General features: G+C 41.1%; 1 protein-coding gene across 1 annotated transcript; it reads right to left on the reverse strand.

Moving 5' to 3' along the window:
* Positions 1 to 4,372: 4,372 nt before the first annotated feature.
* trpm2 (transient receptor potential cation channel, subfamily M, member 2) lies at positions 4,373 to 60,308 on the reverse strand. Its single transcript, XM_061880108.1, has 32 exons — positions 60,064 to 60,308; positions 59,821 to 59,989; positions 57,839 to 58,019; positions 52,978 to 53,141; positions 51,810 to 51,984; positions 51,586 to 51,647; positions 50,008 to 50,208; positions 49,834 to 49,936; positions 46,921 to 47,042; positions 42,293 to 42,658; positions 39,813 to 39,950; positions 39,603 to 39,732; positions 38,144 to 38,289; positions 37,487 to 37,599; positions 34,470 to 34,568; positions 32,545 to 32,761; positions 30,403 to 30,521; positions 30,202 to 30,334; positions 27,324 to 27,495; positions 27,047 to 27,227; positions 25,535 to 25,716; positions 23,034 to 23,166; positions 18,736 to 18,823; positions 18,575 to 18,659; positions 18,352 to 18,491; positions 16,593 to 16,657; positions 13,836 to 13,862; positions 8,482 to 8,568; positions 8,323 to 8,401; positions 8,148 to 8,249; positions 4,734 to 4,847; positions 4,373 to 4,610 (listed from the first exon to the last, which is right to left on the reverse strand). Exons 1-32 carry the CDS (start codon positions 60,219 to 60,221, stop codon positions 4,494 to 4,496), a joined length of 4,368 nt encoding a protein of 1,455 aa, XP_061736092.1. The 5' UTR covers positions 60,222 to 60,308; the 3' UTR covers positions 4,373 to 4,493.
* Positions 60,309 to 61,407: the final 1,099 nt, after the last annotated feature.

Genomic DNA, 61,407 nt, shown 5'->3' on the forward strand with positions numbered 1-61,407 from the left:
TTGTTGGACATCCGCCTATGGATAACGGAGAGACGTATGTTAAGGAGTGACCTGGGAGCATGAAGCAGAAACATTCAAGTAAAGAACATACGCTATATTGCCAAAAGTACTTAACCACCTGCCTTGACTCACAAATGAACATGAAGTGCAATCCTATTCCTAACCCATAAGGTTCAATATGATGTTGGTCCACCTTTTGCAGCTATTACAGCTTCAACTCTTCTGGGAAGGCTGTCCACAAGGTTGCGGAGTGTGTTTATAGGAATGTTGAGGTCGAGAAAACCTGGCTCTCAGTCTCCCTTCGAATTCATCCCAAACTGTATTCTATTGGGGCAGGACTCTGTGCAGGCCAGTCAAGTTCATCCACACCAGACTGTAATCCATGTCTTTATGGACCTTGCTTTGTGCACTGGTGCACCAGTCATGTTGGAAGAGGAAGGCCCTCGCTAAAAACTGTTCCCACAAGGTTGGGCGCATGGAATTGTCCAAAATGTTTTGGCATTGTTAGAAAAATTATATGTAAATTATCAAAAAACTTTCCACTCTCTGAGTTTCCAGTGAACAGATGAGAGCTGTCTTTTGTTGCACCAAGCAAAGTCTAGGAAGATTCCGCTGTGTACGTTGGAATGCGACGGGAGGGGTTATCTATTGTCCTCAAACACTTGCCGAAGCTGAATCCAGGACGAGCCCAAGCCTGAGGCATCTTCTTCTTTTGTCTTCAATGTGACCGAAAACAATGACTGTTTACATACTCCACATTTCTGTTTTGACATGTGTCGTTGCGTAAATATTGAATATCTAAATAAAAGAGGAGATGTAAACCTTTTTCGTCAGAGCGTGGTGCAGGGCTGTAAAAAGTGTACAGTGGCCATGTCTCTTCTCAGATCTGAGTCCAAATTTAATTCTGTCTGTTTGATTCTTTGCCTTTTGTCGTATTTAATAGATGTCATCAGTGTTTGAACCTGACAGGCATCCTGGAGCATTCAAAGTTCCTTTCACTGGAATTAAGGGGCCAGGCCCAACTCCTGAAAAACAACCCCACACCATAATACCTCGCCCGTTCACATGCTGCAAGCATGCTGGAACGCTAACATCAACACTGATTTATGCTTTTTTTGTCTAATTCTGCAGCCATACACCTTACAGTCATAAACTTTGGTATTTGTAACATGCTAACTATATGCATGTTTACGTTAGCACGCTAAAATTAAAATGCTAGCTTTTTTGCGCTCATTATGCAACTGTTTAGTCATATAACTTCGTATGTAACCGCTAGCATACTAATATGAACATTCTACCTTTTGAACTAATTCTATGTTTTTTTTTCTCTAATTAGATCGCCATACACCTTACAGTCATATAACTTGATATGTGACACATGCTAACTGATAGCATGCTAACGTTAGCTTGCTAACATGCTAACTTTTTGCGCTAGTCATGTAACTTGATACGTGACACTTGTAAAATGTTAGCATGCAATCTTAAGCATGCTAACATTAAAGTGCTAACTTTCTTAGATAGATGAATAGTACTTTATTGATTCCTTCAGGAAAATTAAAAGATTAAAATGATTTGCTAAAGTTTCTAATTTTTCTCTAATTCCCCAGCCATACACCTTAGTGCAGGGGTCACCAACGCGGTGCCCGCGGGCACCAGGTCGCCCGGAAGGACCAGATGAGTAGCCCGCTGGCCTGTTCTAAAAATAGCTCAAATAGCAGCACTTACCAGTGAGCTGCTTCTATTTTTTAAATTTTATTTACTAGCAAGCTGGTCTCGCTTTGCTCAACATTTTTAATTCTAAGAGAGACAAAACTCAAGTAGAATTTGAAAATCCAAGAAAATATTTTAAAGAATTGGTCTTCACTTGTTTAAACAAATTCATTTATTTTTTTAATTTGCTTCTTATAACTTTCAGAAAGATAATTTTAAAGAAAAAATACAACCTTAAAAATTATTTTAGAATTTTTAAACACATATACCTTTTTACCTTTTAAATTCAAGTATTTTTTTTTTATTATTGTAAAGAATAATAAATACGTTTTAGTTTAATTCTTCATTTTAGCGTCTGTTTTTTCGACGAAGAATATTTGGGAAACATTTCTTCAAACTTATGATTAAATCTGTAGAATCAAATTTAAATCTTATTTCAAAGTCTTTTGAATTTCATTTAAAATTTTTGTTCTTGAAAATCTAGAAAAAATGATTTGTTTTTTGTTAGAAATATAGCTTGGTTCAATTTGTCATATATTCTAACAAAGTGCAGATTGGATTTTAACCTATTTAAAACATTTCATCAACATTCTAAAATTAATCTTAAGCAGGAAAAATTACTAATGATGTTCCATAAATTCTTTATTTTATTTTTTCAAAAAGATTCGAATTAGGTAGTTTTTCTCTTAATTTTTTCGGTTGAATTTTGAGTTTTAAAGAGTTGAAATTGAAGATAAACTATGTTTCAAAAATATAATTTTAATTTTTTTTGTGTTTTCTCCTCTTTTAAACCGTTCAATTAAGTGTTTTTTTCATCATTTGTTCTCTACAAAAAACCTTCCGTAAAAGGAAAAAAAATGTACGACGGAATGACAGACAGAAATACCCATTTTTTATATATATATTTATTTATTTATTAAAGGTAAATTGAGCAAACTGGCTATTTCTGGCAATTTATTTAAGTGTGTATCAAACTGGTAGCCCTTCGCATTAAACAGTATCCAAGAAGTAACTCTCGGTTTCAAAAAGGTTGGTGACCCCTGCCTTAGAGTCATATAACCTGGTATGTGACACAAGCTAACTATTATCACGCTCACGTTAGCTTGCTAGCATGCTAAAATTAGCATGCTAACTTAAAGATAGATAGATATTTGTATATATATATATATATATATATATATATATATATATATATATATATATATATATATATATATATATACATATAAAAAATAATATAATACAATAGAAAGTAATTTATTGATCCCTGGGGGAAATTTAGTAAATATCAGATGTATCAGATCGTAGGTGGGTTTATTTTGTACCCTTTGCGTTCATGTTTCACTGTTTGTTGCATTTTTGTTGCATTTCACTTCATTGTAAAATATGTCGATCGAAAGGGGGTGTGGGGTTCAAGTGTTGTCATTATTCGGTGTTTTATAATTCATAAAAAACATAAAAATTCTATTATGTCATGTCTGTTCATGTTTTTGTTTAGTTATGTTCTATTTTGCTTAAGACTCCATTGTTTCTAGTTTTTGCACTTCCTTGTTTGTCTTATTACCATGCCAACACATTAGTTTTCACCTAGTCCTCATGTCACATGCCTGTCCTCATGCCTCACACCTGTTTTCACTAATCACCACAGTATTATTTAAGCCTGTCTGTTTCTGTTGTTCGTCCGGGAAACATCACCTTCACACCCTCGATTACCTGCTATGCACCTTGTAATTCCATGTCAATGATCCCTGTCATGTTCCCGTTATGTTCCGAGTAAGTTTTTCTCATTATTCACACAGTGCAAGTGTTTTGTTTCGTGTTTATAGTTAATTGCCTTTGTGCTAGTCTTTTGTTTCTTAGCCCAGTTTTTGTACCGCCATTGTGCACGCCTTTTGTTTGCCTTTTTTTTGTTATTAAAAATAAATATGTACCTTCATTCACGCCTTGGTCGCGCCAACTTTCCTTTGCCTCGGAAAAAACAATCCTCGTCTAAGTCCAAGTCGTGACACATTATGTTTTTAAGGCGGTCTGTCATAACGTTTTTAGCATTCAATCAGACATTATTATGAGGTTTTGTATTAATGTTCCTAAAAACCAGATATACCGGCCCCCAGACACAATTTTTCGCTAAATTTGGCCCCATGAGTCAAAATATATGCCCAGGTCTGGCTTAGATGCAGCTGCTTGACCATTGAAACCCATTCCATGAAGCTCTCTGTGTACTGTACGTGGGCTAATTGGAAGGTCACATGACATTTGGAGCTCGGTAGCAACTGACTCTGCAGAAAGTCTTTGCACTATCCGCTGACCCCTCTCTGTCAGTTTACCACATGGTGGCTGAGTTGCTGTTGTTCCCAAACTCTTCCATCTTCTTATAAAAAAAGCCGACAGTCGACTTTGGAACATTTAGGAGCGAGGAAATTTGACTGGATTTGTTGCACAGGTGGCCTCCTATGACAGATCCACGCTGGAAATCACTGAAAGCGGCCCATTCTTTCACAAATGTTTGTAGAAACAGTCTCCATGCCTAAGTGTTTGATTTTATACACCGGGCCAGGTGATTAAAACACCTGATTCTGATCCTTTGGATGGGTGGCCAAATACTTTTGGCAATATAGTGTACCTGGATATTGTTCATGCTTTCAATAACTTGATAGTGAGCAGCAGTGGAATGTGATAATGTGACTTAGGTGCTTTCAGTACAACAGAATGTAACCTTTGAGGTAAACGGCATGCCCGAGGAAAGGTGATCCCAGAGCTGCAGCTCCACCACGAGGTCCAAATTAGGAGTTCATATGATGCCGCACGGCGACCCGCCTCAGCGAGTCACTGTGCTCGGAGCAAAGTCGGGTTTTGCTGCTGACCTCCAGCCACTGCAGGGAGCCATGGCTGCACGCCACCTGTGAGGGTCACCACAACATCCGTGTTACGGCTTGAAGCATCGCCGAGAGGACGGTCCGGCATGCGGATGAAGACCCGGCTACGTAAAAATGCGATCTTGTGGCAAACGGATGCAGTCTCACCGTGTTGGCGATATCCTCGGAATCATCGCTGGGGTGCAGGTGAAGGTCGAGGACTGTGGTTTCCACCCAGGCGTTATCTGTGTTCCTGATGTCATCCACGTAACCCTCAAACACCTGCAAAAATAAATGAGACTGAACACAAATCTACAAACCCTGTTTCCATATGAGTTGGGAAATTGTGTTAGATGTAAATATAAACGGAATACAATGATTTGCAAATCCTTTTCAACCCATATTCAGTTGAATATGCTACAAAGACAACATATGTCATGTTCAAACTCAACCTTTTTTTATTTTTTGCAAATAATAATTAACTTAGAATTTCATGGCTGCAACACGTGACAAAGTAGTTGGGAAAGGGCATGTTCACCACTGTGTTACATCACCTTTTCTTTTAACAACACTCAATAAACGTTTGGGAACTGAGGAAACTAATCGTTGAATCTTTGAAAGTGGAATTCTTTCCCATTCTTGTTTTATGTAGCGCTTCAGTCCTTCAACAGTCCGGGGTCTCCGCTGTCATATTTTACGCTTCATAATGCGCCACACATTTTCGATGGGAGACAGGTCTGGACTGCAGGCAGGCCAGAAAAGTACCCGCACTCTTTTTTAACGAAGCCACGCTGTTGTAACACGTGCTGAATGTGGCTTGGCATTGTCTTGCTGAAATAAGCAGGGGCATCCATGAAAAAGACGGCGCTTGGATGGCAGCATATGTTGTTCCAAAACCTGTATGTACCTTTCAGCATTAATGGTGCCTTCACAGATGTGTAAGTTACCCATGCCTTGGGCACTAATGCACCCCCATACCATCACAGATGCTGGCTTTTCAACTTTGCGTCGATAACAGTCTGGATGGTTCGCTTCCCCTTTGGTCCGGATGACACGATGTCGAATATTTCCAAAAACAATTTGAAATGTGGACTCGTCAGACCACAGAACACTTTTCCACTTTGCATCAGTCCATCTTAGATGATCTCGGGCCCAGAGAAGCCGGCGGCGTTTCTGGATGTTGTTGATAAATGGCTTTTGCTTTGTACAGTAGAGCTTTAACTTGCATTTACAGATGAAGCGACAAACTGTATTTAGTGACAGTGGTTTTCTGAAGTGTTCCTGAGCTCATGTGGTGATATCCTTTAGAGATTGATGTCTGTTTTTGATACAGTGCCGTCCGAGAGATCAAAGGTCACGGTCATTCAATGTTGGTTTCCGGCCATGCCGCTTACGTGGAGTGATTTCTCCAGATTCTCTGAACCTTTTGATGATATTATGGACCGTAGATGTTGAAATTCCTAAATTTCTTGCAATTGCACTTTGAGAAACGTTGTTCTTAAACTGTTTGACTATTTGCTCACGCAGTTGTGGACAAAGGGGTGTACCTCGCCCCATCCTTTCATTTTTTTGGGAAGCTGTTTTTATACCTAATCATGGCACCCACCTGTTCCGAATTAGCCTGCACACCTGTGGGATGTTCCAAATAAGTGTTTGATGAGCATTCCTCAACTTTATCAGTATTTATTGCCACCTTTCCCAACTTCTTTGTCACGTGTTGCTGGCATCAAATTCGCAGATTCATTCGTAAATGATTATTTGTAAAAAAAAAAGTTTATCAGTTTGAACATCAAATATGTTGTTTTTGTAGCATATTCAACTGAATATGGGTTGAAAAAGGTTTGCAAATCATTGTATTCCGTTTATATTTACGTCTAACACAATTTCCCAACTCATATGGAAACAAATTTTGTATTATAGGTCTGCTGCAATGCAAGCGCCCATTCATATGCTGCAAGCATGCGAAAACGCTAACATCAATCTGGGGATGTTTTTTTTGTGCTAATTTATGCTTTTTTTGGTCTAAATATGCAGCCATACACCTTACAGCCACAAAAATTGGTATTTGTAACATGTTTACTCTATGCATGTTTACATTAGCATACTAACATTAAAGTGCCAGCTTTCTGCGTTCATTTTATAACCGTTTAGTCATATAACTTCGTATGTAGTATGCTAATGTTAGCATGCTAGCACACTGATATGAACATGCTACCTTTTAAGCTAATTCTATGTTATTTTTCTCTAATTAGGCCACCATAAACCTGACAGTCATATAATTTGATATGTGACACATGCTAACTGATAGCATGCTAACTTTTTGCGCTAGTTTTGCAACCGTTTACACCGGAGTCATGTAACTTAGTACGTGACACTTGTAAACTGTTAGCATTCAAACCTAAGCATGCTAACATTAAAGTGCTAACTTACTTTGCTAAAGTTTCTAATTTTTCTCCAATTCCCCAGCCATACACCTTAGAGTCATATAACCTGGTATGTGACACAAGCTAACTATTATCACGCTCAAGGGAAAAGGAGTAGAAAAATGGATGGATGGATGGACGTTAGCTTGCTGGCATGCTAACATTAGCATGCTAACTTTTTTAGCTAGTTTTGCGACTGTTTCACCCAGAGTCATGTAACTTAATACGTGACACTTGTAAACGGTTAGCATGCAAACCTTTGCTAAATGTTCTAATTTTTTTCTAAATCCCCAGCCATAAACCTTTAGAGTCATATAACCTGGTATGTGGCACAAGCTAACTATTATCACGCTCACGTTAGCTTGCTAGCAAGCTAACATTTTGCCCTAGTTTTGCAACAGTTTACCCCAGAGTCATGTAACTTGGTACGTGACACTTGTGAACTGTTAGCATGCAAACCTAAGCATGCTAACATTAAAAAGCTAACTTTTTTTTGCTAAATTTTCTCATTTTTCTCTAATTTTCCAGACATACACCTTAGAGTCATATATACCTGGTATGTGACACAAGCTAACAATTATCAAGCTCACGTTAGCTTGCTAGCATGCTACGTTTTTTAGCTAGTTTTGCGACCGTTTCACCCAGTCATAAAACTTGGTATGTGACACTTGTTACCTGTTAGCAAGCAAACGATAGCATGCTGGCCAGCTAACTTAAGCATGCTAACTTTTTCTTCTAATTTTACTTTTATTTTTATTTCTGCAGCCATATACCTTTGAGTCGTATAACCTGGTATCTGAAACATGCTGACTGTTAGCATGCTATCGTTAACACACATGCCACGTGTTATAATTTTTGTGTAAACATGCTACGGTTTTACACTAGCTCTGTGGCTCTCTTATGTTACACGGATTCAGACACTCTGCACCATCTAATAAGTATGGCGGTACATCAAAATTTCCCCAGGAATTTTCTAGTTTTGCTTATTTTTCTATGAATTTAGGTGGGAAATTATGTGCTGATTGTCCAGGGTGTATACTGCCTTCCGCCAGAGTGCAGCTGGGATAGGCTCCAGCACATTCCCCGCGAATCGGAGAGGGTCAAGCGATAAAAAATGGATGTTATTTACTCTCGTTTACTAACCAAATTGTTGACCTACCGGTATTCCCTCAACATTTTTTTCAAGTAATTTTTCATACAGGTTCTTGCCCATGATTCTCATCAGAGCTGCCGGCAGCTGATCAACGGATTGGACCGGTCCCTGCAGAGGTTGAAATAGAGAGAGGTGTGAGCTAAATGGTTGGTAAAAGTCTGTGCTCGGTAGTGAGACTCACCCCAGGTAGAAACAGGGTCTGTTGCTGCTCATCTACAACAGCCAAAAACTCCAAAACAGACCGTCCACTGTCTCGCACACTAGGGAAAGAAACCTGTTAGACCAATACTAGATCCAGTAGGAGGACATTTCGCAGTCACTTGCTTGATTTTTAACCCACCGTGTAATCACAAGGTCGACATGCAGATTTGGACCCAAATTGTCGAGTGAACCTTGACCCCTGATGCCGGTCCTCCCTCCAGGGTTTCTAAATAGGAAATCGGATACTTCATGAGACTACATTGCAGACAATAAAATAGACCAGACCCGGGCAAATCAAGGACCGGGGGCCACATGCCCGTTAAGCTTTTGCCGATTGTATTGTACCGTATGTCACGGCAAGAAATCTGCGTTCAAAAGACTCCGGCTTATTAGTGATTCCTAGAGCTCAAAAAAAGTCTGCGGGCTATAGAGCGTTTTCCGTTCGGGCTCCAGTACTCTGGAATGCCCTCCCGGTAACAGTTCGAGATGCTACCTCAGTAGAAGAATTTAAGTCTCACCTTAAAACTCATTTGTATACTCTAGCCTTTAAATAGACCTCCTTTTTAGACCAGTTGATCTGCCGCTTCTTTTCTTTCTCCTATGTCCCCCCTCCCTTGTGGAGGGGGTCCGGTCCGATGACCATGGATGAAGTACTGGCTGTCCAGAGTCGAGACCCAGGATGGACCGCTCGTCGGGACCCAGGATGGACCGCTCGCCTGTATCGGTTGGGGACATCTCTACGCTGCTGATCCGCTTGAGATGGTTTCCTGTGGACGGGACTCTCGCTGCTGTCTTGGAGCCACTATGGATTGAACTTTCACAGTATCATGTTAGACCCGCTCGACATCCATTGCTTTCGGTCCCCTAGAGGGGGGGGGTTGCCCACATCTGAGGTCCTCTCCAAGATTTCTCATAGTCAGCATTGTCACTGGCGTCCCACTGGATGTGAATTCTCCCTGCCCACTGGGTGTGAGTTTTCCTTGCCCTTTTGTGGGTTCTTCCGAGGATGTCGTAGTCGTAATGGTTTGTGCAGTCCTTTGAGACATTTGTGATTTGGGGCTATATAAATAAACATTGATTGATTGATTGATTGAGATCTGGCCCGCCGGACATTCCCAAATATATTTTTTTTAGATGTTTAAGATGGAAAGTGTAGCTGCCATTATGATGTGCAGTCATGTTTTCTAATGACCGGAAGTCTTGTTTCGATCCGCTGCCCGGATCATATTGTGAGTTAGAATTTTGAGTCTGTTTGTGTTTTTCTGTTGGTTTTGACTCCTTCGGTTTCTGTGTGTGCACTTCTCAGTTTGGTATCCATGGTGTGACAGGTTTCCAGCCGTCATCATGTGGGTTGCAGTGCCGATCGATGCAAGACGCATTATAGCAGGTTTGACTTGGGTTTATCGTTTCAATAATCATGTCCTCTTGCCCGTTTGTCGCGCCAATTTCTAGCGCGGCGGCTCTTCCTGCTCGTTGCGGCGCGCCTTTCGGTGGACGGTAGCTGCGTCTTCCGCGGGGTTCACCTCGCTCTGGTCGTCTTCGTGATATTCGTTGCCTGTTGGTTCCTCTCCTACTTCTGCCGCGATTGTTCCTCCTTCTCCCCTTTTATACTGCAGCAGAAGATGCAGAGATTGAGAGCAGGTGTGTCGCTTACGCACCTGACTCGGCTTGCTGCAGCGTCGCTCCGAGCGCGCCCCGCCTCTCCTCTACGCCTCCTGGCCGCCATCTCAAGTAGGACCGCTGTCTGTCCTATCCCGCGATCGGCTAGTCGGCTCCGTCTCTCCACATATGGTTACTGATTATTTTCACCTGCCGCCTGTTCCGAACGTGCACCTGTGTTTTTTGATTACTGTCTTTATTTAAGCCTGCCTTTTTCGTTCTTCCACTCTTGCTTCCTAGTTTGTGTTCTCACAACAAGTGACGACGTTTGGTTCCCGGTTCTGTTTGTGCTCGTGTCCATGCTAAGCCCTAGTTGTTTTTCTAGCTCCCATGCTAGCGCTTTTGTTTTGCCTTTTGTGCCTTGTGCAAGTTTTTCTATTTCATAGTCTGATTTAATTTTAAATTAATCATCTGTTCTTACCTTCACGCTGTGTTTGAAGCCCGACTGCATTCCTGGGAGAACGAATCCGCATCACCATGTGCCCCAATCGCCACAAGTCTTCAACTATACAAAGTATTTCAATGGATGGAATCTGCGCTTATGGACGATTTACCAGTTACTATGGTAATCTAATTAGTTACTATGGTAATCTACGTCACAGCAGCTCAGACGAGCCGCCAAGCAGGATGGGTGGGAATCGTTTCCACAGACGCGGAAGGAGCTTTTCACAACAAAGTTCTAAAGCTTAGTGATGTATCAGATATATCAGATTGTAGGAGAGTTTATTTTTTACCCTTTGCGTCCATATTTCGCTTTGTTTGTTGCATTTCACTTGATTGTAAAATATGTCGATGGAAAGGGTTGCAACGTTCATATTTTGTCAATATTTTTTGTCAATATTTTGTCAATATTCAGTGTTTTATCCTTCATAGCCGGCAGTGAGAGGCGACGGGCTGGGGTGGCAATTCTGGTTGCCCCCCGGCTCAAAGCCTGTACGTTTGAGTTCAACCCAGTGGACGAGAGGGTAGCTTCCCTTCGCATTCGGGTGGGGGGACGGGTCCTGACTGTTGTTTGTGCTTACGCACCAAACAGCAGTTCAGAGTACCCACCCTTTTTGGGTACACTCGAGGGAGTACTGGAAAGTGCTCCTCCGGGTGATTCCCTTGTCCTACTGGGAGACTTCAACGCTCATGTTGGCAACGACAGTGAAACCTGGAGAGGCGTGATTGGGAAGAATGGTCGCCCGGATCTAAACCCGAGTGGTGTTTTGTTATTGGACTTTTGTGCTCGTCACAGTTTGTCGATAACAAACACCATGTTCAAACATAAGGGTGTCCATATGTGCACTTGGCACCAGGACACCCTAGGCCGCAGTTCCATGATCGACTTTGTAGTTGTGTCATCGGATTTGCGGCCTCATGTTTTGGACACTCGGGTGAAGAGAGGGGCGGAGCTTTCTACCGATCACCACCTGGTGGTGAGTTGGCTGCGATGGTGGGGGAGGATGCCGGACAGACCTGGCAGGCCCAAGCGCATTGTGAGGGTCTGCTGGGAACGTCTGGCAGAGTCTCCTGTCAGAGAGAGTTTCAATTCACACCTCCGGGAGAACTTTGAACATGTCACGAGGGAGGTGCGGGACATTGAGTCCGAGTGGACCATGTTCCGAACCTCTATTGTCGAGGCGGCTGATTGGAGCTGTGGCCGCAAGGTTGTTGGTGCCTGTCGTGGCGGTAATCCCAGAACCCGTTGGTGGACACCAACAGTGAGGGATGCCGTCAAGCTGAAGAAGGAGTCCTATCGGGTTCTTTTGGCTCATAGGACTCCGGAGGCAGTGGACGGGTACCGACGGGCCAAGCGGTTTGCAGCTTTAGCGGTCGCGGAGGCAAAAACTCGGACATGGGAAGAGTTCGGGGAAGCCATGGAAAACGACTTCCGGACGGCTTCGAAGCGATTCTGGACCACCATACGGCGCCTCAGGAAGGGGAAGCAGTGCACTATCAACACCGTGTATGGTGCGGATGGTGTTCTGCTGACTTCGACTGCGGATGTTGTGGATCGGTGGAGGGAATACTTCGAAGACCTCCTCAATCCCACCAACACGTCTTTCTTTGAGGAAGCGGTGCCTGGGGAATCTGTAGTGGACTCTCCTATTTCTGGGGCTGAGGTCGCTGAGGTAGTTAAAAAGCTCCTCGGCGGCAAGGCCCCGGGGGTGGATGAGATCCGCCCGGAGTTCCTTAAGGCTCTGGATGCTGTGGGGCTGTCTTGGTTGACAAGACTCTGCAGCATCGCGTGGACATCGGGGGCGGTACCTCTGGATTGGCAGACCGGGGTGGTGGTTCCTCTCTTTAAGAAGGGGGACCGGAGGGTGTGTTCCAACTATCGTGGGATCACACTCCTCAGCCTTCCCGGTAAGGTTTATTCAGGTGTACTGGAGAGGAGGCTTCGCCGGATAGTCGAACCTCGGATTCAGGAGGAACAGTGTGGTTTTCGTCCTGGTCGTGGAACTGTGGACCAGCTCTATACTCTCGGCAGGGTTCTTGAGGGTGCATGGGAGTTTGCCCAACCAGTCTACATGTGCTTTGTGGACTTGGAGAAGGCATTCGACCGTGTCCCTCGGGAAGTCCTGTGGGGAGTGCTCAGAGAGTATGGGGTATCGGAATGTCTTATTGTGGCAGTCCGCTCCCTGTATGATCAGTGTCAGAGCTTGGTCCGCATTGCTGGCAGTAAGTCGGACACGTTTCCAGTGAAGGTTGGACTCCGCCAAGGCTGTCCTTTGTCACCGATTCTGTTCATAACTTTTATGGACAGAATTTCTAGGCGCAGTCAAGGCGTTGAGGGGTTCCGGTTTGGTGGCCACGGGATTAGGTCTCTGCTTTTTGCAGATGATGTAGTCCTGATGGCTTCATCTGGCCGGGATCTTCAGCTCTCACTGGATCGGTTCGCAGCCGAGTGTGAAGCGACCGGAATGAGAATCAGCACCTCCAAGTCCGAGTCCATGGTTCTCGCCCGGAAAAGGGTGGAGTGCCATCTCCGGGTTGGGGAGGAGACCCTGCCCCAAGTGGAGGAGTTCAAGTACCTAGGAGTCTTGTTCACGAGTGGGGGAAGAGTGGATCGTGAGATCGACAGGCGGATCGGTGCGGCGTCTTCAGTAATGCGGACGTTGTATCGATCCGTTGTGGTGAAGAAGGAGCTGAGCCGGAAGGCAAAGCTCTCAATTTACCGGTCGATCTACGTTCCCATCCTCACCTATGGTCATGAGCTTTGGGTCATGACCGAAAGGATAAGATCACGGGTACAAGCGGCCGAAATGAGTTTCCTCCGCCGGGTGGCGGGGCTCTCCCTTAGAGATAGGGTGAGAAGCTCTGCCATCCGGGAGGAGCTCAACGTAAAGCCGCTGCTCCTCCACATCGAGAGGAGCCAGATGAGGTGGTTCGGGCATCTGGTCAGGATGCCACCCGAACGCCTCCCTAGGGATGTGTTTAGGGCACGTCCAGCTGGTAGGAGGCCACGGGGAAGACCCAGGACACGTTGGAAAGACTATGTCTCCCGGCTGGCCTGGGAACGCCTCGGGATCCCCCGGGAAGAGCTAGACGAAGTGGCTGGAGATAGGGAAGTCTGGGCTTCCCTGCTTAGGCTGCTGCCCCCGCGACCCGACCTCGGATAAGCGGAAGATGATGGATGGATGGATCCTTCATAGAAAAATGTAAAATTCCATTCCGTTTGTTAAGGCGGTCTGTCATGTTTTTAGCATTCAATCAGACATTATTGTGAAGTTTTGTATTAGTGTTCCTCAAAATACATATAACGGCCCCCAGACACATTTTTTTTCTCTAAATGTGGCCCTCGAGTCAAAATAATTGCCCAGGCCTGAAATAGACTATGAAGAACCATACCTGTAATTGCCCAAGATGGATTCGGATCTGTAAGGAAGACAACAGGAATATTTTAGGACAATTTTGCTGCACTGCAAAAACTGAAATCTAAGTAAGATTAAATATCTCAAATAAAGGTGATATTTGCTTATTTTCTGTCTGATAAGATGATTTTTCTCACTAAGCAGATTTTATGTTAGTGTTTTACTTGTTTTAAGGGTTTTGGTCCTAAATTATTGTTGCTGAGATTTTATGACCTATATTGAGTACCATGAATTGATTAACGTGGACCCCGACTTAAACGAGTAGAAAAACTTATTGGGGTGTTACCATTTAGTGGTCAATTGTACGGAATATGTACAATACTGTGCAATCTACTAGTAAAAGTCTCAATCAATCAAAAGTAAAACATGCTTGAAACTAGAATATCAAGTGTTGCAAAGCTGTGTCATCAACACTCACAAGTAGAAAACTGCTTTTTTAAAGTAATAATTTCTTATTTCAAGCATGAAATACAAAAATCATGACTTTGACACAATTATGTCTCATAATTAAAACACAGCAAAATGGACTTGCCTGTTTTATTTTCCTCCAAGTGGAGGAGTTCAAGTACCTAGGAGTCTTGTTCACGAGTGGGGGAAGAGTGGATCGTGAGATCGACAGGCGGATCGGTGCGGCGTATTCAGTAATGCGGACGTTGTATCGATCCGTTGTGGTGAAGAAGGAGCTGAGCCGGAAGGCAAAGCTCTCAATTTAACGGTCGATCTACGTTCCCATCCTCACCTATGGTCATGAGCTTTGGGTCATGACCGAAAGGATAAGATCACGGGTACAAGCGGCCCAAATGAGTTTCCAGGTCTCTCCCTTAGAGATAGGGTGAGAAGCTCTGCCATCCGGGAGGAACTCAAAGTAAAGCCGCTGCTCCTCCACATCGAGAGGAGCCAGATGAAGTGGTTCGGGCATCTGGTCAGGATGCCACCCGAACGCCTCCCTAGGGAGGTGTTTAGGGCACGTCCAACCGGTAGGAGGCCACGGGGAAGACCCAGGACACGTTGGGAAGACTATGTCTCCCGGCTGGCCTGGGAACGCCTCGGGATCCCCCGGGAAGAGCTAGACGAAGTGGCTGGGGAGAGGGAAGTCTGGGCTTCCCTGCTTAGGCTGCTGCCCCCGCGACCCGACCTCGGATAAGCGGAAGATGATGGATGGATGGATGGCAATAGAAAATATGTACTCTTATAGTAGTACAGTTGGCACAGTAAACGGACAGTTAATATTTAAACATTTAACACGTGACATTTCAAACCGTTTTGAACAGAAATAGTTCACGCATATTTTATATATACTGTGTGTATATATATATATATATATATGCATTTTAATTTTTTATTTTTGTATTAATGTTTTTAATGATATTATCAATGAGGGATTTTTAATCACTGCTATTTGGAAATTGTTAATAATATTAAAAATGTTCATTTTTGTTTCACTACTTTCGGATTGTACAGTGTCATGTTTGTGTGTCCTCAATTGCTCTGTTTATTGCTATTCTGAATGTTGCTGAGTCGGGTTTGGTTTTGGAATTGTATTGTATTGTTGGATTGATTAATAAATTCATTTAAAAAAAAAAAAAAAGGAACTCAAAGCGCTTTGACACTATTTCTACATTCACGCATTCACACACTGAGAGCAACAGCTGCCATGGACCCATCAGGCTGCCATGGACCCATCAGGAGCAAGGGTGAAGTGTCTTGCTCAAGGACACAACAGACGTGACTAGGATGGTAGAAGCTGGGGATCGAACCAGGAACCCTCAGGTTGCTGGCACGGCCACTCTCCCAACAGCGCCACGCCGTTCTATATAAAACGGAGGGTTTTCAAGTCGTTTTAGAGGACTTTGAAGACTACGACAGTGACTCCCATTAGATGCATTTTCCCAAAATGTTTTTTCCGTCCATCCATTTTCTACAGCTTGTCCCGTTTGGGTTCGCCGCTGGAGCCTATCTTAGCTGCATTCAGGCGGAAGGCGGAGTACACTCTGAACAAGTCGCCACGTCATCAGAGGGCCAACACAGATAGACAACATTCCCACACTAGGGCCAATTTAATGTTGCCAATCAACCTATCCCCAGGTGCATGTCTTTGGAGGTGGGAGGGGCTTATCCCCAGGTGCATGTCTTTGGAGGTGGCAGAACACGGGGAAAACATGCAAACTCCACACAGAAAGATCCCGAGCCCCGGATTGAACCCAGGTCCTTCGTATTGTGAGGCACATGCACTAACCCGTGCCCCACCGTGCTGCCCCCAGGTGTTTTTTATCAGCTTTAAAATAATAATTTTTAAAGTAAGTTTTAAAAACTGTGTTCTTGTAGGGACAAACGATAGAAAATGGATGGATGGATGGATGTGTTCTTGTCTTTCATAATGATTGTGAGCAATGGGTAAAATAAAAAAAGTGTAGTTCCCCTTTAAGAAAATAGCAAAAAAAGCAAAAAGAAAATGTGCCCAATGTTTAAAATGTGATGCCTGTTGAACGAATCGTTAAGCAAACATCTGGCATGACTTTTTAAAACTACATCTTTTGGAATGTGTTCGAAAAAAACCCAAATCAAAGCAAAACAAAATTAATCCGTTGATACCGGGTGTGATGGCGGTCAACAATCAAACTGACGATTCTTTCACGCTTCCATTCCAAAAGGCACTGGAGGCTCCTTTCAACTTTGCAGACTCCCCCGCACATGATAGGCGTAAAAACGAGATAGTAAACAACAAAAGTCCTACCTATCCACGCTGTCTCCTTTGTCGTCTGAGCAATAATAAGAAGGCATGTATGAGCTGAAGCTGACCTGAAACACAACAACAGTCGCACAAAATGTTTTGTAAAATTTAAACAGAGAGAAAAAAAAAATACAAACCCAGTTTCCATATGAGTTGGGAAATTGTGTTAAATGTAAATGTAAACGGAATACAATGATTTGCAAATCATTTACAACCCATATTCAGTTGAATATGCTACAAAGACAACATATTTGATGTTCAAACTGATAAAAGTTTTTTTTTGTGCAAATAATCATTAACTTTAGAATTTGATGCCAGCAACACGTGACAAATGAGTTGGGAAAGGTGGCAATAAATGATGATAAAGTTGAGGAATGCTCATCAAACACTTATTTGGAACATCCCCCAGGTGTGCAGGCTAATTGGGAACAGGTGGGTGCCATGATTGGGTATAAAAACAGCTTCCCAAAAAATGCTCAGTCTTTCACAAGAAAGGATGGGGCGAGGTACACCCCTTTGTCCACAACTGTGTGAGCAAATAGTCAAACAGTTTAAGAACAACGTTTCTCAAAGTGCAATTGCAAGAAATTTAGGGATTTCAACATCTACGCTCCATAATATCATCAAAAGGTTCAGAGAATCTGGAGAAATCACTCCACGTAAGCGGCATGGCCGGAAACCAACATTGAATGGCCATGACCTTCCATCCCTCAGACGGCACTGTATCAAAAACCGACATCAATCTCTAAAGTATATCACCACATGGGCTTAGGAACACTTCGGAAAACCACTGTAACTAAATACAGTTTGTCACTACATCTGTAAGTGCAAGTTAAAGCTCTACTTTGAAAAGCGAAAGCCATTTATCAACAACATCCAGAAACGCCGCCGGCTTCTCTGGGCCCGAGATCATCTAAGATGGACTGATGCAAAAAGGAAAAGTGTTCTGTGGTCTGACGAGTCCACATTTCAAATTGTTTTTGGAAATATTCGACATTGTGTCATCCGGACCAAAGGGGGACCGAACCATCCAGACTGTTATCAACGCAAAGTTCAAAAGACAGCATCTGTGATGGTATGGGGGTGCATTAGTGCCCAAGGCATGGGTAACTTACACATCTGTGAAGGCACCATTAATGCTGAAAGGTACATACAGGTTTTAGAACAACATATGCTGCCATCTGAGTGCCGTCTTTTTCATGGACGCCCCTGCTTATTTCAGCAAGACAATGCCAAGCCACATTCAGCATGTGTTACAACAGTGTGGCTTCCGTAAAAAAACAAAACAGTGCGGGTACTTTCCTGGCCCGCCCGCAGTCCAGACCTGTCTCCCATCCAAAATGTGTGGCGCATTATGAAACGTAAAATACGATAGCAGAGACCCCGGACTGTTGAACGACTGAAGCTCTACATTAAACAAGAATGGGAAAGAATTCCACTTTCAAAGCTTCAACAATTATTTTCCTCAGTTCCCAAAAGTTTATTGAGTGTTAAAAGAAAATGTGATGTAACACAGTGGTGAACATGCTCTTTCCAACTACTTTGGCACGTGTTGCAGCCATGAAATTCTAAGTTAATTATTATTTGCAAAAACATCACATATCTTGTATTTGTAGTACATTCAACTGAATATGGGTTGAAAATGATTTGCAAATCATTGTATTCCGTTTACATTTACATCTAACACAATTTCCCAACTCATATGGAAACGGGGTTTGTATTTGCGGTGAGGAGCAGTGGGTGAAATATGATAGTTGAATACCTCCCACGGCACCTTCTCCTCAGGCACGGGGAAGCGAGTGACTTTGCTGCCGGGGTAATGGAACTGGCGGGCGTTGACGTGGTACCCATGTGCTTCTTCCACCGACGTTTCGGGCGAATCCTTCGCTGCTGAAAGTACGGCTGCAGCAAAGGGAACGGATATTTTCACAGTAGAATTATATGATATGTGAGGTAATGAAATAAGAAGGAACGCGATAGCAGACCGATTGGTTGCTCTTCTTTCACAGCGAGACCCTTTGATTTGAGACTGTCCATAATCCACTGCAGGCTTTTGGCCGACTGGACAACCTGCAGGTCCAAGGCAAGGAAAATCATGCGCCGCGGAGTGCCAGCTGTTTGTCATTGCACAATATCTGATCACAACCTGCTCCTCCAGTCTGGCCATACGTTTCATCAAGATGGCAGAGCTCATCTCCTCTTCCCGCTCCAGCCTATCAGTTATGGTGGTAATTCTGAGGAGACAAAAACAACAGAGAATGTAAAAACATTACTCATTACTATTTTTCTTATGAATGTCCATCCATCCATCTTCTTCCGCTTATCCGAGGTCGGGTCGCGGGGGCAGCAGCCTAAGCAGGGAAGCCCAGACTTTCCTTTCCCCAGCCACTTCGTCCAGCTCTTTTCGGAGAATCTCGAGGCGTTCGACATAGTCTTCCCAACGTGTCCTTGGTCTTCCCCGTGGCCTCCTACCGGTTGGACGTGCTCGAAACACCTCCCTAGGGAGGTGTTCGGGTGGCATCCTGACCAGATGCCCGAACCACCTCATCTGGCTCCTCTCCATGTGGAGGAGAAGCGGCTTTACTTTGAGCTCCTCCCGGATGGCAGAGCTTCTCACCCTATCTCTAAGGGAGAGCCCCGACACCCGGCGGAGGAAACTCATTTCGGCCCCTTGTACCCGTGATCTTGTCCTTTCGGTCATTACCCAAAGCTCATGACCATAGGTGAGGATGGGAATGTAGATCGACCGGTAAATTGAGAACTTTGCCTTCCGGCTTAGCTCCTTCTTCACCACAACGGATCGATACAGAGTCCGCATTACTGAAGACGCCGCACCGATCCGCCTGTCGATCTCACCATCCACTTTTCTCTCACTCGTGAACAACACTCAGAGGTACTTGAACTCCTCCACTTGGGGCAGGGTCTCCTCCCCAACCCGGAGATGGCACTCCACCCTTTTCCGGGCGACAACCATGGACTCGGACTTGGAGGTGCTGATTCTCATCCCGGTTGCTTCACACTCGGCTGCGAACCGATCTATTGAGAGCTGAAGATCCCGGCCAGATGAAGCCATCAGGACCACATCATCTGCAAAAAGCAGAGACCTAATCCTGCAGCCACCAAACCGGAACCCCTCAACGCCTTGACTGCGCCTAGAAATTCTGTCCATAAAAGTTATGAACAGAATCGGTGACAAAGGGCATCCTTGGCGGAGTCCAACCCTCACTGGAAACGTGTCCAACTTACCGCCGGCAATGCGGACCAAGCTCTGACACTGATCATACAGGGAGCGGACACGATCGAATGCCTTCTCCAAGTCCACAAAGCACATGTAGACTGGTTGGGCAAACTCCCATGCACCCTCAAGGACCCTGCCGAGAGTATAGATCTGGGGCCGTATTTAACAAGCTTCTTAGAATTACTCCTAAGAAGTCTGCTAAGAGTTGACTTAAGAGTAAAGAAATTCTTCGCTGAAAGCTGCACTTCAAAGTTAGTGATCAAGCATCTTACTCACACTTTCAGCGAAGTGTAGGACTGAATTTTAAGTGTCACACTCAGAGCTGAATTACGACATTACTATGTGCCGTAAACGGAATTTTAGGTGACGTCATTTATGTGTGCATAGAAATGACCAATCACGGAAGGGAATCCCTTATTTAAGAATAAAGAAATATCTTAGAAATATTTAAGTGGACAATGGGAGTGTATATTTTAACAATCTACAAAATAATACAAAACAAACAAACAACATTGGCAATAAATCAACAATAAATGTTTCCTTTTCTTTCCAACTCATTAATTAGGCAACTAATTTGAAACCAAGCCAGGACATCCTTCTGCTCCCTGAACGTTGGCGCACGTCTCTCTGGCCTCAGTCCCATCCCCCTTTGGCAACTCCTAACCACTTAGGACACCTCTGAAGGTCTCTTAAATATCGTGGAGAGTAGAAGTGATTCTTGGACTTAAGAAAGTCGATAAATAGCTTTTATTCTTAAGTTTGAGAGTAGGACTAAATTTTGCAAATTCTCAGGACTTGAGTTTCTAAAACGCTTGATAAATACGGTCCCTGGTCCACAGTTCCATGACCAGGACGAAAACCAAACTGTTCCTCCTGAATCCGAGGTTGGACTATCCGGCGTAGCCTCCTCTCCAGTAGACCTGAATAAACCTTACCGGGAAGGCTGAGGAGTGTGATCCCACCATAGTTGGAACACACCCTCCGGTTCCCCTTCTTAAAGAGAGGAACCACCACCCCGGTCTACCAATCCAGAGGTACCACCCCCGATGTCCACGCGATGCTGCAGTCTTGTCAACCAAGACAGCCCCACAGCATCCAGAGCCTTAAGGAACTCCGGGCGGATCTCACCACCCCCGGGGCCTTGCCACTGAGGAGCTTTTTAACTACCTCAGCAACCTCAGCCCCAAAAATAGTACATATACATAAATGCATGTACAGTATTTTGTACGTTCTTATGAATGTACAAAACTCAAAACCAGTTAAGTTGGAAAGTTGTGTCATTTGTGAATAAAACATTTGCAAATCCTTTTCAACTTATATTCAATTAAATAGATTGCAAAGACAAGATATTCAATGTTTGAAATGACTGAGAAACGTCATTATTTTTTTTTTCAAATAATCATGAACTTAGAATTTTATGGCAGCAACACGTTGCAAAAAAAGTTGGCACATGGCCATTTTTACCACTGTGTTACATGGCCTTTCCTTTCAACAACACTCACTTTTGTCAACACGTGGACTTTGGTGCAGTTTCCCGCGTGAATTGCTTTCCCCGAGATGCAAAAGAACTGGATCGGACATGGCGTGAAGGTAAATATGTGATTTAATAATACTATAAAAAGTGAAAACAAAAGGCGCGCACAGGCGGAGACAAAAACTTGGCTAAAGAAACAAAAAAGCACTTTGACGTAAACTAAGGACATAAAACAGAAGACACTAACTTTGGCATAAATAAACAAAAACGTACTTGCGGTGACGTGGGCAGGGCAGCATGGACTATGAAACTGCAAGAAAGAGTAAATCAATCCTTGACGCAGAGTATAAAAAGATCACAGAAAACTGACGCCGGAACGACCAACTGAAAAACCAGGCTTAGATAATAATGACATGATTGAAACAGGTGCGTGAGTCAAACACGTGAGACTGGTGATTCTAATGGATCGCCATGGTGACAAAACAAGGGAGTGAAAAAACAGGAAGCAATGGAATCTTAAACAAAACAGAACATAACTAAACAATAATACTAATACACTAATACACCCCCATACCATCACAGATGCTGGCTTTTGAACTTTTAGAACAATCCGGAGGGTTATTTTCCTCTTTGATCAGGAATACACGACATCCACAGTTTCCAAAAACTATTTGAAATGTGGACTCGTTAGACAACAGAACACTTTTCCGCTTTGCATCGGTCCATCTTAGATGAGCTCCGGCCCAACAAAGCCGGCTGCGTTTCTGGGTGTTGTTGATAAATGGCTTTCGCTTTGCATAGTAGTGAAGTGAAGTGAATTATATTTATATAGCACTTTTCTCTAGTGACTCAAAGCACTTTACATAGTGAAACCCAATATCTAAGTTACATTTAAACCAGTGTGGGTGGCACTGGGAGCAGGTGGGTAAAGTGTCTTGCCCAAGGACACAATGGCAGTGACTAGGATGGCGGAAGCAGGAATCGAACCTGCAACCCTCAAGTTGCTGGCACAGCCACTCTACCAACCGAGCTATACCGTAGAGTATTAACTTGCACTTACAGATGTAGCGACAAACTGCAGTTGCTGACAGTGGTTTTCCGAAGTGTTCCTGAGCCCATGTGGTGATATCCTTTACACACTGATGTCGCTTTTTGATGCACTACCGCCTGAGGGATCGAATTTCCGTAATATCATCGCTTATGTGCAGTGATTTCTCCAGATTCTCTGAACCAGACCGTAGATGTTGAACTCCCTAAATTCCTTGCAATAGCTCATTGGGAAATGTTCTTCTTAAACTGTTGGACAACTTTCTCACGCATTTGTTCACAAAGTGGTGACCCTCGCCCTATCCTTGTTTGTTAATGACTGAACATTTCATGGAAGCTGCTTTTAAAGCCAATCACGGCACCCACCTGTTCCCAATTAGCCCGTTTACCTGTGGGATGTTCCACATTAGTGTTTGATGAGCATTCCTCAACTTTCTCAGTCTTTTTTGCCACTTGTGCCAGCTTTTTTGGAACATGCTGCAGGCATCAAATTTGAAATGAGATTATATTTCCAAAAAATATATAACAACCAGGTCGAACATTAAATATCTTGTCTTTGCAGTCTCTTCAATTGAATATAGGTAGAAACGGATTTGCAAATCATTATATTCTGTTTTTATTTACGATTTACACATCGTGCTAACTTCACTGGTTTTGGGCTCTGTATTTCAGGATTTATTCTTACTTTTGCGCCGTGTCCACTATACACTGCTCCATCATCTCAGTCTGCTGCTGCTGGTTGGACAGCAGGTATTTATCCTTCATCAAGGCCTCCCACGAGAGCAGCTCCTCTTCTTCATTGTGAGGAAGCTCGGTCCCTTAGGAAAAACGACAGAATGTCAACCATTTGTACTAGAAAATGTACGTGAATGTACCAGAAAATTCCTAAGGAATTGCTGTTGCGAAATACGCCGAGACCTAGGGTGATGGAGATTTAACGTAAAGACCGACTTGCTTCATTTTGGGCAGTTGTTCAGAAGACAAATGCAAAACTAGCTAAAAAAAAAAAAAAAAAAAAAAATTATACTAAGTGAAGTGGATTATATTTATATAGCGCTTTTCTCTAGTGACTCAAAGCGCTTTTTACATAGTGAAACCCAATATCTAAGTCAGATTTAAGCCAGTGTGGGTGGCACTAGGAGCCACCCACACTGGTGGCTCTAAAAGGGACAAGCGGTAGTAAATGGATGGATGAATGGGTATTATTTTAACTCACTTTCTGGGTTTTCAAAATGAACCATTTTTGGGTTGTTTTTCAATGAGTAACGCATTTTTTTTTAAATTTGAAAAGTTACTTTTTTGTTGAAAGGAATTTTATTATGGATTAATCTCATTAACATTATTTACAATCACACATCTTATGTACATGAACATATTTCAGCATGCTGTATAGGACTACTATGTCCATACACGGCACTTCTAGTAAAAAAAAAAAAAAGAAAAAATGTCACTCATATCTTGCTTTTGAGTATATTTTAATGGAAAAAAAATATTTTGATCAGTCGTTGGGAAGGAGTAGGACAAACCAGCAGTAAAATGTGTAATTTTTAACCAACTATTGGATCATGGAGCGCTACCCAATAGTTGGGTTGGTGAATAACCCAAAATACATAAAATATAAAATAAACCCTGTTTCCATATGAGTTGGGAAATTGTGTTAGATGTAAATATAAACAGAATACAATGATTCGCGAATACTTTTCAACCCATATTCAGTTGAATATGCTACAAAGACAACATATTTGATGTTCAAACTCAAAACATTTTTTTTTTTTTAAATAATCATTAACATTAGAATTTGATGCCAGCAAAACGTGACAAAAAAGTTGGGAAAAGTAATAAATACTGGTAAAGTTGAGGAATGCTCATCAAACACTTATTTAGAACATAGTCAAAGAGTTTAAGAACGTTTGCAAGAAATTTAGGGATTTCAACATCTACGCTCCATAATATCATCAAAAGGTTCAGAGAACATGGAGAAATCACTCCACTTAAGCGGCATGGCCGGAAACCAACATTGAATGACCGTGACCTTCCATCCCTCAGACGGCACTGTATCAAAAACCGACATCAATCTCTAAATGATATCACTACATGGGCTCAGGAACACTTCAGAAAACCACTGTAACTAAATACAGTTTGTCGATACATCTGTAAGTGCAAGTTAAAGCTCTACTATGCAAAACGAAAGCCATTTATCAACAACATCCAGAAACGCTGCCGGCTTTTCTGGGCCCGAGATCATCTAAGATGGACTGATGCAAAGTGGAAAAGTGTTCTGGGGTCTGACGAGTCCACATTTCAAATTGTTTTTGGAAATATTCGACATCGTGTCATCCGGACCAAAGGGGAAGCTAACCATCCAGACTGTTATCGACGCAAAGTTGAAAAGCTAGCATCTGTGATGGTATGGGGGTGCATTAGTGCCCAAGGCATGGGTAACTTACACATCTGTGAAGGTACCATTAATGCTGAAAGGTACATACAGGTTTTGGAACAACATATGCTGCCATCTAAGTGCCGTCTTTTTCATGGATGCCCCTGCTTATTTCAGCAAGACAATGCCACATTCAGCATGTGTTACAACAGCGTGGCTTCGTAAAAAAAGAGTGCGGTACTTTCCTGGCCCGCCTGCAGTCCTGATCTGTCTCCCATCGAAAATGTGTGGCGCATTATGAAGCCTAAAATATGACAGCAGAGACCCCGGATTGTTGAACGACTGAAGCTCTACATAAAACAAGAATGGGAAAGAATTCCACTTTCAAAGCTTCGACAATTAGTTTCCTCAGTTCCCAAATGTTTATTGAGTGTTGTTAAAAGAAAAGGTGATGTAACACAGTGGTGAACATGCCCTTTCCCAACTACTTTGGCACCTGTTGCAGCCATGAAATTCTAAGTTAATTATTATTTGCAAAAAAAAAATAAAGTTTTTGAGTTTGAACATCAAATATGTTGTCTTTGTAGCATATTCAACTGAATATGGGTTGAAAAGGATTCGCAAATCATTGTATTCTGTTTATATTTACATCTAACACAATGTCCCAACGCATATGGAAACGGGGTTTGTAACTCAGATAAGGGGTTTATCCTTTTCTGAACCAGCAGTCAGGTTAAAATCGGGTTATTTTTTTAACCCAACGTTTTTTAGTGTGTACTTTAACACCTTTTTGCCAATCTGTCACTCACTAAACTTCCTGGATTTGAGGTTTGGTCTGCACAGCACCACATTTCTCAAGAAGAGGTAAAGGTGGCTGAGGATGATGAAAGGTGGAGGGGCAGCAGGGCGGCTGTTGTACTCCTTGATCAGCTCGTATCTCTGGAACTTCCATATCCGGTCGGTATTGTCCTGCACTTCCTGGAATGTGAAGCTGCAAAAAGATAACGGGAGAGGTTTGGGATGTCAAAGAGCTTGTGGGTCCGAGTCATCCTCGGCTTTTTTTGTGGCCCTAAACAAAATCCTGTTTGTGGCCCTATTTTGATCATTAACATTATTTAATTAATAATAATTATTATTATTTTCATTAAATATTTTAATAAATGCAAATTTATAATATAAAATATAATAATGATAATTGATTGATTGAAACTTTTATTAGTGGATTGCACAGTACAGTACATATTCCGTACAATTGACCACTAAATGGTAACACCCCAATAAGTTTTTCAACTTGTTTAAGTCAGGGACCACGTTAATCAATTCATGGTAAACATTATAATAACATTATTATTATTATTATTGTTATCATTATTATTTTTGTTATTGTTGAACTCCTGACCCCAAATTACTTAATGTTATTTTTTTTTTAATTCTGTTTATTTGCTTTTTTCTTTTCTTTTTCACCGACAAATTCAAAATAAAGCGGTCAGAATGTGAATTTTATTAATTATACAATCTGTCATTATTTACTTAAATACTAGTGTGTGAATGTGAGTGTGAATGTTGTCTGTCTGTGTTGGCCCTTTAACATTATTTATTTAATAATAATTATTTTCACTATATGAATATTATATTAATAAATACAAATTTATATTGTATAATATTTATAATAATAATAACAATGGATTGATTGACTGACTGAAACTTTTATTAGTAGATTGCACAGTACAGTACATATTCCGTACAATTGACCACTAAATGATAACACCCCAATAAGTTTTTCAACTTGTTTAAGTCGGGGTCAAGATTAATCAATTCATGGTAAACATTGTAATAACATTATTATTGTTATTGTTATCATTATTATATGTGTTATTGTTGAACTCCTGACCCCAAATTACTTAATGTTAATTTGTTTAAAGTTCTGCTTATTTCCTTTTAAAAAATGTTGTCACCGACAAATTCAAAATAAACCGGTCAGAATGTGAACTTTATTAATTATTCAATCTGTCATTATTTACTTAAATACTAATGTGTGAAATATTGTCTGTCTATCTGTGTTGACCCTTTAACATTATTTATTTAAGAATAATTATTATTTTCATTATCATTTTCTTAACATAAATATTATATTAATAAATACAAATTTATAATACAAACGTTTGTAGTTTCCAAATGTTAACTGACGGATTTAAATCTGGAATGCCTTGATATGTGGCACTTTTTGTGGTTGTGGTCCTAAACAAACCGCATGGAATGTTAGAACGTTTGTGCCAGGGGCCGGCCCTGACATGAAGAATGTTTAAGGTGGGACGACGTACTTGAAGATGGCGATCAGCAGGTTGAGCAGCAGGATGTTGGCGAAGAGGAGGTAGACACACAGCATGATGATGGTGAGCGACTCGGGGAAGGCTGGAGTTTTGTTTTCATTCAGCATGGGACATTTGGGCTTCAAGGGCTCACTGCCATTCATGGTGCATCCGTCTATGTCGAATGCAGTATCTGCATGAGAAAATCATCTCGGGATTACATACAGCTGTCCCAAATAGCTTTGGTGGATTCAGGTCGAGTGGCATGTTTTTTCTTATTTCTGCTCACGATCAATATTTGTGGGGAAGTTGCCAAATATGGTGAGGTACGGCTCATAGACAGCCCCCCGGATGATCCATTCCAGGCGATCGTCATTGTGGATCAGGATGCCTTGTTTGGCCACGCCGTACGCCACCACCCAGATACTCAGCAGGAACATGAAGAAGAACATGTCCATCATCTACAACAGGGGGGGGGGGGACATATGTAAATATAAACATGTAATAGTCCGGTTATGCAAATTGAATAACCAACCCTTTTGATGAGATTATAAATCAAGGTGACAAGCAGATATTTAAGTATTAATCATTGATAACACGCCCTAAAAAGCTGAACATCTTGTTGGATGGTCGGATAACATTAAAGTGTAGAACAGGGGTCACCAACCTTTTTGAAACAAAGAGCTACTTCTTGGGTACTGATTAATGCGAAGGGCTACCACAAGGGTGTCAAACTCAAATACAGAGTGGGCCAAAATTTTAAAGGGAACAAAGCCGCCGGCCAAGGTTGAACAAATCAATCTTTTAATAGGGACCCAAACAAGTTTTGCATTAAATATTGAACAAGCAAGGCTTATATAACTTTAGTGACATGCAAAATCCAGTTTCAAATAATAATAATAATTAAAAAAATATTAATGGAATATCAAATAAAATTTTAATAAAAATGTTATGCCTTTTTTTCTATTTACAATTTTCTGAGGTAAATATCAAATTTTTTCCACAGGCTAATAAGAAATTTGAAAATAAAATAACAATAATGAATGAACCTAACATTCAAGCCTTGAAGTAGCAAGAGAAAAGGCATGAATAAAACCTTAATTATTGGTCAGTTTGCTGGAAGTTTCAAGGAAGAGTTAGTGCTGCAAGGGATTCTGGGTATTTGTTCTGTTGTGTTACGGTGTGGATGTTCACACGAAATGTATTTGTCATTCTTGTTTGGTGTGGGTTCACAGCGTGGCGCATATTTGTAACAGTGCTAAAGTTGTTTATACAGCCACCCTCAGTGTGACCTGTATGGTTGTTGACCAAGTATGCCTTGCATTCACTTGTGTGTGTGTGTGTGTAAAAGCTACAAATATTATGTGACACACTGTTAGTATGGAGGAAAAGCGGACGTGACGACAGGTTGTAGAGAACGCTAAAGGCAGTGCCTTAAATGCACGCCCCCAATATAGTTGTCCAGGTGGAAATCCGTAGAAATTCCGGAAGAATAGTTGCCCCGGGAGATTTTCGGGAGGGGCACTGAACTTCGGGAGTCTACGAAAATTAGTAGGGTTGGCAAGCATGAGTATTAGCAGTGAATGCGGTGTTACAGCTGCACCGACGCTGTATAACACCGGCGGGCCAGCTCTAATGCTAAATTGATATTGCCTCAAGGGCCAAATTAAAATACACGGCGGGCAAGATTTGGCCCGCGGGCCAGAGTTTGACACCCATGCACTACCAGTTTGATACACACTTAAATAAATTGCCAGAAATAGCCAATTTGCTCAATTTACCTTTAATAAATAAATATTTATACATATATATATAAAAAAATTGATATTTCTGTCATTCCGTCGTACATTTTTTTTCCTTTTATGGGAGGTTTTTTGTTGAGAATAAATGCTGAAAAAAACACTTAATTGAACGGTTTAAAAGAGGAGAAAATAGGAAAAAAATGAAAATGTAATTTTGAAACATAGTTTATCTTCAATTTCGACTCTTTAAAATTCAAAATTCACCTGAAAAAAAGGAGAAAAACTAGCTAATTCTTATCCTTTTGAAAAAATTTAAAAAATTATTTATGGAACATCATTAAGTAATTTTTCCTGATTAAGATTAATTTTAGAATTTTGATGACATGTTTTAAAAAGGTTAAAATCCAATCTGCACTTTGTTAGAATATATAACAAATTGGACCAAGTTATATTTCTAACAAAGACAAATCATTATTTCTTCCAGATTTTCCAGAACAAAAATTTAAGAATAAATTCAAAAGACTTAGAAATAAGATTTAAATTTGATTCTAAAGATTTTCTAGATTTGCCAGAATATTTTTTGGGAATTTTAATCATTAAAAGTTTGAAGAAATATTTCAGAAATATTCTTCGTCGAAAAAACAGAAGCTAAAATGAAGAATTAAATTAAAATGTATTTATTATTCTTTAGAATAAAAAAATGAATTTACTTGAACATTGATTTAAATTGTCAGGAAAGAAGAGGAGAGAATTGAAAAGGTAAAAAGGTATATGTGTTAAAAATCCTAAAATCATTTTTAAGGTTGTATTTTTTCTCTAAAATTGTCTTTCTGAACGTTATAAGAAGCAAAGTAAAAAAATAAAAGAATTTATTTAAACAAGTAAAGACCAAGTCTTTAAAATATTTTCTTGGATTTTCAAATTCTATTTGAATTTTGTCTCTCTTAGAATTGAAAATGTTGAGCAAAGCGAGACCAGCTTGCTAGTAAATAAATACAATTTCAAAAATAGAGGCAGCTCACTGGTAAGTGCTGCTATTTGAGCTATTTTTAGAACAGGCCAGCGGGCGACTCATCTGGTCCTTACGGGCGACCTGGTGCCCGCGGGCACCGCGTTGGTGACCCCTGGTGTAGAACATATAACAAAACTGAAATAACAAAAATACACTTGGCCAAAAAGTGCATTATTATTTCCAGCCTTTTTCAGGTCACGTACTGTGGCGGACCACGTACAATAATGTGGCAGACCACGTAAAATGACATGGCGGGCCAACTTTGATGGCAAGCCAGGCCAACGTTAAATGACATGACAAGCCTCCTGGCCTTGAGTTCACACCTGTGATCTCAAAGACAACCGGGGTGGTTGCAGAATAAAGAGATGTTGTCAAACTTGATGTCTTGTCATTTTGCAGAGGGATTGTCTCACCATTCTCCTGACAATGATGATCTTAGGTCCAAGTGTTCGACTGATGGTGAAGATGGCCATGAGACGCAGGCAGAAGACCACAAAGTCGATGCAGAGGATGTACTTGCCAGGATAAAACAGCCTGGTCGTGAGCCTTCAGGGGAAATAATTCAGTTATTAAAAGAAAAAAACTTGGACGACTAAAAGAAAAGTACAACTCACCTAAATGCCAGGCCAATAATAAAGAGGACGATGGATAAAACGTCTAAAATGTTCCAGAGTTCTCTAATGTACACCCTGGCTTTCTTATGGAACCCAAATCCATCCGGGTCATAAAACAACTGAGGTGAAAAAGACAAAAAGGGACAACTTGGATAAAACACTGCAATTGTGGAAAATTATTCCTAAACATTTTCATGTTAATGACTTATTCTTCTATACGTGTGTGCAGCATACTTGCCAACCTGGAGACCTCCAAATTCGGGAGATTGGGGGGGGTGAGTATATATTTAAAGCTAGAGTTCACTAAAAGTATTTCATATATATATATATATATATATATATATATATATATACATATATATATATATGAAATACTTGAATTTCAGCAAATTTTAGCTATATATATATATATATATATATATATATTTATATATATATATAGAAAGTACTTCAATTTCAGTGAATTCTGGCTATATATGTATATATATATATATATATATATATTATATACAGTGGGGCAAAAAAGTATTTAGTCAGCCACAGATTGTGCAAGTTCTCCCACTTAAAATGATGACAGAGGTCTGTAATTTTCATCATAGGTACACTTCAACTGTGAGAGACAGAATGTGAAAAAAAATCCAGGAATTCACATTGTAGGAATTTTAAAGAATTTGTTTGTAAATTGTGGAAAATAAGTATTTGGTCAACCATTCAAAGCTTTCACTGATGGAAGGAGGTTTTGGCTCAAAATCTCACGATACATGGCCCCATTCATTCTTTCCTTAACACGGTTCAATCGTCCTGTCCCCGTAGCAGAAAAACAGCCCTAAAGCATGTTTCCACCCCCATGCTTCACAGTAGGTTTGGTGTTCTTGGGATGCAACTCAGTATTCTTCTTCCTCCAAAACACGACGAGTTGAGTTAATACCAAAATGGATACATGGATGATACAGCAGAGGATTGGGAGAATGTCATGTGGTCAGATGAAACCAAAATAGAACTTTTAGGTATTAACTCAACTCGTCGTGTTTGGAGGAAGAAGAATACTGAGTTGCACCCCAAGAACACCATACCTACTGTGAAGCATGGGGGTGGAAACATCATGCTTTGAGGCTGTTTTTCTGCTAAGGGGACAGGACGATTGATCCGTGTTAAGGAAAGAATGAATGGGGCCATGTATCGTGAGATTTTGAGACAAAACCTCCTTCCATCAGTGAGAGCTTTGAATGGTTGACCAAATACTTATTTTCCACCATAATTTACAAATAAATTCTTTAAAATTCCTACACTGTGAATTCCAGGATTTTTTTTTCACATTCTGTCTCTCATAGTTGAAGTGTACCTATGATGAAAATTAAAGACCTCTGTCATCATTTTAAGTGGGAGAACTTGCACAATCGGTGGCTGACTAAATACTTTTTTGCCCCACTGTGTGTATGTAGGTATATATATATATATATATATATATATATATATATATATATATATTATTATTATTGTCCATCCTCGTTATATTCTCTGTCATTATCTGTCTAACCAAGCTGATGACTTGCAAGCATACTTCTTCTTACTCGTCGTCGCCATGTCTCTTCTTCGTTCTTCTGCTTCGTCTCTGTTATGTTTTTTTAACATTACTACTTGTCATAGTTCTTAAGCAATGCATGATGGGATTCCGGATGTTGTGTGTCAGTGTAATAACGTGCAGGCTGGAATAAACACACGCTGAGAAATAGCTCCGTGCTTGCCTACTTTATGGGTTATAGATAAACCTATGGATAACTGAGACATGTATATTAGTCTCCTTATTGTTGTGTGTGCAGTTGTGCACTGAGCTCCAAAAGCAGTAGATGTTATAAAGTGACTGGGCCGGCACGCTGTTTATATGGATGAAAAGTGGACGTGACGACAGGCTGTCCTCACTCAGGTCTGGCTGGAAATCGGGAAGAGGCACTGAAATTCGGGAGTCTCCCGGAAAATTCAGGAGAATTGGCAAGTATGGTGTGCAGGCATCCAATATTGTAGGCATAGTCCGACTTTTCTAACAGATGGTTGATTGTGATGATAAGTTAAATGACATAAGGAGGCAGTACGTATAGCACATCTCAGTCCTGGCTGCTCAGTACAAAAAAAATGGCCACTCGCCTGCCGGACCTCCTCGCACACCACAGAGAAGAGCCACACGTACAGTAGGATCTCCAAAGGAGAGGGCGTGGCCTGGAAGTCCATCATCAGCACTGCCGCAAACAGGAAGAGGAAGGCGGAGTAGAAGACAATATTCCAGTAAAACTTGACCTGTGGCGAACCGTACAGGCCAGTCAGTCTGGTCCAGCAGTTCAGCGACTTCATGGTGGTGAGGTCACTACAGGGAGCACAAAACGGCCATCTATTTTTTTTTTTTATATACAAACCCTGTTTCTATATGAGTTGGGAAATTGTGTTAGATGTAAATATAAACGGAATACAATGATTTGCAAATCCTTTTCAACCCATATTCAGTTGAATATGCTACAAAGACAAGATATTTGATGTTCAAACTCATAAACTTAATTTTTTTTTGCAAATAATAGTTAACTTAGAATTTCATGGCTGCAACACGTGCCAAAGTAGTTGGGAAAGGGCATGTTCACCACTGTGTTACATCACCTTTTCTTTTAACGACACTCAATAAATGTTGGGAACTGAAGAAACTAAATGTTGAAGCTTTAAAAGTGGAATTCTTTCCCATTCTTGTTTTATGTAGAGCTTCAGTCGTTCAACAGTCCGGGGTCTCCACTGTTGTAATTTACGCTTCATAATGTGCCACACATTTTTTCATGGGAGACAGGTCTGGACTGCAGGCGGGCCAGGAAAGTACCCGCACTCCTTTTTTTACAAAGCCCTGCTGTTGTAACACATGCTTAATGTGGTTTGGCATTGTCTTGCTGAAATAAGCAGGGGCGTCCATGAAAAAGACGGCGCTTAGATGGCAGCATATGTTGTTCCAAAACCTGTATGTACCTTTCAGCATTAATGGCGCCTTCACAGATGTGTAAGTTACCCATGCCTTGGGAACTAATGCACCCCCATACTATTGCAGATGCTGGCTTTTGAACTTTGCGTCGATAACAGTCTGGATGGTTCGCTTCCCCATTTGGTCCGGATGACACGATGTCGAATATTTCCAAAAACAATTTGAAATGTGGACTCATTGGACCACAGAACACTTTTCCACTTTTCATCAGTCCATCTTAAATGATCTCTGGCCCAGAGAAGCCGGCGGCGTTTCTGGATGTTGTTGATAAATGGCTTTCGCTTTGTAAAGTAGAGCTTTAACTTGCACTTACAGATGTAGCGACCAACTGTATTTAGTGACAGTGGTTTTCTGACGTCTTCCTGAGTCCATGTGGTGATATCTTTTAGAGATTGATGTCGGTTTTTGATACAGTGCCGTCCGAGGTATCGAAGGTCACGGTCATTCAATGTTGGTTTCCGGCCATGCCGCTTACGTGGAGTGATTTCTCCAGATTCTCTGAACCTTTTGATGATATTATGGAGCGTAGATGTTGAAATCCCTAAATTTCTGGCAATTTCCCTTTGAGAAACGTTGTTCTTAAACTGTTTGACTATTTGCTCACGCAGTTGTGGACAAAGGGGTGTACCTCACCCCATCCTTTCTTGTGAAAGACTGAGCATTTTTTGGGAAGCTGTTTTTATACCCAATCATGGCACCCACCTGTTCCCAATTAGCCTGCACACCTGTGGGATGTCCCAAATAAGTGTTTGATGAGCATTCCTCAACTTTATCGGTATGTATTGCCACCTTTCCCAACTTCTTTGTCACGTGTTGCTGGCATCAAATTCTGAAGTGAATGATTTGAAAAAAAAAAAAAAACGTTTATGAGTTTGAACATCAAATATGTTGTCTTTGTAGCATATTCAACTGAATATGGGTTGAAAATGATTTGCAAATCATTGTATTCTGTTTATATTTACATCTAACACAGTTCCCCAACTCATATGGAAACGGGGTTTGTATAACAATAAACAGTACAGCAGCCAATGCCAGACAACATAAAAAGTCTACTCACAAGCTCTGAGATTTGGTTGTCAGTGCGCTTCCTGTGACGCTCTCGACCGTCTTTATCGCTTCGTTTTTTTCAACTTCCCTCTGGATTAACTCATCGCGTCTAGAAAGAAGAGGCACGGACAATTTATTTTAAAATAATGATTTGGTATGCTGTAAAAAGAATCATCACAGCCATGTTGCACATGATGAATTGTTCACCTGAGCCACTTAGTTGCCAAATATACTCATGTCAAAGGCATTGCTGCCATCTGGTGGTGATTTGGAGTAAACACAGTTAGAAAATTGCAAAACTAACCAAATAATGACCTATTATTTAGTCACATCTTGTTGTAATTTAACTTTTTCTTATACACAAGTCTTGGTCATGAGCTGAATATTAACATAGCACCACAAGATGACCAAAGTGGATTTAAAACCAGATGATTAAAATAATCGGATAAGCGGAAGAAGATGGATGGATTAGATTATAATTGTAATATTATTATTATGTATATTGATAATATTATTATCATTAAAATTACTATATTTGTAATCAGCTGATTAGAATCGTAATAGTATTATCTTCTTCTGCTTATCTGAGGTCGGGTCGCGGGGGCAGCAGCCTAAGCAGGGAAGCCCAGACTCTCCTCTCCCCAGCCACTTCGCCCAGCTCTTCCCGGGGGAACCCGAGGCGTTCCCAGGCCAGCCGGGAGACATAGTTTTCCCAATTTGTCCTGGGTCTTCCCCGTGGCCTCCTACCGGTTGGACGGGCCCTAAACCATTCTGACCAGATGCCCGAACCACCTCACCTGGCTCCTCTCCATGTGGAGGAGCAGCGGCTTTACTTTGAGCTCCACCCGGATGACAGAGCTTCTCACCCTATCATTATTATGTAAATGAATATTATCAAAATTAAAATTACTATATTTGTAATCAGCTGATTAGGCAAAATTGATTCCTTTAGATTATTTTTTTTTTTTTTTTACATTTTAGATCCACTATGGACTGGACTCTCACTATTATGTTAGATCCACTATGGACTGGACTCTCACTATTATGTTGGATCCACTATGGACTGGACTCTCACTATTATGTTAGATCCACTATGGATTGGACTCTCACTTTTATGTTAGATCCACTATGGACTGGACTCTCACACTATTATGTTAGATCCAATATGGACTGGACTCTCAAACTATTATGCTAGATCCACAATGGACTGGACTCTTACAATATAATACTTGATCTACTCGACGTCCAATGCACCGGTCGCCCAGGGGAGCGGCCTCACATCTGCGGTCCCCTCCAAGGTTTCTCATTTTTCCCCATTGGGTTGAGTTTTTCCTTGTCCTGATGTGGGATCCGAGCCATTTGAGTTTTTGTATTACATTTTCATTGGAATTATTTTATTGTTGTTGCCAGTCTAAATGTTTTTTTATATATTTTTTAAATGAACACCTTTTGAATGCAAAATACTGAATTTAAATATATTTTATACGCTGAACTTTAACAATGATGTCATGGCGTTGGTGGAAAACAGTAGACATGACCAAGTGTCTAATCAGATGCTAGTAAACATACGTGCATGATAGAGTTTGTACTCTGTAATCCTGCATTCAAACCAAGTAATTAACTACACCACTTTACAGACAGATGTAACTAATTAACTTTAAAATCACAATTGTGAAGTTACAGCATTTGGTTTTAACTTAATTGTGTGTAAGTGTAAAATCACTGTTCTGCAGTTACAATAAATTGCAGTAAAGATATTTCACAGTAAATTAGTGTAAATGTTGCTGTTAAGTCATACTTGCCAACTCTTCCGGATTTTCCAGGAGACTCCCGAAATTCAGCGCCTATCCCGAAAACTTCCCGGGATAAAATTTTCTCCCGAAAATCTCCCGAAATTCAGGCGGAGCTGGAGGCCACGCCCCCTCCAGCTCCATACGGGCCTGAGTGAGGACAGCCTGTTTTCACGTCCGCTTTCCCACAATATAAACAGAGTGTCTGCCCAATGACGTTATAACCGTAGAATGATCGAGGGCGAGTTCTTGGTTTCTTATGTGGATTTATTGTTAGGCAGTTTCATTAACGCCCTCCCAGCGCGGTAACAACACACAACAACAGCAGTCACGTTTTCGTCTACCATAGAGCAGTTTGTCTGCCGTAAACAGCAATGTTGTGACACTCTTCAACGGGACAATACTGCCATCTACTGTACGTTTTGGGCCATGCTAGGGAGAGATGGCAGATTCCAGACTCTAGTTCAGCATGGTTAGAAAAATTGTGACAGAGAATAGAACAAGGATGGACAATTTAACCCATTACTCAACAATGAGTAGATGAGTGTTATGTGTGTGTATATGCGTAAATAAATGAACAATGAAATTCAAATTTTTCTCTTTTATATATATATATATATATAACAAAATAAATATATACATATATATAGCTAGAATTCACTGAAAGTCAAGTATTTCTTATATATATATATATGAAATACTTTACTTGGTAAATTCTAGCTGTAAATATACTCCTCCCCTCTTAACCACACCCCCAACCACGCCCCTCCCGACCACAACTCCCCCGAAAAACACACACACACACACACACCAGCCCCCACCTCCCAAAATCAGAGGTCTCAAGGTTGGCAAGTATGGGTTAAGTACTTCCATCATTAGTTTGTAATTTGCTTTGAATTCACAGTTGAATTTTAACAGTTGCAACTAGATCAAACTAGTTCATTTGATGTCCTTTTGAATGTATGTTCAGGTTGTTATAGCTAGATAAGTTTAACATGTATCAGGTGGAGTTTATTTTTTATTTTTAAACATATGTATATCTGGACTTTTATTTTTAATCTTGAATACATATAAAATTATGCAGAAAGAAAGGTTAGTGTGTGAACTCAGGAGACTAAGTTACACACCCAAATGGATTGTTTTGATGTCGTTCCTTCGCTGGTATTTGTTGATGTATTAATATGCACTGCAGCTTTTAATTATTTTATTTAAATTACTTTTATGGATTCAAAGTCACCTGTATGTCAGAAAGCCAGTGTAGATGAGTGGAAAGCAGATCATGCAGAGCATCACTCTCCACACAGGATTGGCCACTGAAAGCTCCCCACACCAGATCTCCGTCAACAGGGCCTAGAGGTCACACGCGCACGCGCACGCGCACGCGCACGCGCACGCGCACGCGCACGCGCACGCACACGCACACGCACACGCACACGCACACGCACACGCACACGCACACGCACACGCACACGCACACGCACACGCACACACACACACACACACACACACACACACACACACACACACACACACACACACACACACACATTCTTGAGACCTCCGAAAAATGCCTACCTCTATAGTACCACCCTTTCTAGATATATAAAGATTTGTATTTTATTTGGATTTGTATATAATAATATGTGCATACTCTGCATATATAAAAAAAAGCTTGAGAAATGAGTTGGAATTTCACAAGAAAAATGTCAGTTTCAAAAGAACAACTTAGAATTGTGGCAGTATTACAATAAAAGTCCTAATTTTACTCAATGTAAGTCAAAGTTTTACAAGAAAAACTGAACATTTGTGCATTATTATGATAAAAGTTGGAATTTTTACTCAATCACAGTGAGTGTTAGAACCTGGCAAGTAAAATATAAAATTTTTACTGCACCTGGACACCTGACAGAGCCACAAAGCTTTTACAGTTGGCAGCCAGCGCCAACCGCAGGCATGTTGTCCTCCCCCACAATGGCGACACGCGAACCAGCAGCTTTTTCGCCCGTTCCTCACCGCTGCTGTAACACCGCGTGAACACACCTGCGACATAGAAGATGAACAGCTTAGTCACCCCATCGCAGGCCTGGGTAATTCTTTTGACTGGGGGGGGCCAAATTTGGAGGAAAAAAATGTGTTTGGGGGCCGGTATATGTATTTTTAGAACACTAATACAAAACCTCACAATAATGTCTGATTGAATGCTAAAAACGTTCTGACAGAACGCCTTAAAAAAACGGAATTTTACATTTTTCTATGAAGTATAAAACACTGAATTTTGACAACATATGAACGTCACACCCCCTCTCCATCCACATGTTTTACAAGCAAGCAAAACACGTAAAAAATGCGACAAACAGCGAAATATGAACGCAAAGGGTAAAAGAAAAAAATTCATCTACAATCTGATACATCTGATATATCACTAAGCTTTACAACTTTGTTGTAGAAATTGTCAAGGCGTGGACTATGGTGCGGTTTGTTTTCCCGTGGTGCAAATCGACTGGACCGGACATGGCGTGAAGGTAACGACATCTTTGAATCTTAACTCAAAAAAAAAAAAAAGGTACAAACGAAAGGCGCTCACTGAGGAGGTACAAAAACTTGGCTCTGAAATCAAAAACTCGCACTAAGGCAAAACTATGGACAACAAAAACGAAAACACTTACTGTGAGTGAGAAAGAGCATGGATCATTGGCATGGATAACATGGGTCTGTAGGAGGTGATAGAGGGTGATGTCGCCAGGCTGACTGCCTGGCAACTACAGGTTTAAATAGTGCTGTGGTGCTTGAAAACAGGTGCGTGAGTTCAAATGAATCAGGTGCGTGAGTCGTGAGGACAGGTGAACTGATGGATAAGCATGGAAACAAAACAAAGGAGTGAAAAAACAGGAACTAATGGAGTCTTGAAGTAATCTAACACAACTAAACAAAACATGATCACAAAGACATGACCGAAATATCCTTCCACGTCTGTCCCTGACACCCGCATTTCAGGCTGATACTCTGTGGAAACGCTCCCCACCCACACTGCTTGGTGCCTCGTCTGAGCTGCTGTGATGTAGATTACCATAGTAACTAATTAGATAACCATAGTAACTAGTATATCATGCAAAAGCGCCAATCATTGAAATACTTTTTATAGTTGAAGACTTACGGTCATTAGAAAACATGACTGCACATCATAATGGCAGCTAGACTTTACATCTAAAAGATATTAAAAAAAATATTTGGGAATGTCCGGCAGGCCAGATTGAAACTCTTACGGGCCGCATGTGGCCCCTGGGCCTTAATTTGCCCAGGTCTGCCTAATCGTCTGTATTTAATTGGTGTGATGTACAATATACAGTGTATACCGATAGCGTGTCTCTCGTAGTGATCGGCCAGCTCTCGCATCTCGACGGCTCCGTCCGCATCACTTTCTTCCTCCGCCATTTTCTTTAAGATCTTACATGCAGCCAGAGCAGCGGACATGCAGTCTGTGCACTGTGTGAATAAGAGTTCACGGGTGACTGTACACAATACAGATGTTTACCCAGCTTTGTCTGTCTTTGTGTTGGGACTACCTGCTCCCAGGCAATGTCTGCCATCTCCTTATTGTTCTGCACAACTGCCCAAAGGAAAATGTCTCTCGCGGGATCTCTCTGAGCCTCAGCAAGGTCCATCCTGAGGGGCGCTTGGGAACCTGACAGACTTCTTGGCAGCTGGAGGGACAGTGAAAGAAATCCAGTAATGTGCTTTGCTGTATACCTTGTGTAAACTATCTAAGGCCCATTATGGATTTACTGTAATTCAGTGTTTCTTAACCATAGGGCCACCAGAAAAAACATCTGTTTCTCAGCTGTAGTTTGAAATCGCAAAAAAGCCGCTGCCTGACCAGGGCTCAGAATATCTATAGAGACTCCCCCACCAAGGACTGTTTTCACTACTGGACTCTAGAAAGAGGTTCCGCAGCCTCTGTAGCAGAACCTCCAGGTTCTGTAACAGCTTCTCACCTCAGGCCAAAAGACTCTTGAACGGATCAAAATAAGCACGTGCAGAGCGCACGGAAGCTAAGACAAGACTTAACAAAAATACAAAGTCTTAAAGGCCTACTGAAAGCCACTACTACCGACCACGCAGTCTGATAGTTTATATATCAATGATGAAATATTAACATTGCAACACATGCCAATACGGCCTTTTTAGTTTACTAAATTGCTATTTTTAATTTCCTGGGAGTTTCGTCTTGAAAACGTTGTGTAATGATGACGTGTTCCCAAGACGTCACGGGTTTTTAGGAAGTATAAGCGCTACGCACACACACAGCTAAATGTCGTCCGCTTTAACGGCATAATTACACAGTATTTTGGAGATCTGTGTTGCTGAATCTTTTACAATTTGTTCAATTAATATTAGAGAAGTCAAAGCAGCAAGATGGAGTTGGGAAGCTATAGCGTTTAGCCACACAAACACACGGTGATTCCTTGTTTAAAATTCACAGAGTTGAAACTTTCCTATGGATCACAGCGGACATGGATCCCGACCACTTGTCAACCAGCAGGTTTCGGTGGTTAAAAAGTCGCTTCTTACCGGCGATCAGCTGAGCTTGCGGCTCCCGTACAGCTGCCGTCGACTTCCCCGGGACGTTGCGTGTCAACACCTGGCCATGGACGTACACTTCCGACTATCAGGGAATATTAAACTCACTAAAACACTAGCAACACAATAGAAAAATAAGGGATTTCCCAGAATTATCCTAGTAAATGGGGCTTCACAGTGGAAGAGGGGTTAGTGCGTCTGCCTCACAATACGAAGTTCCTGCAGTCCTGGGTTCAAATCCAGGCTCGGGATCTTTCTGTGTGGAGTTTGCATGTTCTCCCCGTGAATGCGTGGGTTCCCTCCGGGTACTCCGGCTTCCTCCCACTTCCAAAGACATATACCTGGGGATAGGTTGATTGGCAACACAAAATTGGCCCTAGTGTGTGAATGTTGTCTCTCTATCTGTGTTGGCCCTGCGATGAGGTGGCGACTTGTCCAGGGTGTACCCCGCCTTCCGCCCGATTCCGCCAGCGCCCCCAATAAGGAAATAAGCGGTAGAAAATGGCTGGATGGATCCGAGTAAATGTCTCTAAAAACATGAATCCGTCTCAATGCAAGGCGATTGCAATCGCGTTTTTTTTTTTTTTTCCCTAGTCTGTCGCTCTCAATATCCTCAAACACGAATCTTTCATCCTCGCTCAAACTAATGGGGAAATTGTCGTTTTCTCGGTCCGAATAGCACTTTTTGTTGGAGGCTCCCATTATAAACAATGTGAATATGTGAGGAGCCCTCAACGGGTGACGTCATCGTCTGCGACTTCCGGCAGAGGCAGGGCTTTTCTCCAGTTGCGAACTTTATCGTGGATGTTCTCTACTAAATCCTTTCAGCAAATATATGGCAATATCGCGAAATGATCTAGTATGACACATAGAATGGACCTGCTATCCCCGTTTAAATAAGAAAATCTCATTTCAGTAGGCCTTTAAAGAAACCAACGTGAATGTTGCATGTAGCAAATGACAAACCAAGGACGAACTGAGGTAGAATGCAGGCTTAAATACTAAAGCAACAATCAAGACACCCGTGCGTGTAAAACAAGAGCAGCTGGGACAAATCAGAAACCATGGTAACCAAAACAGGAAGTGCACACACATACTAAGGGATCGGAAAAGCCCAAAAATAATCAAAACACACAAAAGGACTCAAAAACAAGACTAAGGATCTGATCCGGGAAGCGGATCACAACAATATCATGCAAAAGCGCAGATTCCAACCATCGAAATACTTTGTGTAGTTGAAGACTAACTGTCATTAGAAAACAGCACTGCACATCATAATGGCAGCTAGACTTTCCATCTTAAAAATAAAAAAATATAAAAAAGAAAAAAAATGTGGATATGTCCGACGGGCCAGATTGTAAAGCTTGCGGCCCCCGTGCCTTAATTTGCCCAGGTCTGGTCTGAAGTGTCTAATGAAATGAGTGGGAAGTTATTCTCTGCAATAGGAGATGATGAAGAGGCTTACCGATGTTCCATCCTCCATGTTGAACTGGTATGTAATGGTAGCCGGTGGGTAGATGGGCTGGGTGAAGTTGCCCAGCAGGTGCCGCACCTCATCAGACACGTATTTCAAGCAGATGCCCTCACTTGGTCCCGGCTGTACCCGGTTTTTGATGACAAACACTTTCCTCTTCGGACAGCAGGACCTGTGGACCCGTTGGGCCAGCTTGCGGAGGAACAAGCAACTGGGCAGCTTTTTGTAGAGGTCACACAGTGTGTTCTCGCTCTGCAGGAACTCCCCTAGATTCACGCCGTTCTCCAGCAGGAGGCTCACAAACTGGGGCTTGTTGCCTGCCAGGGCCGAGAACATGGCCCAATGGAGGGCATCGGACTGGGATGGAGAACGAAGCACATTTTTTTTCGGGTTTAAGTTTGTCATCACATCACATGGACAAAGATAAGACCTTCTGGAGGAAAGTTCTTTGGTCAGATGAAACAAAAATGGAGCTGTTTGGCCACAATACCCAGCAATATGCTTGGAGGAGAAAAGGTGAGGCCTTGAATCCCAGGAACACCATGCCTACCATATACAGTGGGGCAAAAAAGTATTTAGTCAGCCACCGATTGTGCAAGTTCTCCCACTTAAAATGATGACAGAGGTCTGTAATTGTCATCATAGGTACACTTCAACTGTGAGAGACAGAATGTGGAAAAAAATTCCAGGAATTCATATTGTTTGAATTTTAAAGAATTTATTTGTAAATTATGGTGGAAAATAAGTATTTGGTCACTTCAAACTAGCAAGATCTCTGGCTCTCACAGACCTGTAACTTCTTCTTTAAGAAGCTCTTCTGTCCTCCACTCGTTACCTGTATTAATGGCACTTGTTTGAACTCGTTTTCTGTATACAAGACACCTGTCCACACTCACAAACAGTCAGACTCCAAACTCCACTATGGCCAAGACCAAAGAGCTGTTGAAGGACACTAGGAAAAGAATTGTAGACCTGCACCAGACTGGGAAGAAGGAATCTACAATAGGCAAGCAGCTTGGTGTGAAAAAAATCAACTGTGGGAGCAATTATCAGAAAATGGAAGACATACAAGACCACTGATAATCTCCCTCGATCTGGGGCTCCACGCAAGATCTCATCCCGTGGGGTCAAAATGATCGTGAGAACGGTGAGCAAAAATCCCAGAACCACACGGGGGGGGACCTGGTGAATGACCTGCAGAGAGCTGGGACCAAAGTAACAAAGGTTACCATCAGTAAAACACTACGCCGACAGGGAATCAAATCCTGCAGTGCCAGACGTGTCCCCCTGCTTAAGCCAGTGCATGTCCAGGCCCGTCTGAAGTTTGCCAAAGAGCACATGGATGATACCGCAGAGGATTGGGAGAATGTCTTGTGGTCAGATGAAACCAAATTATAACTTTTTGGTATAAACTCAACTCGTCGTGTTTGGAGGAAGAATACTGAGTTGCATCCCAAGAACACCATACCTACTGTGAAGCATGGGGGTGGAAACATCATGCTTTGGGGCTGTTTTTCTGCTAAGGGGACAGGACGATTGATCAGTGTTAAGGAAAGAATGAATGGGGCCATGTATCGTGAGATTTTGAGCCTAAACCTCCATCAGTGAGAGCTTTGAAGATGAAATGTGGCTGGGTCTTCCAGCATGACAATGATCCCAAACACACCACCCGGGCAACGAAGGAGTGGCTCCGTAAGAAGCATTTGAAAGTCCTGGAGTGGCCTAGCCAGTCTCCAGACCTCAACCCCATAGAAAATCTGTGGAGGGAGTTGAAAGTCCGTGTTGCTCGGCGACAGCCCCAAAACATCACTGCTCTCGAGAAGATCTGCATAGAGGAATGGGCCAAAATACCATCTACTGTGTGTGCAAACCTGGTAAAGACCTATAGAGTTCGTTTGACCTCTGTTATTGCCAACAAAGGTTATATTACAAAGTATTGAGTTGAATTTTTGTTAATGACCAAATACTTATTTTCCACCATAATTTACAAATAAATTCTTTAAAATTCCTACAATGTGAATTCCTGGATTTTTTTCCCCCACATTCTGTCTCTCACAGTTGAAGTGTACCTATGATGAAAATTACAGACCTCTGTCATCATTTTAAGTGGGAGAACTTGCACAATCGCTGGCTGACTAAATTATTTTTTGCCCTACTGTACTACAAATGGATTGGCTGGACAAACTCCAATTTGATTAGTCTACATTTACAGCATGGAGCAGTATAAATGGTGAACAACATAAGGAGATAACATTCGCAGTAAACCACCACATAGCAATTTAATTTCCTATTTTGCAGCTCATTTTATTTGACAGTTATTGAAATAACTTGTGTGACATGCACAAAAGTGCACTTTATTTGTTTTAAACTATTGTAGTGGCGTTCTGTACAAAAAGTGCACTTTAATTTAGTGTTGATTTGATATGTCATCTTAGTGACATCATGCACAAAATAGCTTGTTTTAAAATGTCTCTGACAATCTTGCACTTTCTTTTTTGGAAATGACATGAATGTTTGTGCCACTGCTTAATAACTGTTTAATAAATACACTTTTAATCAACTGACTTAGTTGTGATTTCCCTCTCTGCATGAAAGTTTAAAAGTAGCATATAATAATGCAGTATGAAGAAGAATGTTTTAATGTAGACACATAGAATCATCATACTGCTGTGATTATTCATATGCATCAAGTGTTCATTCAAGGCTAAGGCAAAATATGGAGATATATATCGTGTATCGTGAAATGGCCTGAAAAAATATCGAGATATTCAAAAAAGGCCACTTAGCCCAGCCCTACCCCAAACACATGTCAAAAGTGGTAAAGAAATGGCTTATTCCCAAATGTCTTCCCAAAGTCCTGACTTAAACGTGTGGACAATGCTGAAGAAACAAGTCCATGTCAGAAAACCAACAAATTTAGCTAAACTGCACCGATTTTGTCAAGACGAGTGGTCGAAAATTCAACCAGAAGCTTGTGGATGGCTATACTACCAATTTGATTGATTTAAACTTTTATTAGTAGATTGCACAGTTCAGTACATATTCCGTACAATTGACCACTAAATGGTAACACCCCAATAAGTTTTTCAACTTGTTTAAGTCAGGGTCCACGTAACTCAATTCATGGTACAAATATATACAATCAGCATAATACAGTCATCACACAAGTTAATCATCATAGTATATACATTGAATTATTTACATTATTTACAATGCGGGGGGTGGGATGAGGAGCTTTGGTTGATATCAGTACTTCAGTCATCAACAATTGCATCAACAGAGAAATGGACATTGAAACAGTGTAGGTCTTACTTAGTAGGATATGTACAGCCAGCAGAGAACACAGTGAGTTCAGATAGCATAAGAACAAGTATATACATTAGAAGTACATTTGATTATTTACATTAGGTTATTTACAATCCGGGAAGAAGGGATGTGAATGGAGGAGGGTATTAGTAAAGTGCCTGGAGGTGTTGTTTTAGAGCGGTTTTGAAGGAATATAGAGCTGCACTTACTTTTACACCTGTTGGGAGTGCATTCCACATTGATGTGGCATAGAAGGAGAATGAGTTAAGACCTTTGTTAGATCGGAATCTGGGTTTAACGTGGTTTGTAGAGCTCCCCCTGGTGTTGTGGTTAAGGCGGTCATTTACGTTAAGGAAGTAGTTTGACATGTACTTCGGTATCAGGGAGGTGTAGTGGATTTTATAGACTAGGCTCAGTATAAGTTGTTTGACTCTGTCCTCCACGCTGAGCCAGCCTAAAAGCGCCTTTTTGTAGTGAAACTTGCCAAGGGACATTTAAGCAAATATGAACATTGCTGTATGTATACTTTTGACCCAGCAGATTTGCTCACATTTTCAGTGGAGCCATAATAAATTAAAAAAAGAACCAAACTTCATGAATGTTTCTTTTGTGACCAACAATTATGTACTCCAATCACTCTATCACAAAAATATAAGAGTTGTAGAAATGATTGGAAACGCAACACAGCCATGACATTACCGTATGTTCTTTTACAATGACTAAATGTTCAATTTTTTTTAATTTTTTTATTGATGTTAGCATGAAAGGATACCAGTGGACAAATGTGAGAATAATGGGCCTTGAGACCATGAATTGATTAACGTGGACCCCGACTTAAACAAGTTGAAAAACTTATCGGGTGTTACCATTTAGTGGTCAATTGTACGGTGGAAGAGGGGTTAGTTAGTGCATTTGCCTCACAATACGAAGGTCCTGAGTAGTCCTGGGTTCAATCCCGGGCTCAGGATCTTTGTGTGGAGTTTGCATGTTCTCCCCGTGAATGCGTGGGTTCCCTCCGGGTACTCCGGCTTCCTCCCACTTCCAAAGACATGCACCTGGGGATAGGTTGATTGGTAACACTAAATTGGCCCTAGTGTGTGAATGTGAGTGTGAATGTTGTCTGTCTATCTGTGTTGGCCCTGCGATGAGGTAGTGACTTGTCCAGGGTGTACGCCGCCTTCCGCCCGATTGTAACTGAGATAGGCACCAGCGCCCCACGCGACCCCAAAGGGAATAAGCAGTAGAAAATGGATGGATGGTTCTATTAGCATTCACCAGCAACTGCTACAAACCACAGGAGTCTGTTGACTGACCTTCCATTGGCTTTCGTCGGTGAATATCTCGGTGGCGGCTATGTCCACTCGGTTCCAGACGATGGCCAGCTCCAGCTGCCTCCTCCAGCCCTCAACTCTTTGGGACTCACTGGCCCTTGAAGCTACAGAAGACGTAGCAGTGTATCAAAACAACATTGGTGACACTCAGCATCAAAGACTTGGCAATAATACAAAATGCAAATATAGAGAAATATACAGTGGGGCAAAAAAGTATTTAGTCAGCCACTGATTGTGCAAGTTCTCCCACTTAAAATGATGACAGAGGTCTGTAATTTTCATCATAGGTACACTTCAACTGTGAGAGACAGAATGTGAAAGAAAAATCCAGGAATTCACATTGTAGGAATTTAAAATAATTTATATGTAAATGATGGTGGAAAATAAGTATTTGGTCAACCATTCAAAGCTCTCACTGATGGAAGGAGGTTTTGGCTTAAAATCTCACGATACATGGCCCCATTCATTCTTTCCTTAACACGGATCAATCGTCCTGTCCCCTTAGCAGAAAAACAGCCCAAAAGCATGATGTTTCCACCCCCATGCTTCACAGTAGGTGTGGTGTTCTTGGGATGCAACTCAGTATTCTTCTTCCTCCAAACACGACGAGTTGAGTTTATACCAAAAAGTTATATTTCGGTTTCATCTGACCACATGATATTTTTCCAATCCTCTGCTATCCATTTTGGTATAAACTTAACTTGTCGTGTTTGGAGGAAGAAGAATACTGAGTTGCATCCCAAGAACACCAAACCTACTGTGAAGCATGGGGGTGGAAACATCATGGTTTGGGGCTGTTGAGAGGAGACACAAACACGACACAGAACAAACCAAAAGTAGTGAAACAAAAATGTATATTATCAACAACAGTATTAATATTAGTTATAATTTCAGCATTGCTGTGATTAAAAATTCCACATTGACAATATTAGACATTTATAAAAATTAAAAAAAGAACAATAGAGTGACAGTGGCTTACACTTGCATCACATCTCATAAGCTTAACACACTGTGTCCAATATTTTCACAAAGATAAAATAAGGTCATATTTTCGGTTCGTTTAAAGAGTTAAAACAAATTTACATTATTGCAATCAGTTGATAAAACATTGTCCTTTACAATTATAAAAGCTTTTTACAAAAATCTACTACTCTGCTAGCATGTCAGCAGACTGGGGTAGATCCTGCTGAAATCCTATGTATTGAATGAATACAGAATCCTGTTAAACCAGGATTTTTTTTTTGTTGTTGTTGTTTTTAATTAATAATTTTTGAATCGAGAATAGTGTTGAATTGAAAAAAATTTGATTTTGAATCGAATCGTGACCCCAAGAATCGATATTGAATCGAATCGTGGGACACCCAAAGATTCACAGCCCTAATATATATATATTTTGTTACACATGCAACCTGTGAATATTTGCAACCTTGTTAGAATAATTATGTATATATTATCACACTAACTATAGTATGCTTAAAGTCCATTTCTTTAGTTATTAGCTATTGTGCTCAAGTAAGACTTTTTTAATCCATGCAAGGACAAAACTTCTTGTCTGAGGGGTGGCCTCTGCCACAGATGTTATCTTTGTTTTAGTCCGCTAACAGACAAGGACTTCAAGAACCTCAACGAAGATAAGATGACAACACGCAGATGAAGCGAGGACAAGGCAAAATCACAAGGCCCATAGCATATTCCGTCATGTATTGTGCGTTCTGGACGTGCTTTGCATAATATATGTGACCACTCCTTTTAGAGGCGGCCTCAGTGATGTTGACTATGGAACTCTGAATAAAAAGAGGGAAGCGGGAGCTGAACCTTAGAGCGTAGGGCGAGACAGTGACTAAGTGTTCAGCGCCATACGTTCTCCTCATGAGCCAAATTGAACTCTGTCTCTGCTTGGTTCCTTGCTTCTTGTCTATTTAATAGATGTCATCATTGTTTGAACCTGACAAACCTAGAACAAAACTGGGACCATTATTCAGAACGCTGAGCAGTATGAACATTGTCCGACAGTTTGCTTGAAGCACTTTGCTTCAGCACACTTAATTGCCGCAAGGTCTCCCTGGAGGTTGCAATAATCAGGTACTGATGCCAGTCAAGTACAAGGAGGGCATCTAAGTCAGCAGGATGTTTTCCAGGAAATGGTTTTAATAATGTACAAACCCCGTTTCCATATAAGTTGAGAAATTGTGTTGGATGTAAATATAAACGGAATACAATGATTTGCAAATCCTTTTCAACCCATATTCATTTGAATGCACTACAAAGACAATATATTTGATGTTCAAACTCAAACTTTATTTTTTTTTTGCAAATAATATTTAACTTAGAATTTCATGGCTGCAACACGTGCCAAAGTAGTTGGGAAAGGGCATGTTCACCACTGTGTTACATCACCTTTTCTTTTAACAACACTCAATAAACGTTTGGGAACTGAGGAAACTAATTGTTGAAGCTTTGAAAGTGAAATTCGTTCCCATTCTTGTTTTATGTAGAGCTTCAGTCGTTCAACAGTCCGGGGTCTACGCTGTCAGATTTTACGCTTCATAATGCGCCACACATTTTCCATGGGAGACAGGTCTGGACTGCAGGCGGGCAAAGAAAATTCCCGCAGTCTTTTTTTACGAAGCCAAGCTGTTGTAACACGTGCTGAATGTGGCTTGGCATTGTCTTGCTGAAATAAGCAGGGGCGTCCATGAAAAAGACTGCGCCTAGATGGGAGCATATGTTGTTCCACTGAATATGGGTTGAAAATGATTTGCAAATCATTGTATTCCGTTTATATTTAAATCTAACACAGGTTCCCAACTCATATGGAAACGGGGTTTGTATATGGAGGTCAGAGATGGAAACAAATTGACCGTGGAATTATCTTACAGAAATGGATGAGCCCACCTTTGAAGAGCGCTTGCAGAATGGCCACATCCACGTCTCCGTGATTGTCCTCGCCTCCTCTGAATACAGTCAGCAGGTGAGACATCCTGATGATGTCCTGAATCTGCCACACAGAGTAGACACTTGTTCGGGAAAAAAAAACACTTAATAGAGTAAAGACTTTCCTGACTATACTTTTTTGGTCCACTCGATGATCTGGAGGTCGGAGAAGTTGTCGTACTCGTGGCTGAGGAACTTCTTCAGCAGGCGATGGATGAGACTGATGGTCACCTGGCTCACAGGTAGTCCTGCTGCGTGGGCGATCACGTCAGCCATTCTTCCCGAGCCCTCGAACACCACACATGGTGTGTCGTTGAGCATGGCTGTGTAGATGGTCTGAAAGGACACACACACACAACTTGGTTGGACTTAGGGCTGTGCGATATAGCCTTTTTCAATATCTCAATATTTTTAGGCCATAGCGCGATACACAATACATATCACGATATTTTGCCTTAGCCTTTAATGAACACTTGATGCATATAACCACAGCAGTATGATGATTCTATGTGTCTACATTAAAACATTCTTCTTCATATTGCATTAATATATGCTACTTTTAAACTTACATGCAGAGAGGGAAATCACAACTAAGTCAATTGACCAAAAGTGAATTTACTAAGCAGTTATTAAGCAGTTGCACAAACATTCATGTCATTTCCAAAACAAAAAGTGCAAGATTGTCAGAGAAATTTTAAAACAGGCTATTAGTGCACTTTTGTGCATGATGTCACTAAGATGATATATCAAAACAACACTAAATTAAAGTGCCCTTTTCTACAGAACGCCACTACAATAGTTTAAAACAAATAAAGTGCACTTTTGTGCATGATTTTGAGGGTGTGGCACCTAATGAGTCGCCATGGTGACAAAACAAACAAGGAAGCGCATACAGGAACTAATGAAGTTAAAAACTAACAGAACATAATAAAAACATGATCCGGACCACGGATGACGATAATTATATAATATATGTCAGGTCTTTTGCTTCTTCTACGCAAAGGATGATTTGCACGAGCAAGACGTGAATGTAAGTACATATTGTTTTATTTATACACTATAATACAAAAAAAAGGCAAAACAAAAAGCGCGCTCGGTGGCGGATAATAACCTATACTAAAACTTTAAACAAAAACAGCACAATGGCAGGACTATCTACAAATAAACAGACGATACTATCAAGGCACAAAGCAAACCAAAAACTTGCACTGAGGCATAAATACAAAAAGTTTTTTGTGGCGTGGTCAAACAATAAACAGCGTGGCAAGGCATGAGGTTCCGGCAAGGAAAGGTAGGTGCGTGGTCATGAGGGTTCAATACAATCCAGCAGGTAAAGTAGCCAGGCCGAGGAAAAGAAAACAAATTACTTAAATAGTGGCTATGGTGATGAGAAACAGGTGCGGGACTGAGGACAGGGGCGTGACTTGGAAACCAGGTGGAAACTAATGGCTTACTATGGAAACCAGAATAAAACCAGGAAGTGCAAAACAAGAAACAAGAGTCCAAAAACAAAACATAAACATGATAAAACATAAATCTGAATTACAGGCATAACATTATAAATATATATACGTATGAGTGTGAATGTTGTCTGTGTTGGCCCTGCGATGAGGTGGCGACTTGTCCAGGGTGTACGACGCGAGTATATCGATATATTTCGCCCAGCCCTAGTTGGACTAGTAGGAGACGAGGAGAACAAAAGTGAGGACTCACACTGAGAGTCCCTGCTCCTCCATCTAATACCACACACACCACAGGGATGGTCACTTCACCATCTGGCAATGAAAAACACAAGTTGGGACACAAAACACAGCAAGCAGGTGGTGAAAATAAAAAACTATATAGTGAGGCGTGTCATGTTCAGGCTGCCAAATGTGGTTCCTTGCTGAGTGATGGCTCCGCCCCGTATAATGCAGCTGTAATGGTGCATGTGCTACCTTTGTTTCCGAGAGACTTTCCGGAAATGCACTTCTCCAATCGACTCCGCAGATCGATCTCAACGCCATAGTGGCCGAGTGTCCCGTCGTCCACCAGCAGGAAGTGAGTGTGATTGTTATCAAGGCACGGCATTCGACTCTTGACATCCATCGAGTAATGGGCGGGGAAACAACCCTAAGAAGAATATACCGGGAATACTTAGTCATTATAAAAATGACTATTCCAAAAGTCCTCTTGCATCTGGCCGGCATAGCAAATGTCAGCAATTAAGAAACATAATGCACTTCAATAAAACCGCCCCATATATGTCATACATATACTGCTTATCTACAAATGTACATACCAAATGAGGAGAGTCCAAAATTTAGTTGGGCATTTTTTTCTGACTTTGTACATACAGGTTTTGGAACAACATATGCTGCCATCTAAGCGCCGTCTTTTTCATGGACGCCCCTGCTTATTTCAGCAAGACAATGCCAAGCCACATTCAGCACATGTTACAACAGCGTAGCCTCGTAAAAAAGAGTGCGGGTACTTTCCTGGCCCACCTGCAGTCCAGACCTGTCTTCCATCGAAAATGTGTGGTGCATTATGAAGGGTTAAATACGACAGCGGGTACCCCGGACTGTTGAACGACTGAAGCTCCACATAAAACAGGAATGGGAAAGAATTCCGCTTTCAAAGCTTCAACAATTAGTTTCCTTAGTTCCAAAATGTTTATTAAGTGTGATGTAACACAGTGGGTAACATGCCCTTTCCCAACTACTTTGAATTCTTTTTTTTTTTTTTTTTCTTTGTCATTAAAAAGGGAGGTTTTTTGGGTTGGTGCACTAATTGTAAGTGTATCTTGTGTTTTTTATGTTGATTTAATAAAAAATAAAAAATAAAATAAAAATTGAAATTAATAAAAAAATCTTCTGCGGCCTGGTACCAATCAAGCCGGTACCGGGCCGCGGCCCGGTGGTTGGGGACCACTGTATTAGGCAATGGAGTGCAAACCCACCAACATTATAATACCATGTGGAGCTGTGTGATGTGTGCAATATTAATTTTTATTTTATCTCTATTTTATTTTGTTTTTTCACAAAAAAAAAAAAAAATCAATAAAAGAAATGTGGGGGAAACATTTTTTTAAATGTAAGCATTATGAATGATAAATAGATGTACCTGTGAATTCACCAAAACGTCTCTATTGTTAATAACTCCCCATGTGGCGACTCCGATGGTCACAATCTGGCCCTGCATGGAGCTGCTCAGGGAGTAATCCTTCACCGCCTGCCCGACATGCTTCATGACACCCGTGTTGGTGCCACCTGTGATGATCCACGCACCTGGGTGGAGCAGAGTATTGCAGTCCTTAATAACATGTCTATTATTATTGATATTACATTTGTTTCAGTAAATAATATTCAACTAAACTAAAACTACTGTTTAGATTCCGGACAAGTAATGCAGACTAAATGTGTTTTACAGTTATTGTTGCAATTAACAAGTGTTGATTAGCCATCTGTAACAGGCCTGGGAAATTATTTTGACTCGGGGGCCACATTTAGAGACAAAAATGTGTCTGGGGGCAGTTATATCTATTTTTATGAACACTAATACAAAACCTCACAATAATGTCGGATTGAATCCTAAAAACGTTATGACAGACCGCCTTAAAACACAATGGAATTTTAAAATTTTCTATGAAGGATAAAACACTGAATATTGACAAAAAATGAACGTCACACCCGATTGACACATTTTACAATCAAGTGAAATGCAACAAACAGTGAAATATGAACGCGAAGAGTACAAAATAAACTCATCTACAATCTGATATAGCTGATACATCACTAAGCTTTAGAACAGGGGTCGGGAACCTTTTTTGCTGAGAAAACCCAGAAGCCAAATATTTTAAAATGTATTTCCGTAAGAGCCATATAATAGTTTTTTTTAACACTGAACCCAACTAAACGTGTGCATTTTTAAGTAAGACCAACATTTCTAGAGTATAATAGGTCTCTTATTCTTTGGAATAACATTGTTATTCTGAAGCTAACTGTGGAGGGGGCGTGGCCTGCGGGCCTGCAGCAAAGCGGGGTGTTGCCAGGACCGGCCTCAAAATCAGCGACAGGTGCGTAGATGGCCCACCTGGGCCTTTTTATCTAATCACCTGTTGCTCTGTTCATAAGCAGCAGCCAGGAGGCGAGACAGGGTTTGGGCTAGAGCCAGAGCGAGAACAAAAGAGAAAAAGACAATTGCTGTAAAGCAACTGAGAGACTTATTGAAAAATAAAACAATATTGTAACCCTGAAACAGGCTCTCATGTCGGTGCTTGGTGGTCTGAAGAACCCCCAAGAGGGCAAGCCCCACACTAACCAATAATTAAGAAATTACTTCTTACCATTAACGCAACTTCTTGAACATAAAAATGCATGAGAATTTTTTATTATTTGAACGTTATTTTTAAAACTGTGATTACAAGTGGAATTATTCATTACTTATCGTGTTAAGCAATGTCAGCTCAGATTTATCCGAGAGCCAGATGCAGTCATCAAAAGAGCCACATCTGGCTCTCGAGACATAGGTTCCCTACCCCTGCTTTAGAACTTTGTTGTGAAAATCTCCTTGTGGAAACGCTCCCCACCCACACTGCTTGGTGCCTCATCTGAGCTGCTGTGAACTTACATTACCATAGTAACTATTTAGATGACCATAGTAACTAATTAGATCACCATAGCTTAACGGGCCGCATGTGGACCCCGGGCCTTAATTTGCCCAGGTCTGATCTGAAAGGTCAAAACGTTTTTGGTTTTTTTTCAATTTTGAGGCATATCCCCCCCCCAAGTTTCGTTAAACTCCCGACTGTCATGTTTTGTGGTCACGTTCTGTTTTGTTTTGAATTCTTTGGGCACTCTTGTTTGTTTTGTCACCATGCCAACCCATCAGTTTTCACGACTCACGCACCTGTCATCACTGCACCTATTTAAGCCTGTAGTTGCCTGGCAGTCAGCCTGGCGACATCACCCTCTACTCACCCTTGCTCCATGCTCTTTTCTCGTTCCCCGTAAGTTTTTTTATTCATGCCATAGTTTGCAAGTTTTGTTTTATGTCCATAGTATACGTTGTAGTAATAGTTTTGTTTCATGGCCAAGTTTTGTACCTCTTCTGAGAGCGCTTTATGTTTATACCCTTTGTTTTGTTTGTACTTTGAGTTAAAATGAAAAGATGTCACTACCCCCGGAAAACAAACCGCACCAAAGTCCGAGTCATGACACAGACTACATTAATTCCAATCTCAAACAGCATGCGAATGATTGGTAAACAGTCCGCCTTTCCTTTGGCATAGTATCCAGCCCTGCCAACAACCCCAATTTGGATCAATTGTATGGACCCTTAGTGTGACCTGTATGGCTGTTGACCAAGTATGCATTGCATTCATTTGTGTAAATGAGAAGCCATAGATATTATGTTACTGGGCCGGTATGCAAAGCCATTGCCCTTTATGTCCGTGTACACAACGGCATTTTAAAGAGTCATAAGTTTTACTTATAGAAACCGATACCGATCATTTCCGATATTACATTTTGAAGTATTTATCGGTCGATAATGTCGGCAGTTTGATATTATCGGACATCCCTAGTGTTTTTATTTTAAATATTAGTAATTTCAAAACGTTTTTCATCTAATGCCACCACAGAAGGCTCCCATTCATGGTAAAGATGAACTGTAATGACAACATTAAAAAAAGAGCAACTCAGGACAAAATGAGCAATACAGTTCATTAATTACATGCACTAATTAATGAACCTATGCAGATGCAAACAAAAAGGAGACGGTAATAAGAGTAGCGACGCCATTATTATTTCATTTTACACTTGTATTAAAGAATGTTAAAACACTGCTAAAGCGCTGCCTACACATTAATCAAGGTCTTATGAGGGCGACACTTAACTCAAACGGACCAAATTGATTGATTGATTGAAACTTTTATTAGTAGATTTCACAGTACAGTACAGTTTCCGTACAATTGACCACTAAATGGTAACACCCAAATAAGTTTTTCAACTTGTTTAAGTCGGGGTCCACGTTAATCAATTCATGGTAATAATAAATAATCCAATCAATCCAATCCACTTTATTTATATAGCACATTTAAACAAGAATAACGGTTCCAAAGTGCTGCACAGCCATGTCAAAAACAATTGTAAAAATAATAATAATAATAAAATAAAATAAAAATAAAAAATATATCTACATATCATGCTCCACCAATGACTGAATAAAAACACAAAATAAATAAATATAAAACCAATAAAAACAATATAAAAACAAATATGATTAAAAACTATTTTAAAGGGTAAAATCAATTAAAACAGTAAAATAGAAATCAAAGTGTATAAAAAACACAGAGGACAACAGAGAATAGAGGACCACACAACTCACGTAGTGTTAAAAGCCAAAGAATAAAAGTGGGTCTTAAGACGAGACTTAAAACACTTCACTGTGGAAGCAGTTTGAACAGAGTGTTCCAGAGCTTAGGGCCGACCACAGAGAAGGCCCTGTCTCCCCTGGTCTTATGTCTGGTCTTGGGCACCACGAGCTGGAACTGGCTCTCGGACCTCAGAGCGCGGATGAGCTCCGAGATATATTGAGGTGCCAGTCCATGTAAAGATTTAAAAACAAACAGCAATGTTTTAAAATCAATTCTAAAATGAACAGGGAGCCAGTGCAAACTCTGAAGAATTGGGGTTATATGCTGGCGTTTCCTGGCCCCTGTTAAAAGTCCTGCTGCCGCGTTCTGGACTAACTGCAACCGGGAGAGAGCTTTTTGGCTAATGCCAGCATAAAGTGCTTTGCAGTAGTCCAAGCCACTTGAAATAAAAGCATGCACGACTTGTTCAAAAAGGTTAAAAGATAAAAACGGTTTAACCTTTACTAAAAGACGAAGGTGATAAAAACACGATTTTAAAACGCCATGGACTTGTTTGTGTAGTTTAAAATCGCTGTCAATAACTAATTTTAGCTTTGAAATCTGAAAAATTCGGAAGTTGACCAACATGTTGATGGACTGATAAACCAGTTAGTACTTTGATTAAAGGATTGATTGAAACTTTTATTAGTAGATTGCACAGTACAGTACATATTCCGTACAATTGACCACTAAATGGTAACACCCGAATAAGTTTTTCAACTTGTTAAAGTCGGGGTCCACGTTAATCATTACACAATGTACCACAAAAAATGGCTTTGAGGTCGGTAACGAAACCAGAATTATTCCGTAATTAGGCACACTCTCGAGTTTTGAGGGGGAAAAAAAAGATTTTGTGATGATGTGTAAAAATGAAAAAATTAAGAAAAAAATATTTATTTGGTTTGGTTTTGATATACTTTCTATAGACGAAAAAACATGAAACAAACCTTCGAAATTGTTAGAAATCGCACTGTTTATGTTATACATGCTTCACCGATGAGAGTATTTGTCAAGCACCGTTTTGTCCTAATAATTTCAGCGATCCTTGAACTCATCGTAGTTTTTCCACGGACTACAAAGGCGGAGGCGCGCAATTTTTCAGGATTCATGCAGATCCCAAATACAGATCAGCAGATACCTACACTTATTTCTTATGTTTGACTGCCATCTGCAGGTCACACTTTGATTGATTGATTGAAACTTTTATTAGTAGATTGCACAGTAAAGTACATATTCCTTACAATTGACCACTAAATGGCAACACCCAAATACAATTTTCAACTTGTTTAAGTCTTGGTCCACATTAATCAATTCATGGTAATAATAAATAAATCACTTTAACTTTGAAATCTGAAAAATTCAGAAGTTGACCAACATGTTGATGGACTGATGAACCTGTTAGTACTTTGATTGATACTTTTATTAGTAGATTGCAAAGTACAGTACATATTCCTTACAATTGACCACTAAATGGCAACACCCGAATAAGTTTTTCAACTTTTTTAAGTCGGGGTTCACATAAGTCAATTCATGGTACAGTTGTACCATGAATTGATGAGAGATGCTAACCTGTTGTCTGGGCCACTTTGATGAGACCCCTTTGGAAGACGTTCTTGAGCCGTGTCTTCAGATAGAAGTTCTTGGCTCCTCCGGTCACGGAGATCAACAAGTTGGGAGGGGACAGTTTCCACTGTTCAGTCAGTAACTGGTAGACGACTTCAGGACTGGTCTCAGTGGACACTCGGGCATACTGAAAAATGAAGGGAAAACGTAAAACGGTGTGTTTTGGGGACCATTTGGTTTTAACCCAACCACTCCCAATTTCAGGAGTGTTCGGAAAAAACAGTAAATAAAGTCTTCGGCATAGAAATAAAAGAACATGTTGTGCTTGACAATAACTGAGCTTAGTAGCGTCTGATATAAGGAAAAGAGTACTGGTCCAAGAATAGATCCCTGGGGCACACCAGATAATAGCGGCGCACTAGAAGACACAAAGTAAGTACATTTTATTTATAAAGCGCTTTTCACAGATAAAATCACACAACATAGTTGAAGTAAAACAACAATTCAATTAAAACAAACGGGGCAACATCATAAAAAGTGGATTAAAATTGATAGTTAAAAGGTGCATTAACTAAGACAGATCTGGGCATTCTGCGGATCCGCGGGCCGAGGCCAATCATAAATTACAAAATAAATTTAATAAAGTATCTATGTCGAGTGTGCAATACAACGGTGCTGCTTTTGTTTTGAAAAGCGTTATTTGTATTACTTCCGTGTAAACGTATGCGCGATTATGAGTGAATGTGAACGGCGATCACAAATTACAAAATAAATGTTAAAAAACATCTCTGTCGTTTGTGCAATACAACTGTGCTGCTTTTATTTTGAAAAGTGTTGTTTATGGACGTATGTCCGTGTGTAAGCTGTGAGTGAAGGTGCACAGCGACAAGTGATGACTGGTTATCACAGAGATGTCAGCTCACGCTAAAAATGGAAAAGTTGATGACGAATGCTGTGTTTTCAACAAGACATGGACTGCCAAGTATTTCTTTACAGAAATTAAAGGTAAAGCCGTGTGCTTAATTTGTGGTACACAGGTTGCTATGTTTAAAAAATATAATTTAAATCGCCACTACACGACGAAGCACGAGGAAAAATACCGGAATCTGTCTGATGAAGATTGCGCAAGGGAGGCGGATGCGTTGATTTTAGAACTGCAAACCCAACAAGGACTTTTGACCAAAGTTCACACCCCCAGAGATGCAGCCGTCAGGACAAGTTTAGTCATTTCTCACAAAATCACCAGAAAAAGTAAAGCGTTTTCTGACGGAGAGTTTATTAAGAAGTGCTTATTGGACTCTGTTGCGCTGATATGCCCGGAGAAGAGGGGCGCATTTGACAACGTGTCGCTCTCCCGACGCACTGTAACGAGGTGCGTTGAGGCCAACGCTGGAAACTCGGAGCTTCAGCTGAAGAACAGAACAGCCGACTTTGACTGTTTTTCGCTGGCTTTGGATGAGAGCTGCGATGTACGTGACACCGCCCAGCTGCTCATCTTCTTACCTGCGATAACTGCAAACTTTCAAATCACAGAGGGATCAGGGACAACCACAGGTTGACTTGTTCACAGAGGTAAATGCGTGTTTGGACATGTTAGGACTGAAATTGGACAAGCTGGCAGGTGTGGCAACAATCTGACGGAGAAAAATGTTGGCCTTTTAAAAGAGGATGCAGGATAAAGTGACAGAAATTAACCCTGTGCAGAATTTGACAGTTTTGCATTGTATTACACAGTCTACACACATTTTTTGCATTGCCCTGCAAATATCCTTTACATGGAAATGCGTTATATTTTGTGTTACTATTTTTTTAGTTTGTTATGTGTTTCAATGACCAGATTTTGTTGTTGCACCTTACTAGCTACTGCCTCGTTCTTATCAAGCGCACACTACTGATTGCAGAAACTGATACTTTTTTTTTTCTATTGTTGGCAGACTGTTTGCTCAAAGGGAGTTAGAAGACTGAAGAAAGTAAATGTGATGTTTCACCTTAGTCGTCACCTGCCTCAAACCACCGAAGCTGATGTCCCCGAAAGCGTCTGTGGGCACTTCACGGACATGTCTGTGTCCATCCCAGGCTTCGTCGCTGAAGTCCTCCTCGTTGACGGCCTCGGCCGCATGCTCGCTCTTCCCGTAGCCACACACGCACACGTCCTCTCTGCAAGAGGTCACCGAGAGTCCATCAAGAGGTCTTTTCGTGGAACTTATTTTGGACAGAAGAAGTCGTCCTACCTGGCACCTTTTGTGAAGAAGCAACACTCCATCTTGCGGATGTTGTGTCTGATCCAGGCCACATGCTGGAAAGCGGGCGAAAGAGTAAGAAGCTTTATGGCGCCGCTCGCATTAAAGGTCAGGTTTTGAATCAGCTGAGACCCTCCCGAGTCCGCCATGGCGGAGGCAAGGCTACGGAGAAGAGAAGCTGGGTCTGCTAGCAGGTAACAGGATGGAATAGCTTCAGTTTCTGCCGTCTCATTCCTCTCAAGATGATATTTAAGTGATGTCAGTGAGCAGCCTGCCAGACCTCCCATTTACTGAAAGTCAGATGCCAGTGGAGGATCGATAGAACATTACATCACTGATGGGGGGATTAATTACCACTTTATAACACAAAAAGCATGCAGTATGCAGCACTTGGGAACATAACTTAGCTTGCATTAATGACAACTCACAAATAAGTGGACGGATGTATTTTTGGCCTCACATATTTATTGCTCACTTATCACCAATTTTTAGCTGCTAAATGTAAAATAATTTGTTGGTCACACACAGAATAGCTGGAAAGGACCAAAAAAAAATGTAATGCTTTCATATACTTAGATACACACTATATTGGATCCATTATGGACTGGACTCTCACTATTATGTTAGATCCACTATGGACTGGACTCTCACTTTTATGTTAGATCCATTTTGGACAGGACTCACTATTATATTAGATCCACTATAGACTGGACTCTCACTATTATGTTAGATCCACTATGGACTGGACTCTCACTATTATGTTAGATCCACTATGGACTGGACTCTCACTATTACGTTAGATCCACTATGGACTGAACTCTCACTATTATGTTAAATCCACTATGGACTGGACTCACTATTATGTTAGATCCACTATGGACTGGACTCTCACTATTATGGTAGATCCACTATGGACTGGACTCACAATTATGATGGATCCACTATGGACTGGACTCTCACTATTATGTTAGATCCACTATGGACTGGACTCTCACTATTATGTTAGATCCACTATGGACTGGACTCTCACTATTATGTTAGATCCACTATGGACTGGACTCTCACACTATTATGTTAGATCCACTATGGACTGGACTCTCACTATTACGTTAGATCCACTATGGACTGAACTCTCACTATTATGTTAAATCCACTATGGACTGGACTCACTATTATGTTAGATCCACTATGGACTGGACTCTCACTATTATGGTAGATCCACTATGGACTGGACTCACTATTATGATAGATCCACTATGGACTGGACTCACTATCATGTTACATCCACTATGGACTGGACTTTCACTATTATGTTAGATCCACTATGGACTGGAC

The sequence above is a fragment of the Nerophis ophidion genome, linkage group LG19 (assembly GCF_033978795.1).
Source record: "Nerophis ophidion isolate RoL-2023_Sa linkage group LG19, RoL_Noph_v1.0, whole genome shotgun sequence".
NCBI lineage: Eukaryota > Metazoa > Chordata > Actinopteri > Syngnathiformes > Syngnathidae > Nerophis > Nerophis ophidion.

Coding starts and splice junctions, on each gene's coding strand:
- trpm2 (XM_061880108.1), bottom strand. CDS start 60,221: ATGGCGGACTCGGGAGGGTCTCAGCTGATTCAAAACCTGACCTTTAAT. Junction 30,522..32,544: donor TGTGCGAGGAGGTCCGGCAG/GCGAGTGGCCAT, acceptor TTTTCACCTCAG/TTGTTTTATGACCCGGATGG. Junction 4,611..4,733: donor CCGAGGATATCGCCAACACG/GTGAGACTGCAT, acceptor TGACCCTCACAG/GTGGCGTGCAGCCATGGCTC.